At 41.2% G+C, this 72,089-nt stretch overlaps 1 protein-coding gene across 1 annotated transcript; it reads right to left on the reverse strand.

Annotated features, from left to right (window-relative positions):
* Positions 1-5,689: 5,689 nt before the first annotated feature.
* LOC126161999 (protein canopy 4) lies at positions 5,690-42,920 on the reverse strand. Its single transcript, XM_049918206.1, has 5 exons — positions 42,374-42,920; positions 40,682-40,808; positions 36,682-36,816; positions 20,263-20,347; positions 5,690-6,287 (listed from the first exon to the last, which is right to left on the reverse strand). Exons 1-5 carry the CDS (start codon positions 42,486-42,488, stop codon positions 6,078-6,080), a joined length of 672 nt encoding a protein of 223 aa, XP_049774163.1. The 5' UTR covers positions 42,489-42,920; the 3' UTR covers positions 5,690-6,077.
* Between the last annotated feature and the right edge of the window lie 29,169 nt (positions 42,921-72,089).

The raw sequence follows: 72,089 nt of genomic DNA on the forward strand, positions 1-72,089 counted from the left end.
CAATATGTACCACTTTTGAAGATGACTGTTCTACAATTCACTTTCTTGAACACCTGTTACTTCCATGTACAATGTATACCATAGTTGTTGACCACTACGTGGAACATGCATTAATATGTTGGCACTACATATGTAAACACACTTCCTCATGAATTCCTTCTAGTCCAGCAGCCAGTGACAGGTTTTCATGACCAAGTACCTCCCAATTGAAAATTCATGAAATGCATTAGGGATTTATATTATTAATATTCGCAACCGTCAGCTGAGACTCCGTGGGTGGGGCGGGCAGTGGCAGCCTCCCATGCATGGGAAAAGAAAGTTGTTTTAGTCATTTCCTTCCATTTGAAAATGTCAGATTATAGTTTACCTAATATTTTAAAGGAAAAATTAAGTCAGCTGACCATAACATGGTGGATTATACATCAGCTGGCTGCTTGAGCATGAAAAAAAATTATATTTTCAATGATTTCCTCTCAACTAAAAATTTACCTGGTGATCATTTATATGCTACTATGAATGAAAATTAATGTAAGCTTGCTGTATCTTAGTGGAAAGTTTGTCAGCTGGTACCTTGAAAAGTGTAACGCAGCAGCATCTATCACCTACTGAATCTTATCAGCTGACAACTTTTCCCTTGACTTACAGCTAGCTGATTTTGCAAAAGACACAATAAGGTATTACGTTAGACAATTTTATTTTATACTGAACTGTTACTACACTAACACACTGTTCGACTAAACAAGTTTCAATTTCTTTTCGAGTCGCATTATATTCCCCACCTATTTTGTTTTTACCAGCAATCTTTTACATGCGCTATACACAGCAAAGGGCCTTTGTATGCACTCATGGGTAAAACGTACCGCCTCCAAGTGTACCTTTAGCATTCTATACCTGCTATAGCATAGCATCTGGAGAAGGTAATTTTAATCCCCAATCTAGATGCAATATCGAAAGGGTTTATGTACAGCTTCAATCTGTAAAAAGATGAGAATAATTAAGAAACGTGATTTCCTCCCGGATGAAAACTTATAAGAGAATTGTTAACATGCTTTAGTAAATAATGAAAAAAATCAGCTAGCTGTAAGTCAAGGGAAAAGTCATCAGCTGATAAGATTCATTAGGTGATAGATGCTGCTGTGTTACACCTTTCAAGGTACCAGCTGACAATCTTTCCTCTGAGATACAGCAACCTAACATTAATTTTCATTCATAGTAGCATATAAACCATCACCAGGTAAATTTTTAGTTGAGAGAAAATCATTGAAAATATAGTTTTTTTTCATGTTCAAGCAGCCAGCTGATGTATAATCCACCATGTTATAGTCAGCTGACTTTATTTTTCCTTCAAGATATTAGGTAAACTATAATCTGACAAATTTTCAAATGGGAGGAAGTGAGTAAAAAACTTTTTTTCCTCCATGCATGGGAGGCTGCCACTGCCCACCTCACCCACAGTCGCAGCTGACGGTCACAAATATTAATAATATAAATCCCGAATGCATTTCACAAAGTTTCGCTCAAGAAGAAATAATTGACCGAATTTGTACCTGGCTCTTGGACTATTTGCCCCTTAGCGGTCTATCAATGTCAGAGGACTTCTTGACACGTACAAAGTTCATTGTTCACTGCTGCCAACCCTTGTGATCTACCCTATTCGGTCTGAGGTATAGTATGTGAGCTGGACAACATGAAAACTAAGTTTTTAGTATTGCATGATATATCAATTGACTACTTGAGACAAGTGCGTCTACTGTGGAAGTTCTTGTCAGACATTGCGAGGTACATTGCTCATACTCCTGAGAACATACATTTCTTTGCTCGAGAAAATATCTGCTTGCAAACACGTCAGACACCCTGTAGAATGCAGTAAATACTGCCTTTTTCCTTTGTATCGCGCCAAGTAAGAATGTAGAATCGAGATAAACCTTACAAGGAAGACACGTAAAATTGGGGGAATTGTATCATTGATCTTACGGGTTTTCACAGGGAATACGAGTTTATGGTGTAGAATCGGGAAAAATGTAAAACTGAAGTTCCAGTGTAGAGGTATTTTATTTGAATAAAGGTAATTTGGAAAGATGTATTTTGCATTCACATTTGAAATAGAAAAAATAACCAAGTATTTGCATTTTTAATTTAAATACTTTTAAGAAATTACTTAATTATTTTGTACAGTCCAGTAGTGCAGCATTCAATGGAAGGTACTTGGCCTGTCATAACAATGTGTAACTTACTTTTTAAATTCCCCTAGTAAATAACTGAGGTAGCATAATATTCACAGTCTACCTCAAATATAAGTTCACTAAATTCAGTCAGCACAAACATGAGAGAATTAAGTATAAAGTTGAGATTTGTACCCCACTATCAAAGATCCCCATTTAATTTCCCTGAGTATCTGTATTACACTTACTTTTTAAATTCCTCTAGTAAATAACTGAGGTAGCATAATTTTCACAGTCTACCTCAAATATAAGTTCACTAAATTCAGTCAGCACAAACGTGAGAGAATTAAGTATAAAGTTGAGATTTGTACCCCACTACCAAAGATCCCCATTTAATTTCCCTGAGTATCTGTATTACACTTATATACAGGCATTAATGACCTCTTAAGATACTAGCACAGAGGGGGTGAGAGAAAGGGGGGGGGGGGAGGAGAGCGCATGTGCCATGGGGAAGGAAGGAAGGAGGGGGAGGGGGTGGGGGTGAGGGGGTGAGAGAGAGAGAGATACCTTTGTCAGAAATTTGAGAAGGATCCCAACACTAAAAGATTTCCCTAGTACAGGTTGCACTAGGCCTTTGTACTTTGTATGGGACTTCCTTAACAAATGCACTGTTCACAGAACCATCTCAACCAATCCACTTGTTCCACTCCTAATTTCACACATTCACTATATTTGGTATGGCTTCAAAGTATTATCCCTTGTTATTTAAACAATAAGTTAGACTCAAGAAGTTTATCACTATATCACTATTTGGAAACAACTGGAGTGTTTGTCTTGATGGTGATTGCTATCTTGCATTTGTCCACATTCCAAGAGAGCTTGCGTGCAGTGGAAACAACCACTAATTTCCACTGACAATAGTATAACAAAACAAAACATTCATGGCCTATTAAAAACTAGCTTTATCAAACTAATCACGTATTTCAGAAGATAGTCTACAATCGCACCAAAAAGTATTGGCACAGTTACATTTTAGTGGTTGTAGGTTAATCGAAACATATATTTCAGAACAGAACCCAGACACATGCCACCTCACATTACATAGGTTACAAATATGTCCAAATCACCTGTCCGTAAAGTAACATACAGTGTTATGAAAATAAATATCGCTCTTCTGCATCCAAAAAAGTATTGGCACATGCATATGAATTGGACAGTGTGTTCATTTTCTTCATTGATGTTCACCTACCAATAGCTAGTGTGCATCCTTTAGCATCTATAACAGCACATAAATGGCTAGGAATGCTTTGTATTAAATTCCGGGTGATATCAGGGGTAATTTTTGACCATTCCTCCACGAGCACTTTCTCCAAGTCGTTTTTACCAGACGGATGCCTTTTTCTGACTTGCGTGTCAAGATGAGCCCACAGATTCTCAATGGGGTCTGAGGGGGTGTTACAACCCTTCTGGGGGCATTGTACAGTAACTACTCCCAGGTTTTCGTGGCGCTATGTTTTGGGTCGTTGTCTTACTGGAAATGAAACACCCCAGTAAGGCCACCAAACTTACTTTCTTGCATCAAATCCGAACACATTGAACTTTGATTTGTCGCTAAATATCACAGTGTTCCAAAACTCCATCGACTTGCTGATGTAGTCCTTGGCAAACTGCAGGTGTTTCTGCCGGTTAATTTGCGATATGTATGGCTTTTTCCCGCGAGAATGTCCGTGCATGTCAGCCTCATTCAACACATTTCGTATAGTTTGAACACAAACCGTCTTGTCAGACGTCATCTGAACAACCTCAGAAATAGTTGCTGCACTTGTAGCAGGTTCCTTCCGAGCAAGTGCGACGATATGGAGACGCTCTCAGGTTGTAAGCACTTTTACACAAAACTTATTCACTGTTGTTCCAGTCTCTTTATATTTATGTATGATAGCTCGTACCGTGGTGTAGCTAGCAGACACCTCTGCTCCGATTTGTCGATAGCTTCTCCCTTGTGAATGGAGCAATACCACTCTCTCAAACAACACCACTGAATGTTCCTTCTTCTTCGGTCCCATGCTGACCACTATCACGAAATACAGCAACATACTAGTGACTGGGCCGTCAACAATACGCAGTGTCTATTGTGTCAGCAGATGATGTTGTGGTACCTGAAAACCCAGAGAAGCCATGCTCTGTGCCAATACTTTTTGCGTGCAGAGGGGATACATGTTTGACCTTAACACTGCATTTCTTTGTTAATGGTAGGCACTGTGGGCAGAATTGTAATGTCTGGTATGTGACGTAGCACGTACATGTGCTGTGTACCGGAAGGTGTGGTGTTTGTAACCAGCAACGATAAATACGCGCGTGTGCCAATACTTTTTGGTGCAATTGTATATGATGATATCTTCTTCATCAAGGAGCAGAGTGGTACATTGGAATCTACTTTTTAATCTGAAAAGAAGCTATTATTTCATATGACTGGTGTTTCTTGAAGAGATGCTTCATTTCCTGTGACAATGTTATGTTCAAGTTCAAAACATGCTCCTACATACCATAATATGCAGTCACTGGGAATATTGGTCTGTACATATGTTGATTTACTCTTCTCATAAACGCACCCCGTTTCATTCATGTAAGGCTGTTCATGGTCTAGGAAAGGAGCTAATCCCACACTGCATCATAAATAGAATCTAACAGAAATTTCATTGGACCACACCACAGTATTTGCTTTGAGTAGTGTGTTATTTTTCAACATCAATCATTTGGGAGTTTGTTCAGTGCTCAAACAGTGCTATGTTATTCCAGTACTTATGTATAAATGCAATTTAAATGCAGAATTTAACACATCTTAAACATTGTTTCATATCTAAATGAATCCATGAGGCACAATAGGTGCACATTTTCAGTCAATTCAATGAGTGTTAGATAAATGACTTCACCCAACAATACCCTATAACAACATGTTCTACTGCTACACTCTATGGCAGTGTTTACTATGAATGTGCAGAAATGTCAAGTCGTTTAAAAATTATACATGGGGAAGTATTTAAAAAATTAATTAATTTACAAGGCCTTCAATTCATGAATAACCTATACTCGCATTTTAACTGTATTAGAGCTAAGTTTCCTCCCTTCTGAAGCTAACTTGAAATACTTGATAATTTGCCCATTCACATTATCTCCATCTTTTCAATTTTGCCTCACGTTATAAGAAAATATAATTGTGTGCATAGGGAAAGTGGGAGGGAGAGTGTATCATCAGAAAATGTGATAGGCATTGAATGTCTGCCCAGTTCAAACTGCTACTGAACTGTTATTGTGACAAAATAATTCTTGGTCAGTGGCAAGCACATTTGACACACTTGTGTTCCCCAGTGTACTTCAAGATGATCAAATCTGGAAATCGTAATTAAACTTTATGGTAACATCTATTACCTAAGTAACAAAATTGTAAATAAAACCATCACAATAGTTCATCCAAAGATGAGACTGACATTTGGAAATGTTAGCAATTACAATGTATGAGAAATACAACATACAAAAAATAAAAGCTTTAATGAACTCTAAATGGTATAATCGGACTTCATATGACTAAGCTAATACAAAGATGTTTGGTATAAAGAAGTTGCAACAAATGCAGATTAATATAGAGGTGAACTGTCACAGGTCTCATTATTTGCTCTATTTCTAGTTTTAATAATGAGACATGAGTGTATTACAATATTCATTGCCCTGGTGGAAACATGTTAAAAATTTAAAGCTATCGGAGAAATGAATATCTGAAGATGCTCTCTCCTGACGAGGAAATGTAATAATAAAGCAAAAGTAGCATACAGCCTGTGACAGTTTACCTGCACATTAATTCCTAACGGTCAATGTGACCCCTTTCATGTGATGCCTATGTTTACTAAGCATTCAAACTAACTAAAGTTCATCTTTTTCTGATTTCTCAGTCTCGTCTAATTCATTATTTTCTTCTTTCTTTTGTGGTTTCAGTGTTTCATTTAGGCATGAATCATCATTGCCTTTTAAAGCACGTTGTGAACACAGAAATGTTTTTAGAGAGATATCTCCCTGACGCCGCCAGTACCAATCTTCAATATCGGACTCATAATCTTCCAATAATGTCTCACACTGAAAGAAAGAATCATAAAATAATCACTGTAATATATTGTTAATTATCTGTATGCAAAATAATTCACATAACAACTGGATCAATGAAATCACTCAAAAGTCATACATAAACCAGAAGTTGCAAATCCAAATCATCTAACTTTATATGTAATTTATGATCAGATTTCAGTTCTCTTAAACAGGAAAGAAATAAGTGTAATGGAAAACCAGCCAAAGTTGCAAATTTTACTGTTTTATTTGCTTGGTGACTAGTGCCAGGCCAGGACCCATTTTCAAATCATCCAGATATATATACTATCTTGACATGGTTCTTATATATTTGGAACTGCCATTTTGACTATCTAGATGATTTGAAAATGGGTCCCAACCCGAAACTAGTCATCAAATAAACAAAATACTTGAATTTGCAACTTTGCCTGGTTACCATAGTACTGATTAACAGAAGTTGCTGCCCTGCAATTACACACACAAAATATCAGAGTAAAATAGTAATTTAAAATGATACATAAAATTTGTCTCTGCTAGCAGCATTCTTATTGTTTGTTTCTCGACTTCCGTAGATCTTAATATGCCATCTTTGCTTAATTCAGTTCATAGAAATGATATTTTCCATAAATATGAATGAAAATGCAACATGTGATCACTGAGAGCTATTTACATTTATACTAATGTTCACCCCCCCCCCCCCCCCACATGAACCATGGATCTTGCCATTGGTGGGAAGGCTTGCGTACCTCAACGATACAGATAGCCGTATCGTAGGTGCAACCACAACGGAGGGTTATCTGTTGAGAGGCCAGACAAACGTGTGGTTCCTGAAGAGGGGCAGCAGCCTTTTCAGTAGTTGCAGGGGCAACAGTCTGGATGATTGACTGATCTGGCCTTGTAACATTAACCAAAACGGCCTTGCTGTTGTGGTACTGCGAACAGCTGAAAGCAAGGGGAAACTACGGCCATAATTTTTCCCGAGGGCATGCAGCTTTACTGTATGATTAAATGATGATGGTGTCCTCTTGGGTAAAATATTCCGGAGGTAAAATAGTCCCCCATTCGGATCTCCGGGTGGGGACTCAAGAGGACGTCGTTATCAAGAGAAAGAAAACTGCCGTTCTACGGATCGGAGCGTGGAATGTCAGATCCCTCAATTGGGCAGGTAGGTTAGAAAATTTAAAAAGGGAAATGGATAGGTTAAAGTTAGATATAGTGGGAATTAGTGAAGTTTGGTGGTAGGAGGAACAAGACTTTTGGTCAGGTGAATACAGGGTTATAAATACAAAATCAAATAGGGGTAATGCAGGAGTAGGTTTAATAATGAATAAAAAAAATAGGAGTGCAGGTAAGCTACTACAATCAGCATAGTGAACGCATTATTGTGGCCAAGATAGACATGAAGCCCACGGCTACTTCAATAGTACAAGTTTATATGCCAACTAGCTCTGCAGATGATGAAGAAATTGATGAAATGTATGATGAGATAAAAGAAATTATTCAGATAGTGAAGGGAGATGAAAATTTAATAGTCATGGGTGACTGGAATTCGACAGTAGGAAAAGGAAGAGATGGAAACGTAGTAGGTGATAGCTAACACTTGGTTCAAGAATCATGAAAGAAGGTTGTATACATGGAAAGAAGGTTGTATACATGGAAGAACCCTGGAAGTACTAAAAGGTTTCAGATTATATAATGGTAATACAGAGATTTAGGAACCAGGTTTTAAATTGTAATACATTTCCATGGGCAGATGTGGAGTCTGACCACAATCTATTGGTTATGAACTGTAGATTAAAACTGAAGAAACTGCAAAAAGGTGGGAATTTAAGGAGATGGGACCTGGATAAACTGAAAGAACCAGAGGTTGTAGAGAGTTTCAGGGAGAGCATAAGGGAACAATTGACAGGAATGGGGGAAAGAAATACAGTAGAAGAAGAATGGGGAACTTTGAGGAATGAAAGTGAAGGCAGCCGAGGATCAAGTACGTAAAAAGACGAGGGCTAGTAGAAATCTTTGGGTAACAGAAGAGATACTGAATTTAATTGATGAAAGCAGAAAATACAAAAATGCAGTAAGTGAAGCAGCCAAAAAGGAATACAAACGTCTCAAAAATGAGATCGACAGGAAGTGCAAAATGGCTAAGCAGGGATGGCTAGAGCACATATGTAAGGATGCAGAGGCTTATCTCACTAGGGGTAAGATAGATACTGCCTACAGGAAAATTAAGAAGACCTTTGGAGAAAAGAGAACCACTTGTATGAATATCAAGAGCTCACATGGAAACCCAGTTATAAGCAAAGAAGGGAAAGCAGATAGGTGGAAGGTGTATATAGAGGGTCTATACAGGGGCGATGTTCTTGAGGACAATATTATGGAAATGGAAGAGGAGGTAGATGAAGATGAAATTGGAGATATGATACTGCGTGAAGAGTTTGACAGAGCACTGAAAGACCTAGTTCGAAACAAGGCCACGGGAGTAGACAACATTCCATTAGAACTACTGACAGCCTTGGGAGAGCCAGTCCTGACAAAACTCTACCACCTGGTGAGCAAGATGTATGAGATAGGCAAAATACCCTCAGACTTCAAGAAAAATATAGTAATTCTAATTCCAAAGAAAGCAGGTGTATACAGATGTGAAAATTACCGAACTATCAGTTTAATAACTCACAGCTGCAAAATACTAACGCAAATTCTTTACAGACGAATGGAAAAACTGGTAGAAGCTGACCTCGGGGAAGATCAGTTTGTATTCCATAGAAATGTTGTAACACATGAGGCAATACTAACCTTACGACTTATCTTAGAAGAAAGATTAAGGAAAGGCAAACCTACGTTTCTAGCATTTGTAGACTTAAGAGAAAGCTTTTGACAATGTTGACTGGAATGCTCTCTTTCAAATTCTGAAGGTAGCAGGGGTAAAATACAGGGAGCGAAAGGCTATTTACAATTTTTACAGAAACCAGATGGCAGTTATAAGAGTTGAGGGGCATGAAAGGGAAGCAGTGGTCAGGAAGGGAGTGAGACAGGATTGTAGCCTCTCCCCGATGCTATTCAATCTGTATATTGAGCAAGCAGTAAAGGAAACAAAAGAAAAGTTCAGAGTAGGTATTAAAATCCATGGGGAAGGAATAAAAACTTGGAGGTTTGCCGATGACATTGTAATTCTGTCAGAGACAGCAAAGGACTTGGAAGAGCAGTTGAACGGAATGGACAGTGTCTTGAGGAGGGTATAAGATGAACAACAACAAAAGCAAAATGAGGATAATGGAATGTAGTCGAATTAAATCGGGTGATGCTGAGGGAATTAGATTAGGAAATGAGACACTTAAAGTAGTAAAGGAGTTTTGCTATTTGGGGAGCAAAATCACTGATGATGGTCCACGTAGAGAGGATATAAAATGTAGACTGGCAATGGCAAGGAAAGCGTTTCTGAAGAAGAGAAATTTGTTAACATCGACTATTGATTTAAGTGTCAGGAAGTCATTCCTGAAAGTATCTGTATGGAGTGCTGAAGATTAGATGGGTAGACCACATAACTAATGAGGAGGTGCTGAATAGAATTGGGGAGAAGAGAAATTTGTGGTACAACCTGACTAAAGGAAGGGTCCGGTTAGTAGGACATGTTTTGAGGCATCAAGGGATCACCAACTTGGTACTGGAGGGCAGCGTGGAGGGTAAAAATTGTAGAGGGAGGCCAAGAGATGAACACACTAAGCAGATTCAGAAGGATGTAGGCTGCAGTAGGTACTGGGAGATGAAGAAGCTTGCACAGGGTAGAGTAGCATGGAGAGCTGCATCACACCAGTCTCAGGATTGAAGACAACAAAAACAACAACTAATGTTCACCAATGCAACCACACAATGTCGAGATTTGTATTAAAATAGGTTTGTTTTGCCTTTGTCTACCAGATAATTCAAGTTGTCCACATATGGTTGCATCTATGGATCATCTCTACCTTACTGTCTGAAATACATTTTCCTGATTACGGAGAAATAATCCCCCCAATCGCATAGTGGGAAGAACAAAATATGTGACATTCAGCAGTAATTTTTATTGTCAATTGATATTCATAATGGTCAAGTATAACCTAAAATATTTATATTTAAGGGATTTCCATAGTACACTCGCTTTTAAGAGGAGAAATGGTAGTGAACAGTTTGTATAGGGTGGTCAAATGTGTCAACTGGGAGTGTGTTCAATTACTGCTTTAAATCTGAGATCAGAACAATCATCTCCTAGAGTTAAGAGATCTTTGAGATTTGCAAGACTCTCTGACACATGGAAATAATGTCGTAGGACAACTCAGAAATACATGGCACACCAGCAAGAAACACTGTGGGCAGAGGTCTTGAGTAGTTGTTTTGTTTTGGACGAATGCTGTGAGCAAACAAGTCACATGGATGCAAGATGGCATAGTCAATACATTTGGATAACAGTATGCTGTATGGCTCACTGACAGATTACAGGACTGCCACAATAAGTCTGAAATGGATTGCGAATTGACTGTTGCCTGTAACATTTTTTCAAAGGCATCAAGAAGATTCTGAGAGATATTTATTTATTATTTATGGAACCATGCTAGCCAAAGCAACTTGATCATGGAATGAGTACGTACATAGTTCATAAAATGCCAATAAAGAAATTGTTATAAATAAAATCTCTAATTACAAAGGGAAAAAGCCCCAATGACTCACTGACAGACTGACTCACTCTCCATTGCCAGCCCAAACTGCTAAGGATAGAAACTTGGAAGTTGGGGAGGATGTTCATCTCATACTGTAGGCATCATTTAAGAAGGGATTTCTCAAAATTCCACCCCAAGGAGGTGCAAGAGCAGATGAGAGGTTGTATAAAAATATGTTACTATTAAGAAAATTTTGAAGCTAGAACTGTGAAAAATGATAGTTGGTTTCTCAGCCAGAATAAAGAAATACATGTTTCAACATTCTTGGAAATTTAACCAACAAAGAGGTTAAATTCGAGATGAACTGTTTTATGAAAATATTTCATTACGAAAGCATTTTTAAGGCTAAATCTACGAAAATTGGTACTTGCCTTCTTGGTTAGAAATAAAAACTACATGTTTCAGTGTTTTTAAAAATTCAAACCCGAAGTGGTTGAAATAAGGCACGAGTTTTTTGAGGAAATATTTCATTATGAAAACATTTTTGAAGTTAAATCACTGGAAATTTGTATTTGGATTCTTGGTTAGAAATAAAAAAATAAGTATTTCCTGTAAATTCAACCCCTAAGTGGGTGAAGTAGGGGATGATATTTATGAAAATATATTGTCATATTACACTGGTATCTGACTTCTAAAGAAATATGTACGAAAATAGTGCCTCAAGAACCCTGAAGGCAGGATTAAGTCCTCTGACTACAGCTGTAAGAATCATTTTTAGGTCGAAAGTACATTCAGAAAAGACCATGCCTCTATGACCTTATTTAGTGTGAAAAGTTTAGATGATGTTGCAATTTGTGAACAACATAAAAATTTGATTAAAGGACCACAAAAAAGAATCTGTGCATACCAAACAGTTTACATGAGCAAAGTAGTATGTGCTAAGCTAGTAATTAACCAAACAGAAAAAAGAGAGTATACAAATATACGACACACTATGTGAAAAAAGTTTTTAACTACTGCAAGGACATCTTGTAGAGAATGATGGAGTGCACCTTTCAACTTTGATTTGAATACCTGTGGTTTATCACTCAATTTTTTCAGTTCTGCTGGAATCTATTGACTGAAACCAGCTGAATCTTGTAAGCCTTTCTGTACAGTGCTTAAGGAAATGTTATCCAAGTGTGTATCATCATCTGTGTTCAGTTCACTAAATGAACAGTGTAGTTTCCTCGGAATGAGTCAATAATGTTAACAACAAATCTCATAATGGAATGTGTGTGTGAAACGGCACAGCTAGATTCCGAGACGCCTGAACAACAGCCCGCAAGAAATTCACAAAAATTATGAATTAGTATAACAATGTTCATCACAAGGCTACAACCTGGCACCAGGAATGTTATTATCTTGCCTTAAATGCCCAAAATTTTAATGGCACCTACCCTCAACTGACATCTAGCAAGAGCCTCTGGATCACACATTTCCCATGAGACATTGTATCACTGACATTGAGAGGTGGTGCTACTACTGCTTTGTTGGGGATCATAGCCTTCCAGTATATATAAAAAGCTGCACCACAAGTGGCCTATGGCAAAATTCACAGGGACTCTAATGGTGAACATCACCACTGCAGTTCCCATTGCATGCCTCGCCAGCAGGCGGCATTGCATGCCGCGCCAGCAGGCGGCATTGCTCCACGAAGGTGCAGTCAGCATGGGCCTACCTACAGGATCACGTGCTCAAAAACATGTCTCATGGTATACTGGTGTTTCAATAGCACTAAGGATGATATTCAGCTATACCTAGCCAGATTTCTACAGATGAGCTCTCTGGGCTTTACACTAGCTGCTGCCGGAGTTCCTTAATTAGAATCTCTCCTTGAATCATCCCACAACCTGCCACCTGACACCAGTCTACCAGCCTGGGATATTTGCCTCCGACTCTACATTGAGCCACCAGCAATCATCTTTGAGCTACACCGAGACCTGACCGCTACAGTGCAGAACTCCAGGATATCCGTAGTTTTGAATGACAAAGTGTTTGTGTGTAATTAGAGACAGACAGTTCCTCTTGAACCAGTACTTTGCCTCTAGTAACTATGACTCAGTTTTCTGTATCTGACAGTTCACCAAACCTATCACTCACTTCAAAGACAGAGACTTAACTGAACTATTTGTGTTGTGTAATTATGCTCCAAAGGAGGAGAGTTGAAGATTTATGTTTGTCTCATTTCTTTACACTGTCTACCTTTGCTTTAATTTTTTTTACATTGTCTACCTCTGCTTTAGTTTCACTCTGTCAGACCAGCACAGGCCACTTCAGCTATTAAGCTCAGTGAGCCACCAGACATATGCCCTTTACTCAAAACCAACATGGGTCTTGACAAACAATGTCTTACTCAGTGCCTGTGGACTTGGGAACAATGGAGTCGCAGTTTATCTTGTTGAGTTAATCTCATCATCAAATTATTTACTGTGTCCATAGGAAAGGTTATAACCCATCCAATACTGTAGGAAGAGCAATATGACAGCCCTAGTGTTCTCTGGGGTAGCATAATTTTAGGAGTATGTATGACTTTACAAGCATCTTCTGATACTAGATTTTATGTGGTAGATAATAATGCCTGCCTACACAGATCTGGTCTGGTGGATACTTGAACATCGGTATTGTAACTGTAAACTGCAGATTTCTCGACTTGTACCATAGGGTGGCGGGGTTTCGGGTTCCGCTAGATAGGTCAGGAGTCCACTACACCCAGCAGGTGGCTACATGGGTAGCAGGGGTTGTGTGGCGTGGACTGGGCGGTTTTTTAGGTTAGATGGCCTCGGGAAAGTACAGAAAGGGCAACAGCCTCAAAGGGTGCGGGGCAAAGTCAGGATATGCGGGGACCAAGCAGCAATCGGTATTGTAATTGTAAACTGTCGAAGCTGCGTTGGTAAAGTATCAGAACTTCAAGCGCTGATAGAAAGCACTGAAGCTGAAATTGTTACAGGTACGGAAAGCTGGCTGAAGCCAGAGATAAATTCTGCCGAAATTTTTACAAAGGCACAGACGGTGTTTAGAAAGGATAGATTGCATGCAACCGGTGGTGGCGTGTTTGTCGCTGTTAGTAGTAGTTTTTCCTGTAGTGAAATAGAAGTGGATAGATCCTGTGAATTATTATCGGTGGAGGTTATACTCAACAACCGAGGTAGGTTAATAATTGGCTCCTTTTACCGACCTCCCGACTCAGCAGCATTAGTGGCAGAACAACTGAGAGAAAATCTGGAACACATTTCACATAAATTTCCTCAGCATGTTACAGTCTTAGGTGGAGATTTCAATTTACCAGATATAGACTGGGACACTCAGATGTTTAGGACGAGTGGTAGGGACAGAGCATCAAGTGACATTATACTGAGTGCACTATCCAAAAATTACCTTGAGCAATTAAACAGAGAACTGACTCGTGGAGATAACATCTTGGACCTACTGATCTGTAAGCGCAGAACAGGGAATCAGTGATCATAAGGCCGTTGCAACAATCCTGAATATGTAAGTAAATAGGAATATAAAAAAAGGGAGGAAGGTTTAAGAAGAGTAATAGGAGGCAGATTTCAGACTACCTAACAGATCAAAACAAAAATTTCTGTTCCGAGACTGACAATGTTGAGTGTTTATGGAAAAAGTTCAAGGCAATCGTAAAATGTGTTTTAGACAGATACGTGCCAAGTAAAACTTGGGAAAAACCCACCGTGGTTCAACAACAAAGCTAGGAAACTGCTGCGAAAGCAAAGAGAGCTTCACTGCAAGTTTAAACACAGCCAAAATCTCTCAACAAACAGAAGCTAAACAATGCCAAAGTTAGCATAAGGAGGGCTATGCATGAAGCGTTCACTGAATTCGAAAGTAAAATTCGATGTACCGAACTGAAAGAAAATCCTAGGAAGTTCTGGTCTTACGTTAAATCAGTAAGTGGATCGAAACAGCATATCCAGACACTCTGGGATGATGATGGAATTAAAACAGAGGATGACACGCGTAAAGCTGAAATAACAAACACCTTTTTCCAAAGCTGTTTCACAGAGGAAGACCGCACTGCAGTTCCTTCTCTAAATCCTCACATGAACGAAACAATGGCTGACATCGAAATAAGCGTCCAAGGAATAGAAAAGCAACTGAAATCACTCAACAGAGGTAAGTCCACTGGACCTGACGGGATACCAATTCGATTCTACACAGAGTACATGAAAGAAATTGCCCCCCCCCCCTTCTAACAGCCGTGTACCGCAAGTCTCTAGAGGAAAATAAGGTTCCAAATGATTGGAAAAGAACACAGGTAGTCCCAGTTTTCAAGAAGGGTAGTTGAGCAGATGCGCAAAACTATAGGCCTATATCTCTGGCATCAATCTGTTGTAGAATTTTAGAACATGTTTTTTGCTCGCGTATCATGTCATTTCTGGAAACCCAGCCTATCTACTCTATAGGAATCAACATGGATTCTGGAAACAGCGATCGTGTGAGACCCAACTCGCTCTGTTCATGAGACCCAGAAAATATTAGATACAGGCTCCCAGGTAGATGCCATTTTCCTTGACTTCCGGAAGGCGTTTGATACAGTTCCGCACTGTCGCCTGATAAACAAAGTAAGAGCCTACGGAATATCAGACCAGCTGTGTGGCTGGATTGAAGAGTTTTTAGCAAACAGGACACAGCATGTTGTTCTCAATGGAGACATGTCTACAGACGTTAAACTAACCTCTGGCGTGCCACAGGGGAGTGTTATGGGACCATTGCTTTTCACAATATGTATAAATGACCTAGTAGATAGTGTCGGAAGTTCCATGCGGCTTTTCGCCGATGATGTTGTAGTATACAGAGAAGTTGCAGCATTAGAAAATTGCAGTGAAACGCAGGAAGATCTGCAGCGGATAGGCACTTGGTGCAGGGAGTGGCAACTGACCCTTAACACAGACAAATGTAATGTACTGCGAATACATAGAAGGAAGGATCCTTTATTGTATGATTATATGATAGCGGAACAAACACTGGTAGCAGTTACTTCTGTAAAATATCTGGGAGTATGTGTACGGACCGATTTGAAGTGGAATGATCAAATAAAATTAGTTGTTGGTAAGGTGGGTGCCAGGTTGAGATTCATTGGGAGAGTCCTTAGAAAATGTAGTCCATCAACGAAGGAGGTGGCTTACTAAACACTCGTTCGACCTATACTTGAGTATTGCTCATCAGTGTGGGATCCGTACCATCCCGGGTTGACAGAGGAGATAGAGAAGATCCAAAGAAGAGCGGCGTGTTTCGTCACAGGGTTATTTGGTAAGCGTGATAGCGTTACAGAGATGTTTAGCAAACTCAAGTGGCAGACTGCAAGAGAGGCGCTCTGCATCGCGGTGTGGCTTGCTGTGCAGGTTTCGAGAGGGTGCGTTTCTGGATGAGGTATCGAATATATTGCTTCCCCCTACTTATACCTCCCAAGGAGATCACAAACGTAAAATTAGAGAGATTCGAGCGCGCACGGAGACTTTCCGGTAGTCATTCTTCCCACGAACCATACGCGACTGGAACAGGAAAGGGAGGTAATGACAGTGGCACGTAAAGTGCCTTCTGCCACACACCGTTGGGTGGCTTGCGGAGTATAAATGTAGATGTAGAATGTAGATGTAAATCATGTATTTAGCTTGTTTTCGAAACTTAAATTCAACAGGAATACACTGAATATCTGAGACTGAAAGATTACAATTTTAACACAACCAACTCAAGACAACTGCTGACGTCCATAGCCTTTGTGCAATAATGTGAGGAATTACAACAAGCCACACTGAATAGGCCTGATCCACAGCAGGAAGAGATGTGCAACCAGTGCTGCCCCCATGAGAACGTACCCCGTATTGACTTAAGTATGTTGTCAGCAGTGTCACCACACAGCCTTATACATAATTATCTTCTATCAGTGTAGTAAGGAAATTTCTAGCAGAATGTAAATAATTCAGAAGTAAAGCACCCCCCCCCCCCCCCCAACACACACCTGTACAATCGCACAATGCCGGCTGGGCACACAATGCCAAGATTGCAAACTGGCAGGTGGACAGGGGTCTTCATCAGGTGTGGTGGGTAGAGGGAGAAAGAGGCAGGAACAGAAGGAGGGTTGGGATCAGGTAGCTGAGGCTCAGAAGGAGACAGGTGTGCAGGATAGGAATTTGGAATAGAGAGGCAGGTAGATGCATAGGCTAGGAAATTATGAGACAGCAAAAGTTACTTGTCCCCAACCCTCCTCCTGCTTCCTGCCTATTTCTCTCTCTACCTCCCCCACCCTTTTGACTCCAGCAATAAAGCAAGTAATGTGTACCATAAACTTATGACTAGTGACAGGAAAAAGTCATTTTATTTTATTGCCATTTTTGGTGATATTTTCTCTATGTGTGTTAATAAATTTGTAATTTTTTGTCTTACTTAATTGTTTTCAGAGCTATGTAATCAATAAAAATATACCTTTCGAGTAGATCATATTTGTTCGACATTAAATATCAAATTTATTTCAATTTTTGAACAGAAAAAGAAATTTTCCCATGGATATTTACAGTCGTTTTTGTGTTATTTCACTGTAACTCAGTACTTTGTTAAGAATGAAGATGTACCTGTCAATTATAGTGTTATTTATTACACACTAGACATCAAATTTATTTACATTATTGTACAGGAAGGTAAATGCTTATAGTAAACCAACAGAGTTCCTCAAAGAAAAATTAACACTTAACTGTACATCAAAGAAACTTTTTCACATGAAATTATTGTCATTAGTTCTAAGTTCTCTTCTGAGACATTTTACCACCAGTCTGTTTGTATCTCATTACATTGTGAAAATAACCACTCCGAGTCTGTTTTTGAACACTGAACCCAAACTGCCTTCAATGCACCTGCAGCAAATTTTGGCTGTCAAGTTTAGTCACCTGCAGGCATTTGGCAATGTCCACAGTTCCTGCTGAAAGCTGCTGTTCAACTAAATTCTGCACATATTTGTATCCCTTCAGAATATCTAGCTTGCTAAGAGATGCTGTGGCAGGTAGACATGGAAGACTCTTTGCCCTGTCAACATTAACAAGTTTGTGATTACTGTCCTAGGGTTGAAACAGAATCCTACAATTGAGAACCTAGACTTACATGGGTTTGTAGCCAAGAACATCATCAACTTTGTTTGATGATGCAATCTGGAACATTTAAGCATTTCTCTCATCTCCACCTGAAAGGATATGCCTCTTCACTATAGTCAGAAGCTTGCTGATTTTCTCACCAAAAATTCCATCTGCCACAATAGCAATGCCATTTTCCAGCTGTTTAACTCTGAGTATAACTCATTCGAGACAGGATGATTTGAAGACTAAGTGCACCTTGATGTTTATCAAATAATTTGCATGTCCTTAATGAACACGGCCTCCAGAATAATTGAACTTACATTATCATTATACAATAAATTAACATAATCAATTTCTGCTTATCATCAATGCAGAAGAATTCCACCATGTCTTCAAAATATTCTGCTACATGAAGTGGCTGTGGAAAGCCAAGATTTCCAACACCAGAAGAGGAAATGCCTTTGTGTCCCTTTTCTTCTCTGGTAAAAACTGTAGATATAAATGTTTTCTATTTCTGGTATGCAGGAAAGCACTCTTTAACTTAGTTATAGTTGAGTTCAATTACAAAAGTTTCTCCAAGCATTTGTGACCAGATTCAGCTTGTGCGTCCAACACTGAACATGGCATAAATGGTCTCCTAAAATTGTTTCCAATGAATTAACACATTTATTCATATTCCTAGCACTGTCAGTTACAACAGCTTTAACATTCTCATATTGAATATTACAGTCTTGCAAAACACTCAATATTGAACAATCACAATGAGTAGATTTAACTGTCAAGAACTTGCACAGTCACAACAAAAAGTTTCTGTTAGTTCAATGCCTCAACTGTCTTTACTATCACAGCAAAAACACCACAAACTCTTGTCAGTAGTCTTGTCTGACAACACTACAACATCCTTCCTAGCTAGCTGGTGCATCATGTTATCCTTTCATTGGTTTTGTGTTGAAGGTACAACAGTTTCCACTCATCGTCTTCATGCATGGAATGTCACCAGCATCTTAAACAAAATTAACCTCACTGTTAGCATTAGATTTAAAAATAATTTAATTTAATTCTTTGCTAACATTTGTTACTTTAATAAATATACAGTGGCAAGCTGAAAACCACAATTTGATCATCATACTGCTTCATATCAGTGGCCACATCTTACCTCCAATGAATTCTTTAATCCACTGCCGAAAATCTTCATCTTCCAATTTGTGAAGTGGAACTTCACTTTCAAAAACTTTTGACAGTTCTTTGAGCCAGATATTAATAGTCATTTTTCTTTTTCTTAGTTACTTCAAACCTGCCACTAATCGAAGCTTGCCACTTTATCTGCACACTGGAATTCTTGAATCTATTCCCTTTGTGATTCTCAAGCTGCATATGTTTCAATACAATACCTTTTCTGTACCACGATATCTTGCTGTTGCACAATATTGTAGATTTATTGGAAGCATACAGACCATCAGCTTCAAACTCTTCCGTTGGCAGTAACTGCAGGCTTTGGCATTTTTTTACAGTTACAAAAACTGCTTCTGTGAATGAGATCAAAGTAAACAGCAAGGAAGCACAAGAAAACGTGGACACTGCTGTGATGTTCAGCTAAAGATGTGGAACACAGCAACCACTCTGCAAAACCAAAGATCTTGCAGTAAGATGGAATTTTTACTCACTCAATTCAGCTGTAAATAATTCACTTTCAACACAGAAACTCTTTCAACTACGTCACATGGCAATGTACACACAGTCCAGTCGTTATTAAGTAACATTTTCGTTGGTTAATATACGCAATGCAACCTGAGTTTACAACATGATAGGAATGGAGTATTTCATGCTCCAGGTAATGTCAAAGAGGTATACTCTATCTCTTTGGTCTTGCATCACACACTTTCAGTGCATTGTAGGAATCAATTTTTTCACAAGAAATAATCATTTTGAAGGTGAAATGCAAATGTCTACCTTAAGATCCAATTTTAATGTTAAGTAACTATCAGTTACCAATATTAATAAACTGCTGCCCTAAGATTTATGACATTTTTAATACACAAATTGGAAAAAAAGCCAAATTTTGTTTGTTAAAAATAGCCAATTTCATGATATGTTGCTAAGAACTGCCAATTATGCATTAATGTAACCCAAAATTTTTCTATCCTTACTTATGTCAATATTAACAGTTTACAAGTGTAACATATATGCATTAATTAACTACTTGTGACACAAAGAAAATGTATTTTTACTCACCTGAATTTTCAAGTTCGTAATTTCAACAGAAGGCTTATCCCACAACTCATATGGTATACCTAACTCCACTTTCACTCCTTTGTTTCTGAAATGAAGATGAGAAGCATCTCAATATGATTCTACAAGACTACATAGGACATATATAAATACTGTACTATAAATACTAACCACACAATATACCTGTTAACACACACACACACACACACACACACACACACACACACAGCGAGAGAGAGAGAGAGAGAGAGAGAGAGAGAGAGAGAGGGAGGGAGGGAGGGGGGGGTTAGAAGGGTTTCTTACTGTACAATATCAAGCATGTCTTACACTATCTGTTCAGTAATGACTGTTGATTGGTTGGTTTGTGGGATTGAAGGGACCAGACTACTAGGGCCATTGGTCCCTTTTTCCACGAACTTTAAACATCCACAAAGAATAAGAATAAATAATGGAGATGACAAGAGACAACACAGGACAAGAAAGACACAGACAGAGACCAGAAAAAAGGAATTAAAATCACAATGAGTGTGACGGTGGCTGACCATAGAAACAAAAAAGGAAAAGCCAACCACCAAGAAACGCACTAAAAACCCCAGTCTAAAATCATAGGCCAAAGGCCAGGCTCAACACAAAAAACGACAAACACTTAATTCAAGCGATAAAAACCCCCTGCACGAATAAAACTCAAAACTAAATCTGCCATCACAACATCATCTGATAAAAGTGCAGGAGTTAAAAGCGGGCAGTCCAACAAGATGTGGACCACCGTTAAAGCCGACCCGCAGCAACAAAGGTGGGTCCTCGCGGTGCAATAAATAGCTGTGTGTTATCCAGGTGTGGTCAATACACAGCTGGCAGAGGTAAAAAGAGTTCTTGCGAGAGACCCGCAAGGAGGAATGTCACGCACTGGTAGCCTCTTTGATGGCCCGAAGTTTGTTGGGTGAAGGAAGGGTGCGCCATTCTTCACCCCAGGTGCGAAGTACCTTCTGCCGCAAAACTGACCAGAGGTCACTCTCCAAAAGGCCAAACTCCAAGGCTGGTGCACCGACAGCCTGTTTGGCCAGCGTGTCAACACATTCATTTCCTGGCATGTCAACATGACCCGGGGTCCATACAAAGACCACAGAGCGGCCACAATTGACAAGATTAAAGAGGGACTCCTGGATAGCCATCACCACACGAGAGCGAGGGAAACACTGCTCGATAGCTCGTAAACTGCTCAGGGAGTCACTACAGATAATGAAGGACTCACCAGAGCAGGAGCGGATATACTCTAGGCTGCAAGAGATGGCAACCAGCTCGGCAGTGAAAACACTGCAGCCAGCCGGCAATGAGTGTTGTTCATAATGATCCCCTAGAGTAAGACCATAACCAACACGACCAGCAACCACTGAACAGTCAGTATAGACAATGTCAGAGCCTTGAAACGTGGCAAGGATTGAAAGAAAGTGGCAGCAGAGGGCCTCAGGAGGGACTGAGTCCTTTGGGCCCTGTGCCAAATTGAGCCGAAGGCATGGGTGGGGCACACATCACGGGGGTATATGCAGAGAGCCCGGAAAAGAGGTGGAAGAGGAAAAACCTCAAGCCCAAAGAAAACAGCTCTGACGCGAACCGCGATCGTACACCCTGACCGGGGCCGCTGTTCTGGAAGATGGACGACCGACTGAGGGAACAGGAGACGATAATTGGGATGCCCAGGCAAGCTACAAACGTGTGTAGCATAAGCGGCCAGTAGTTGTTGGTGCCGGAACCGCAATGGAGGGACACTTACCTCCAAAAGTATGCTGTTGAGAGGGCTTGTCCAGAAAGCTCCAGTGGCGAGTCGGATCCCACTGTGAAGGATGGGGTCAAGCAACTGCAACGCGGAAGGTGATGCCGAACCATAAGCCAGGCTCCCATAATCTAGATGGGACTGAATTAACACCTGGTACAGCCATAGAAGGGTAGACTGATCAGCACCCCAGCTGGTGTGACTCAAGCAACGAAGAGCGTTAAGATGCCGCCAGCACATACGTTTAAGCTGCCGAATATGAGGGAGCCATAGGATTGGGGAGAAGAGAAATTTGTGGCACAACTTGACTAGAAGAAGGGATCGGTTGGTAGGACATGTTTTGAGGCATCAAGGGATCACAAATTTAGCATTGGAGGGCAGCGTGGAGGGTAAAAATCGTATAGGGAGACCAAGAGATCAATACACTAAGCAGATTCAGAAGGATGTAGGTTGCGGTAGGTACTGGGAGATGAAGAGGCTTGCTCAGGATAGAGTAGCATGGAGAGCTGCATCAAACCAGTCTCAGGACTGAAGACCACAACAACAACAACAAGTCAACCGGGTATCAAAAACCAATCCCAAAAACCAATGGGTTTCCACCACAGCAAGAGGTTCGCTGTGAAGATAAAGCCGTGGCTCACGATGAACAGTGCATCGCCGGCAGAAATGCATAACACAGATCTTGGCAGCTGAAAACTGGAAGCCATGCGCCACAGCCCAAGATTGCACCTTGCGGATAGTACCTTGTAGCTGCCGTTCAGCAGCTGCAATGCCAGTGGAGCTAAAGTACAGGCAGAAGTTGTCAGCATACAAGGAAGCTGAGACAGAAATTCCCACTGCCGCAGCGAGCCCATTAATTGCAATTAAAAAGAGGCAGACACTTAAGACACATCCTTGCGGTACCCCATTCTCCTCAACTCTGGAGGAACTACGCGAGGTCGCAACTTGTACGCAAAAGGAACGAAGCAACAGAAAATTTTGTATGAAAATCGGGAAAGGGGCTGTACAGATGATAGACTCCAGGCACACCACATTATCGGCGGCACAGTGGCCCTTAGGGAACCCACCCTGAGACGGCGGCAGAAGGTCCCGAGACCCAAGTAGCCAACTCAACATCCGGCTCACTATGTGTTCGAGCAACTTGCAAACACACCCTCAACCCAGATATGGTTGAAAAGTTCTAGGAGGCGTTGCTGGCAGTCCACCGAGAGGTGTTTGAGCATCTGACAGTGGATGCGATCTGGCCCGGGAGCCATATCAGGGCAAGTGACTAGGGCACCTTGGAATTCCCACTCACTGAACGGAGCATTGTACAATTCAGGGTGGCGTGTGCAAAATAAAAGGCTCCGACGTTCCAACCGCTCTTTTAGGGAGCGGAAGGCCAGAGGGTAATTTGCAGAAGTGGAACTCTGCTAAGCGGTTTTCAATTGTGTCAGAGTCAGTATAGACTGCTCCATTCAGTGCAGGTACGCTGACGGGGGTCCGATAGCCATAGAGTCGCCTAATCTTGTCCCAAACCTGGGATGGAGAGGTACGGAGGCCAATGGTGGAGACATACCTTTCCCAGCACTCCTGCTTGTGTTGGCGAATGAGGCGGCGGGCTCGCGCATGGAGCCGTTTAAAGGCAAAGAGGTGTGGCAATGAGGGATGCCACTTGTGACATTGGAGTGCCCGCCCGCGATCTTTAATCGCCTCAGCGATCTCGGGCAACCACCAAGGCACAGTCCTCCACCAAGGGAACCCAGAAGAACAGGGAATGGCAGATTCTGTGGCAGTAACGATGTCGGTGGTGACCAAGTGAACCACCGCATCGATGGCATCATTGGAAAGATGCTCAATAATAGTGGCAATGGAGGTGAACAAGTCCCAGTCAGCCTTATTCACAGCCCATCTGCAGGGGCGCCCATAAGAGTGACAGTGTGGCAGTGACAGAAAGATCGGAAAGTGGTCACTACCGCACAAGTTGTCATGCACATTCCATTGGACCGATGGTAATAGGCTAGGGCTGCAGATCGAAAGGTCGATTGCTGAGTATGTGCCATGCGCCACACTGAAATGTGTGAAGGCACCAGTATTTAAAAGAGAAAGGTAGAGCTGTGCCAATACTTGCTCAATAATGCTGCCTCGGTCTGTTGCCACTGATCCACCCCACAGAGGGTTATGGGCATTGAAGTCGCCCAGCAACAGAAAAGGCGGCCGCAATTGGGCTATCAGCACAGCCAGGACATGCTGCGGGACATCACCATCCGGTGGAAAATAGAGACTGCAGACAGTAAGAGCTTGAGGCATTCACACGCGAACAGCGACAGCCTCTAAAGGTGTTTCTAGAGGGACACACTCACTGTGAAGAGAGTGAAGGACGTAGATGCAGACGTCACCAGATACCCTCGCATAAGTTGCCCAGTTCTTATAGTAAACCTAATAGTCATGGAGGGCGGGGGTTTGCATTACCGGAAACCAAGTTTCCTGAAGAGCAATGCAGAAGAAAAGGAGAAGGCTGAGAAGTCGTCGGAGCTCAGCAAGATGGTGGAAAAAACAGCTGCAGTTCCACTGGAGGATGAAATTGTCCATGATTGAGAAAGGCATGAAGGGACTTAGGAGGCAGATTACGACGCTGGGTCACTTGCTGCCACCGATTGAGTACCGACACGAGCAACATCCATCATAACTGAGGGACAGGCAAGATCTACGTCCTCAGCGAACGCCAGAATCTCCATCGCATCCTCAGACACAGAGCTTGTAGGTAGCAGTGGAGTGGGTGCCACCGCAATTTCCTTGGTCTTAGGGGTCTTCGATTTCGATTTCTCACGTTGTTCCTTTGGTTGCCCTTGCTGGGAGGACTTCTTTGATTCAGTCTCCAGAACTGAAGAGGACCGCGAAGCCCTATGACCAACTACCTGGGGCTTCTTCAGCCCCTGGTAGGTGTCTGGTTTGCCACTGGTGGGAACCTGGGATGGGAGTGACCCAAGGGATCCCTTCCTAGTGAGAGAGGCCGAAGAAGACTTACTCTTCTCTGGCTTAGAAGTGGGGACTGGTGTCCCCGATGGTTGGAGGGGGAGGGGGGGGGGCTGCTCCCAAGGTAGGTGGTGTGGGAGCAACAGGGAGGGAAGTGCCCCCCACCATCAAGGGGGCAGGTGTGGTTCTTCGGCTCTAAGAGCTGACTGTATGTGGTCTTGAGCTATAACTGGAGTGACAGTGGCAGCATAAGATGATGTCATACGCACGGGATGAAGCCGTTCAAATTTCCGTTTAGCTTCAGTGTAGGTCAGTCGGTGCAGGGTCTTGTATTCCATTATTTTCTGTTCATTCTGTAGAATCTTACAGTCCGGCAAGCAAGGGGGTTGGTGCTCTCCGCAGTTGACACACATGGGAGGCGGGGCACATGGAGTATCAGGATGGGATGGAGCACCACAATCGTGACATATGAGGCTGAAAGTACAGCGGGATGATGTATGGCTGAACTTCCAACACTTGAAGCACCACATAGGGGGAGGGATATATGGCTTGACCTCACCCCCCATGAAACATGGACCTTGCCATTGGTTGGGAGGTTTGCATGCCTCAGCGATACAGATAGCCGTACCGTAGGTGCAACCACAACGGAGGGGTATCTGTTGAGAGGCCAGACAAACGTGTGGTTCCTGAAGAGGGGCAGCAGCCTTTTCAGTAGTTGCAGGAACAACAGTCTGGATGATTGACTGATCTGTCCTTTTAACACTAACCAAAATGGCCTTGCTGTGCTGGTACTGCAAACGGCTGAAAGCAAGGGGAAACTACGGCCATAATTTTTCCCGAGGGCATGCAGCTTTACTGTATGGTTAAATGATGATGGCGTCTTCTTGGGTAAAATATTCCGGAGGTAAAATAGTCCCCCATTCGGATCTCTGGGCGGGGACTACTCAAGAGGATGTCGTTATCAGGAGAAAGAAAACTGACGTTCTATGGATCGGAGCATGGAATGTCAGATCCCTTAATTGGGCAGGTAGGTTAGAAAATTTAAAAAGGGAAATGGATAGGTTAAAGTTACATATAGTGGGAATTAGGAAAGTTTGGTGGCAGGAGGAACAAGACTTCTGGTCAGGTGACTACAGGTTTATAAACACAAAATCAAATAGGGGTAATGCAGTAGGTTTAATAATGAATAGGAAAATAGGAATGTGGGTAAGCTACTACAAACAGCATAGTGAACGCATTATGGTGGCCAAGATAGATACGAAGCCCACGCCTACCACAGTAATACAAGTTTACATGCCAACAAGCTCTGCAGATGACGAAGAAATTGAAGAAATGTATGATGAAATAAAATAAATTATTCAGATAGTGAAGGGAGATGAAAATTCGTGACCGGAATTTGTCAGTAGGAAAAGGAAGAGAAGGAAACGTAGTAGGTGAATATGGATTGGGGGTAAGAAATGAAAGAGGAAGCCACGTGGTAGAATTTTGCACACAGCACAACTTAATCATAGCTAACACTTGGTTCAAGAATCATGAAAGGAGGTTGTATACATGGAAGAACCCTGCAGATACTGACAGGTTTCAGATAGATTATATAATGGTAATACAGAGATTTAGGAACCAGGTTTTAAATTGTAATACATTTCCAGGGGCAGATGTGGAGTCTGACCACAATCTATTGGTTATGAACTGTAGATTAAAACTGAAGAAACTGCAAAAAGGTGGGAATTTAAGGAGATGGGACCTGGATAAACTGAAAGAACCAGTGATTGTACAGAGTTTCAGGGAGAGCATAAGGGAACAATTGACAGGAATGAGGGAAAGAAATACAGTAGAAGAAGAATGGGGAGCTTTGAGGGATGAAGTAGTGAAGGCAGCCGAGGATCAAGTAGGTAAAAAGACGAGAGCTAGTAGAAATCCTTGAGTAACAGAAGAAATATTGAATTTAATTGATGAAAGGAGAAAATACAAAAATGCAGTAAATGACGCAGGCAAAAAGGAATACAAACGTCTCAAAAATGAGATCGACAGGAAGTGCAAAATGGTTAAGCAGGAATGGCTAGAGGACAAATGTAAGGATGTAGAGGCTTATCTCATTAGGGGTAAGATAGATACTGCTTACAGGAAAATTAAAAAAGACCTTTGGAGAAAAGAGAACCACTTGTATGAATATCAAGAGCTCAGATGGAAACCCAGTTCTAAGCACAGAAGGGAAACCAGAAAGGTGGAAGGAGTATATAGAGGGTCTATACAGGGGCATGTACTTGAGGACAATATTATGGAAGGTGAAGAGGGTGTAGATGAAGATGAAAGGGGAGATATGATACTGCATGAAGAGTTTGACAGAGCACTGAAAGACCTGAGTCGAAACAAGGCCCCGGGAGTAGACAACATTCCATTAGAACTACTGACAGCCTTGGGAGAGCCAGTCCTGACAAATACCACCCTGTGAGCAAGATGTATGAGACAGGCAAAATACCCTCAGACTTCAAGGAGAATATAGTAATTCCAATCCCAAAGAAAGCAGGTGTTGACAGATGGGAAAATTACCGAACTATCAGTTTAATAAGTCACGGCTGCAAAATACTAACGCAAATTCTTTACAGACGAATGGCAAAACTAGTAGAAGCCGACCTCGGGGAAGATCAGTTTGGATTCCGTAGAAATATGGGAACACGTGAGGCAATACTGACCCTACGACTTATCTTAGAAGAAAGATTAAGGAAAGGCAAACCTACGTTTCTAGCATTTGTAGACTTAAGAGAAAGCTTTTGACAATGTTGACTGGAATACTCTCTTTCAAATTCTGAAGGTAGCAGGGGTAAAATACAGGGAGCGAAAGGCTATTTACAATTTGTACAGAAACTAGAGGGCAGTTATAATAGTCGAGGGGCATGAAAGGGAAGCAGTGGTTGGGAAGGGAGTGAGACAGGGTTGTAGCCTCTCCCCGATGTTATTCAATCTGTGTACTGAGCAAGCAGTAAAGGAAACAAAAGAAAAGTTTGGAGTAGGTATTAAAATCCATGGAGAAGAAATAAAAACTTTGAGGTTCACCGATGACATTGTAATTATGTCAGAGACAGCAAAGGACTTGGAAGAGCAGTTGAACGGAATGGACAGTGTCTTGAAAGGAGGGTATGAGATGAACATTAACAAAAGCAAAATGAGGATAATGGAATGTAGTCAAATTAAATTGGGTGATGCTGAGGGAATCAGATTAGAAAATGAGAGACAAAGTAGTAAAGGAGTTTTGCTATTTGGGGAGCAAAATAGCTGACGATTGTCGAAGTAGAGAGGATATAAAATGTAGACTGGCAATGGCAAGGAAAGCATTTCTGAAGAAGACAAACTTGTTAACATTGAGTATAGATTTAAGTGTCAGGAAGTCGATTCTGAAAGTATTTGTATGGAGTGTAGCCATGTATGGAAGTGAAACATGGACGATAAATAGTTTGGACAAGAAGAGAATAGAAGCTTTCAGAATGTGGTGCTACATAAGAATGCTGAGGATTAGATGGGTAGATCACGTAACTAATGAGGAAGTATTGAATAGGATTGGGGAGAAGAGATGTTTGTGGCACAACTTGACCAGAAGAAGGGATCGGTTGGTAGGACATGTTCTGAGGCATCAAGGGATCACCAATTTAGTATTGGAGGGCAGCGTGGAGGGTAAAAATCATAGAGAGAGACCAAGAGATGAATACACTAAGCAGATTCAGAAGGATGTAGGTTGCAGTAGGTACTGGGAGAGGAAGAAGCTTGCACAGGATAGAGTAGCATGGAGAGCTGCATCAAACCAGTCTCAGGACTGAAGGCCACAACAACATCACCTTCTCGGGTAATGTGTCACCCTCGAAGGCCAAGATGAAGGCACCGGTGGCAACCTGATTATCCCTCGGAGCCCGGTGGACGTGCCAGACGAAATGGACACCTCGTCACTCTAAGTTGGTGCGCAGCTCGTCATCGGACTGTGAAAGAAAGTCCCTGCGGAAGATAATGCCCTGGACCATATTTAAGCTTTTATGGGGTGTGATAGTAACAGAAACATCCCCCAGCTTCTTACAAGCGAGTAATACCCGTGACTGGGCAGAGGATACTGTTTTCATCAAGACTGACCCAGACCGCATTTCTGACAAGCCCTCCACCACCCCAAACTTGTCCTCTAAATACTCTACGAAGAACTGAGGCTTTTTGGACACAAATGATTCCCCATCAGCTCTCATACAGAGTAGATACCAGGGCGAATACGTCTTGCTGCCATTCATAGCCTTTCGTTCCTCCCATGGAGTGGCCAGGGAGGGGAACGATTTGGGGTCATAGATGTTTGCATTAAAGTGAGCCCTCGAATGCTTAGAGACTGCTGGTGGTTGGCCACCATCAAGAGAAGATGTACCATGCTTCATTGTGTGACATCGACCCTGATGCCACCTACTCTAACCAAGGACCCTCCTCACGGGTGCCACAGCAAGGACCACCCTGGCAGGATGGCCCAGGGAGATAGGCATCTACTCCTTGGCATATGTGGGGAGTTAACGGCACAGGCATCAGTAGAGCGATCCCTGTGTTGTCAGGGGGCTACAACCAACAGGGTACATGGCAGCCCCACCACAGCAGACTGGCTACCGTGCTGGATATTAGGTGGCAAGTGGTCCATGGTCGTCATCAGCGCAGAAAGCGACACTGCAGAGTGCATGGCAGAAATCACACCCAGGAATGTATCCTCACCCAAAAGATGGAGAGCGAGCGGGACTGCAATGCAACGCCGAATAAGCTGGCTAATGGTCTCAATGCACTATGGATACAATGCACCAAGTAAGGCGCCCTTCCCCATTTGGCTCGCTCTTCGGAATAATTTTGAAATATGGTGGTCAAACCCAAGAGGGACCATCACATAAGGGCCGAAACGTCTGAGACTCCTTTTACTCACCTCTTACGACAGGCAGGAATACTGTGGGCCTAATCTTACCCCCGAACCCGCAGGGGGGTGAGTAATGATTGTACTCACAACCCAAAGTACCAGCAAATATTGAAGAATATTAATGCTCCTCTTGTCCATGAACCACGTGAATACTGTAATCTCCGGAAACATCACCTACAATACTAAACCACTCTTCAAGTTATGTATCTAAAAGCTTCCAAGGGCAAAAAAAATTGGACTTTTTGTATTTCATATACTGATTGACCAAATTTAAAAATTTAAAAGGCTCTCATATACTGTTCATTAAGAGTTATAATCTTATATTAAAGGTTTAAGATAGTAAGACAAGTATTACAGTTTAAAACTGTATTTATGTTTTGAGGCAGCGTAAATCATGGGGCACACCCATATTATATTTGCCCAGGATTTGAGAATGGGAGCAATGAACTTTGCATATAATTTCAACCCTTTCTGAAACTGTTTCTCCCCAACATCCCCAGTAAAATTATGCAAGGAAAAAAGTTTAGTGCTTACTATATTTCAGTTGTTCATGAAGTGCAACCTTAGCAACAGGTCTGACATTTTAATTTATTATTTTTTTACTACTAACTACACTACTGGCCATTAAAATTGCTACACCAAGAAGAAATGCGGATGATAAACGGGTATTCATTGGACAAATATATTATACTAGAACTGACGTGATTACATTTTCACACAACTTGGGTGCATAGATCCTGAGAAATCAGTACCCAGAACAACCACCTCTGGCTGTAGTAACAACCTTGATACACCTGGGCATTGAGTCAAACAGAGCTTGGATGGCATGTACAGGTACAGCTAACCATGTAGCTTCAACACGATACCACAGTTGATCAAGAGTAGTGACTGGCATATTGTGACGAGCTAGCTGCTCGGCCACCATTGACCAGACATTTTCAATTGGTGAGTGATCTGGAGAATGTGCTGGCCAGGGCAGCAGTCAAACATTTTCTTTATCCAGAAAGGCCCGTACAGGACCTGCAACATGTCGTCGTGCATTATCCTGCTGAAATGTAGGGTTTCGCAGGGATCGAATGAAGGGTAGAGCCACGGGTCGTAACACATCTGAAATGTAATGTTCACTGTTCCAAGTGCCTTCAATGCAAACAAGAGGTGACCGAGACGTGTAACCAATGGCACCCCATACCATCATGCCAGGACATAAGCCAGTATGGTGATGACGAATACATGCTTCCAATGTGCGTTCACCACGATGTAACCAAACACGGATGTGACCATCATGATTCTGTAAACACAACCTGGATTCATCCGCAAAAAATGACATTTTGCTATTCGTGCACCCAGGTTCGTCGTCGAGTACACCATCACAGGCGCTCCTGTCTGTGATGCAGCGTCAAGGGTAACCGCAGCCGTGGTCTCCGAGCTGATAGTCTAAGCTGCAGCAAACGTCTTCGAACTGTTCGTGCAGATGGTTGTTGTCTTGCAAACGTCCCCATCTGTTGAATCAGGGATCTAGACATGGCTGCACAATCCATTACAGCCATGCGGATAAGATGCCTGTCATCTTGACTGCTAGTGATACGACGCCACTGGGATCCAGCACCATGTTCTGTATTACCCTCCTGAACCCACTGATTCCATATTCTGCTGTCAGTCATTGGATTTCGACCAACGCGAGTAGCAATGTTGTGATACGATAAACCGCAACTGCGATAGGCTACATCTGACTTTATCAAAGTCGAAAACGTGATGGTACGCGTTTCTCCTCCTTACACGAGGCATCACAACTATGTTTCACCAGGCAACACTGGTCAACTGCTGTTTGTGTATGAGAAATCGGTTGGGAACTTTCCTCGTGTCAGCACGTTGTAGGTGTCGCCACTGGTGCCAACCTTATGTGAATGCTCTGAAAAGCTAATCATTTGCATATCACAGCATCTTCTTCCTGTCAGTTAAATTTCAAGTCTGTAGCACGTCATCTTCGTGGTGTAGCAATTTTAATGGCCAGTAGTGTATATTCACAATACATTTTACAGACATTATCTAAATACACCATTGGATGTATTGTATCACTGTATGAAATATAGTTGAGAAGATATGACATCATAAACATTGAGATCCTTCAATTGGAGCACAAATTACCCCCACTATACTCATCCAGTGCTTGATAACAAGATCGCTTAGTGCCTTCCAAGAAACGTTATACATTATTTGAAACTTTTTCTCACTTACATACTTAGTGTCTAATATTTAACACATCAATTCATTTGTAAAATAATCAGAAGTATGATGCTGTTTTACACATCGGAGTTTGAGTCTCTAAAAAATCAGGGTTTAGTGGCAGATAGCAACAGGGTAGTTTATGAAGAACAAATGAAAGTTAATGAATTTTTAATGAAAATGAAATATACGAAAATTCAGTGTTTTCAATCAATCTTTATTTTGTACTGTTTCACTTGTTATTACTAACCATGATATGTTATTTTGGGTGTTTCAAATAGTATTTTTACAATATGATCAGTTAAAGGTACAGCAATGTGTCTTTTCTTTTAGATTTCATTTGATGCTAATGATGTTGGAAGGCTGCTTTAAATGTGAGCTCATATCTGTGCACTGGATTTTGCGACTTCATATTCCAACTTATATAAAAACTCATATATATAAATATACAACATAATATTATGAGAAGGACAAGATACTGAGTCGTAGATAGGCGCAATGAAAAGACTGCTTTACACTCAAGCTTTCAGCATTCACATAAGCAGAATTCACGCAATCATGATCACTGTCTTGGCTGCTGTTGCCAGACTCGGTGGCTGGAGCCATTCATCATCGTCTTGTGTGTGTGTGTGTTTTTTTTTTCTATATCAAAAGAAGACCTTTTGGCTGTGAGCTTAACTGTATGGCTGTCTTTTTGTTGTGCCTGTCTGGGAGTCAATGTCTCCTCTATATGGTGAGAAGTACTCCACCCTTTTCATAATATTGTTGTTATTCCATACTGTTTAATATACAGGCATAACCCATATCACTTCAGGCAGGGGGGTTACGTTCATAATCTTTGATGTTATTGAATTTACCATATGTTAAAATGCAGGAGTAGGTAAGAAACACAATTTTTTTTGTATTCTCCAAAAAACTTCCTGCCCCGATCTACAGGCCGCCACAGATGACACTGCGAACACCATTCTGACGGTGCAAATTTCGGAAATTTTTTTTAAAATGCTGCATCTCTGTAACAGTTCTAGATATTTTGTTACAGTTTTTTTATTTGAAAGATAATTGCTTTAAGATTACAGTGGTATCCTCTGTTTGGACATATCTGCCAAAGTTCTTTTAATGTCGCTTTTTGAAATTTTTTTTTATAATTTACAGAAAAAAAATTATTTTTCAAACATGCCTATCCAGAAAAGTTAAATATTTTTTCTGTGTATTAGTACCATGTAGTACTATATTCTCTGTAAGGGAGAGCTTCCACTTTTAAGTTGGACAGGTTTTGTTTTAAAGTTTAACTTTCAATGGTAATGTATGTCTTCACTTAAGTTGTTTCTCACTTATTTCTTGGTTACAGTGTGTATTTCTATTGTCTTTGTTGCAGTTACTTCTTTTCACTTTCTTTGTTGCAAGTTACTTCTTTTCACTTTCTTTGTTGCAAGTTACTTCTTTTCACTTTCTTTGTTGCAGGTTACTTCTTACACTCTGTTGTAGTTCTCTGTCACGGTTGTTCATTGCAAGTTTCTGTATTGTAATTGTTCAATGCTTCTAAGAAATCTGAGACCATCCAGTGAGTTCTGTGTTTTCAATAGGAATCTGACAATTGACACAGTTGCAGTGTGTTTTGTGAAAAGGGCTGTCTGAAATGCCTTCTGACTGGGGCCACAGGAGAGTGAAGTGTGCTGACTATTTGCATATCCATAAAAGAGTGATAATAAGACAAACAAAAAACAGACTTCGTTCAGGTTGGGACTAAGTGCTCTCATTTAAAGACTGTTTCAAAGTGACGACTTTTTGTGTTCTTAATGTTTTGACAGAATAACACCATCAACAGAGGAAGAATTAAATACTCTCAATCAGTCAACTACAAAGGTAAACCTAGATGTTACTACTATTAAGATGGTCAGTGAAATCGAGCCATAAGCTCTATGCATCAAGAAAGTGCAGAGAAATTACTAAAGCTATGAATGAACACACTACAGCAAAATTGACCACACTCTTCAAAACAGAAATTCCATCTTCAGAAGACAATGAACCAAAGCACTCCTGCACTTCTAGCCAGGAATTTTTCACAAATATCAATTTAGGCATTGAATATTGTGCATCCTACAGTGAAAAGATGCAAGTTTTAACTATTATATCAGTGAGATAAGAAAACAGAGACATTTTCAAAGAAAACAATTTTGAACTACATTCCATCAGTACCAAAGTACATGGTAGACAAATCAAGAAATGTGAGGTCTGTAAAAGGAGTCTTTGGAAGATCAGATCCCTATTATTGTCATCCTGTAGAAACAGCTCAAGTTCAGATAGTGCAGTCATTTTATCTGGAAGATAAATGGGACTATTCTCACCAGAGTGCTGGCAAAAAAGTCACTATAACCATAACCGTTGAAGGTCAAAAAGTTGTGAAAGTGAAGAGGTACACGACTCGCAGTATTAAAGAAACTTTTGGAATTTATAAGAACAACTTTACATAATGGAAGATCAAGATTTTATGCACTACAACGTAAGTGGGTAGTTCCTCACCAACCTAGAAATGTCTGTTTACATGTGTACTGCACAAATTTTGAACTTCGTGTGGTAACTTGAAGAATTTACTGGAGCACATAACATCTTGGTTGGGCATGTGAAGTCATTAGTAGTCTGTGACGTAAAGCGAGAGACTTGTTTGTTTCAAGAATGAGGTGACTACCCTGGAAAGGGAGGGCTGTCTTCACAGATACTTTGTCTGGAAGACGTAGCAGATAGCTCTGCAGAAATTACATATGCAACATGTGGGGAAAGAAACTAATAAAGAAAACTGTTGCCTTTGATAGTTTCATTGATGAACTTGATAAATGGTCTGTGGAAGCAGTAACACCCCAGCATCTGAAGAAATTGCAAAAGTGAAAGGGTGTGTACAGGCTGAAGAATTATGTTTAGTGCTTCACTGTGATTTTGCTGAGAACTGGTCTGTAATTCTCCCACAAGAAGTACAAGGGTATTATTGGAGCAATGACCAGGTTTCAATTTTTACAGGAGTGACATATTTTCAAAACAAGACCACAAGTGTTGCAGTTATAAGTGATGACACAGGACATCACTTAGCATATGCTTTGCTAGCAGTGGGCAAAATTCTTCAACTGCAAACAGGGGCAGAGCAGATCATCATTATTTCTGATTGTGCTCCTAGTCATTTTAAAAATCGTTACCAGCCGAGTAAGTCGCTTGTGCCAACTGACTGGGTATACAGTGCTACTGGTCATGTGAAGGGGCCTTGTGATGGTGTAGGAGGCCTGCTGAAGCACCATGCTACAAATCATAATCTTTCCAGACCAGATACAGCCGACATTCAGAATGCCGAGGATTTTACAAGAGTCGTGAAATCTTGTACATCCACAGCCCTCATTTTTTTTAGACAAAAGGAAATCCAAGAATTCAGTGAGCAGAAAAAAGAATGATCCAAACAAACTACTTCTGTGAAAGGAATTCAGAAGACACATTTTTGGAGTCAAAGTGATGGGCGAACTCATATTGCACGCACTTTAAAGATCAAGAAAGAAGAAATTTTGTTCTTTCAGCCAACACACCAAAACAGCAGGATAACATTCAGATTCACAACCTGAGAAGAGGGATGTTCGTGGTGTGTGTGTGTGTGTGTGTGTGTGTGTGTGTGTGTGACTGTGAATGGTGGATTGCAGAGATTATAGACACCAGTTATGAGTTAAACAAAATTATAGTGAACTTTATGCTACCACATGGACCGGCTGCTAGATATAGGTTTCTAGCTGAAGGACAGCAACAACACCATCAGTGTTCACTTCCTGTTCGCAATGTTTTGAAGATTGCAAGTGCATAACAAAGTGCACAGAAGGTGAATGAATTGAAACATTTAACTCTTTGGACCTTTCATATACATTTTGGAACCATTTAAAATGCTTGAAAACTGAGTCTCTTACTCATCTTTCAAAACTATAATATTGTTGAATAAGGCTAGGTTTCGATTTTTATGAGCCTGTTATGTGATAATTTGGTAACAAAACAGGTTCTATGCATGGCAAAAATTTCAATTGTTTATAAAACCTGTTCAACCTGAAAGTGGAAGCTCTCCTTTTCAGATACTAATCAACAGGAAAAAAAATTCAAAATTTTATGGATTAGCAGTTTTTAAAAGTTTTTTCCATAAATTATAAAAAAATTTCAGAATGCTATAGTAAAAGAACTTTGACAAATAAGTCCAAATGGAGGATTTGTTTGTAATCATAAAACCATTATCTTTCAAATTATATATATTTTTCAGAGACAAAGCATTTTAATTTTTTCCAAAATTCGCATCTTCAAAATGGTATGCGCAGTGTCTTCTTTGGAGGGCTGTATCTCTGAGCAGAATTTTTTTTGAAGAAAACAAAAACATGTGTGTTCCTTCATTTCATTTCAACATATGCTACATTCAATAACATCTGAGACTACGAAGGTAAGATTTTTTCCTAGCCTGCCTGAATTGATATGGACTATCCTACAACTTAATTATTTTAACATGTAATGGATAAAGTTACAATTGATAAATTTTGGTAGTACTTACACCAAACCATGAAGTGTCTGGAATGTCTGGCTCATTCCTTTTGCAAATCTGGTACTGTCACCCCTCTCCTTGTGGATGTTATACTCAAGAATTTTGTCACATATGCCTTCCAGAGACTCTATCAGGCGAAGTTCCCTGAAGAAATGATTAATTTTGTCAAAGGTGTGCCTTAATAAAATAACTTCTGCAACAATGGTGAAAACTACCTTCAAATTAATGCCTAGTACATGCTGCCCAAGAACAGGTGAATTCACAATTAAAGAACAAGAACAAGAAAAAGAAGGAGCCATCTCGGCCCTTAATAAAGGTTTGAATTTTGCTCCTACACCAGGTACTATACCCACTGTGGATCTTATCAGTGGAGTAGAACAGGCGGTACAGCATCTTATGCAGGATGACACCGACAAAGCAAGACTTATTACCAGTTGCTTTTTAGCCTCAGCTAAGACTCCCAAATCTAATATCAGTAGAGAGGAGAGAGAGGGGTTGCGTTTACTTAGGAGAGACGAAGATCTTCTTGTATTACCAGCTGACAAAGAAAATGCCACCGCCATTCTTAATAAAATCAAATATCATAGCAAAATGTGGTCACTACTGCAGGGTAGTTAGTACAAATGTCTTCAATGGAACCCAACTCTGACATACAGCAGATAAACTACAGAGCTACTGGAGAGTTCCGGTCTACCAGATGATGTTACAAAAAATCTGAGAGTCCGAGATTTTAGACCTCCCAGGTTGTACGAACTACCGAAGATCCACAAGGATAATGTTCCCTTGAGACCTACTGTCAGTGCAATTGGTTCTCGTACCTACAAACTGCCTAAACATCTAACAAAGTTGACGACTCCTATAGTCGGCCGTTGTGAACATCACATCAAAAACTCCCAGATGTTCATTGACAAAATCAAACAGCTTAGAGCTGGTCCAAATCACATTTTAGTCAGCCTGTTCATAAAAGTTCCTGCAGAGGACACTGAAAATGCTGGCAGAACTTTTTCCTCCTGAAACTATAAAGTTGCTCTGGCCTGTGATGATGACCACCTATATCTTGTATGGTAGTAAATTTTATGAAATGACAGATGGTATGGCGATGGGCTCTCCGTTGTCTCCATCACTGGCTACCTCTTTTATGGAGAAATGTGAAGAAAGTGCATTAAATTCGGCTCCCCTCCATCTAGCCTTGTTTTATCGTTTTGCTGACGATACTTTATGGTCTGACCACACGGCACGGAAGCTATCTAACAATTTATCAAAAACATGAACAGCATACATCTGAACATCCAGATGGACGGGCGTCTCTGCCACTCTGTGTAATGTAAGCCAAAGCATACTGATTTATATCTTAATGCACAGAGTTTCCATCATACTGTTCAAAAGAGAGCCGTATTCAACACGTTGGTATATAGAGCTAAAACTGTTTCTGAGGAGGGACACTTGAAGTCCGAAATTAACCATCTGAAGTACATGTTCCAAAAGGATGGCTACGGTGCATGTGATATGAAGGCAGCGTTCTCCATAAAAAGGAAATATCAAAATGCTGCACTCTCACAGAATTAACCACAGATCGCAGTTCTTCCTTTTTTTGGCACTATATCCAGTAAAATAGGAAGAGTCCTGGGTAAACGGGGTATAAGAGCGATTTTTCGTCGTCCTTAGACAATTAAGACAATGCACCCTGTTAAGGACAGTCTCAGCCTCAGGGTCCCTGGAATTTATCACATCCCCTGTGAGTATGGAAGCAGTTATATAGGACAGACCATGCGTACCGTTTCTGACCACTGTGCAGAACACCAATGGCACATTAAAAACAGAACTACAGAAATCAGTGATTGTGGAGCACAGCCTCACTAACAAACATAAAATACTGTTTGATGAAAAAAAATTTGTCCCATGCCTCCACATACTGGGATTCTATTTGTAAGGAAGCTGCTGAAAAAAGAATGAGCAAGAAGAACTACCGTGGTAGCTGATATTATCCAAGCAGTGTATGGGAACAAGTGTTTGATGGAGAGAAGCACCAGAGATGTTCCTTGAAATGTTTACAATCCCACAGAAGCAGTGGCACCATCAGCACAGACATTCACACTGTCTGTGACAGCAGTATGTAACAGGCGACCTATTACAAGCCAACCAATCAGAGGCCATCCACGGGCTATATAAGGCCACCACAGCAGCAGTGAAGACAGTCAGCTGCGCCTGACAATGATAATGGAGGCTATCATCAAAAGCTCGAGATTTTAGTCTGAATTGATGCGGCAAGAAAATCGACAATGATTTACATATCAGTGCCATCGGAAAAGACTTCGTTCTCATATTCTATAATATTCAAACTTGATTCTTAGATTCCAGTGTAGCTGCAACCTCAGAAATTGGGACACTTCAAAAATAATCCACAAAGTTTCTGAAATGATCATTGGGCTATGGTAAATGATTAGTCCACCATCACAGAAAGTTTTCCTCTAGTCATCAGTATGTTACCAGAGCCAGTTTTCCTCCAGTGACAATCTGTAATTAACTTTATGAACCACAACAGCCAGATTAATAATAATCAATATCATACTATCCATGGTGTAAACAAAAGTAATCAATTCGTATCTTCAACGGAATCACTCCATTAGATTCTGAGATTCTTACTGGCTACTGTATACTATCACATAATTGGCCACAACCAACAGAAAGAAACTGAAAACAGCAGCACACAGCAGAAGAACCGCTGACACCAAAAGTGCATTTTAACCAGCAAAGAAAATGTTATCAGCATGCTACTGTCTTGACACCTTTGTCATCAGTGTTTAACACACAATGCCTTATGGTCAGAGACTATTCCCATGTGTGTTCCATTTTTAGCTATGGAATCAATTTTTGTGTTCCCATACGTGAAACATGTACGGTCTTCAGACTACACAAAAAAAAGCTACTAGAATAATAGCTATAAATAGCAATCAGGCTTCCTGTAAAGATCTGTTTCAGCTGCTGGGGATTCTAACTGCACCAAATGAGTACGTCTACCAACCTGCTGTACATATGAAGAACATCAGTAATTATGTCACAGACAGCAGCGTTCACAATCATGGAACAATAAGAGCCAGCATTAACTTACATTTACCACTGATGGTAAGTAACGAAAAATCACAAAACAGCATTTTCAACTATGAAATAAATTTTTGTAATGAACTGTCCAAGAAGTTTGAAGAGACAACTAAAACCCAAATGTTTAAAAAGTCTGTTAAAACACAAATTTTGACTAATTCATGCTACAAAGACAAGGATTATTTAGACGCCAGAGATACAAACAGTAACACCCTATCATTCCTTAACATAAAACAACTGTAATTCTACAGTAAACTGTCAGTTTAATGATCCTTAGTGTAAAATCTTATTCCCAGGACAAGTGAAGGACAATCCTAACCTTTATCAATTCTGTTGAGCTCAATCTCTCATTCATAGTGGTAAGGTGCTGACAGGTTTTTCCGATGGGCCACAGGGACAATACGAATAATTCAACAGCATGCAAGGTTCAGCCATAGTGTACCCATCTGTGCGTGTGTTTGGAGGGGGGGGGGGGGGGGGGGCATAGTGACCAGTGGAGTGGTATGATACATATGAACAATGTTAAAACTTTTTCTGAGAAGATAATCTTACTGTATGCATAAATTAGTATTTTTAATAACTGTTTCCTTTATCAATTACAATGACAAGTGTGAGACCACTTTACAAAAGAATTATGGATGAATGCACAACTAATTAGCTAACAGATCAGAATTCACAAGACTTCCAATGAAATAATATTCTTATGAGGAAGAGGCATATTGCTTGACATAACAATATAAACATTTACTGTGGGTGTGTGTTTGTGTGTTTTCTTTTTGCAAGTAAGCTGTACTACGTAACCATTATTGAAACCATGTAGGATACCGAAAAATAATGTACAGTATGGAACATTCAAATCTGCATTAGATTTTGAACATCACTAGTATGTAAGGGGGAAAACTTCACTTACGATTTTTCATATTTGTACTTCTTCTTTGGTTTCACATCATCTAGAGAATATCCTATCTCCAGGACATCACGCTTTTTTCCCGTTTCTTCAAGTCGAGATTCTAGTTCTACTGCAAGAACTTTGCATACTGAAACATTTCCAGACAATTAAACATCAGAAAGAGAGAAATATATTTATAACATATTTTAATAAAATCCCACCTAGTTTCTGGTTATAATTATATGCTTTCATCTTAGAGGCCCTCCATTGCATTGCACCTGCTCAGTAACATTCTTAAAAATGTTTAAATGTTTTGATTGGAAGTCAGGTGATCGCACATTTTTACTTGGCCCATGAGTGAAGACCACTGGCAGCATGAGCTACCAATCGATGCGTAGTAGATTGGCTGCCGAGACAAGCCTTGCCTCTTTTTCCCATAGCAGCCAACTTACAGCGTGTAAAAGAAACAAACACGTAAAGGATTACATCACAGCAAAAGTGGCAAGAGAGTTTATGGCGAGTCACGAGAAGGGCCAGGTACAGCCTATTTGCTTATTTTGGAAATAATATTAACAATCACTATGCACAACGCCACACACTGATCATCACTATATTCACAACATTAGTTTATTGTTAGGGTACAAATACTGTTACATACCTAAGGATGGTGCAAGTATAAACAATCCGGAGACGCATGAATTCAGCTCACAAAACAATCACAGAAGGGCCAAGTAAAAGTGTGCAAACAGTACACACAAATGTGTAAATAAAAAAGTTCCCAAAATTTGTTGCTTAACCTTCAGGCGACAACCATTGTTTCATTTCATTTTGCTTTGAAGCAGGTATCTCTAGCTCTACCTAGCCATGACATTAGGGTGTTGTGGCGTGTGGATGACATTATGATGCAGAGTAATGAATTGGTTTTGTTTGATGGTGCCCGTGTGTGTGTGTGTGTGTGTGTGTGTGTGATTTAACTGGTTTTGTAGCTAATGTTAGTTACCTTCTATTCAGTGCAAATCTGGGTATCTGTGCATGTTTCCTTCACGTATTATAATCGAAAATTAAGTTAATCTCTTTATCTAACTTCCACGTTCTATTTTTCCTCTTAATCGTTACTTTACTCTAATTTGAGTAATCTATGACCATAGCATGTTTCTCCAAAATATCACTTGTTCTGTTAAAAGGTTTACCCATAATAATTTCTGTTTGTTGTGTACACCAGTAAGTTAAATTTTTAGCATCCATCAGCAGGATATGTATCAGGTGCTTGTTGTTTTACCTGCTATGTAACTGCTGTATAATTGTGTTCCTGTGGCAGAAGCATTACTCCCACAGTACTACTTCCACAAGTACTGGCTCGCACTCTGATTTGACAAAACAATTCCTTAAAGCGGGGAGACTTTACACCAATTAAGCTGATCAGTTTCGAAATTCATAAACTTATTAATAAAGCCTGATGATTATATGCAAGGTGATATTGGACTTAAAACGTAGCGTTTACAAATGAAAGAGAAATATTTATACACCGTACAAGATATATTATATAAAATTTAGTAATTAAAAAAACTGAAGTTAATTTATTCAATTACTAGTAGCACCAGTGGTAATGTTGAGATTCTGTAAATAAATATTGCATGAATTTATCTCTAGAATTAATTTAAATCATGTGGAAACTTGACCAGTTTTATTCCCGTATCGCCTATTCCTACTAACCTTCACATTTGTTTGCATACTTCACGCCTTCATCTTCTTCAGTAACTCCGGCACACAAGTTCGTCACCATAAGAACGGAGAACAGAATTACGACCGCAATATCCATAGCTAACATTTACCCAGCCTCCAGTATCACGTTCCCATAAACATACTTCCGACTTCATATACCTTTCTCCAAGTATTGTTTTATCGCCTGCTCTTGTATGCCAAGTCTTACCTTTCTTATATTGGTTACAAGCGATCTCACGAGCACTCAACAGAATTTGTCATCAAACACAACCTGGGCTAATCGACGAACACAAATACCCACAATTGTCATCTGTCGACTTCCCCTAGACGTCAACGGTACACGTGTTTCTGCTTCGAATTATTTTTACTGACGCATTGATTGAAAATGTCATATAGTGCTAACTGTCGTTACTTTTCCCTTAATTATTAGAATAATAGTTTTCTTTGTGCACAACAAATACACTCCAAATATCAGCAATATATTGTTCCCCCACCATCGCAGTGACAAGTTAACTGTCCTATGAAAACACGTGCGCATATTTCCTCGACCAAAGATAAGTCGCAACAGTGCACTCAACCAATCAGAACAAGTTACCATCACCCAATGAAAACGTTCGGCGCGAATCGACTGGAAATTAAATGGTGACGTTTACAAAACATTCGTGCGTCAGTAAATAATTGGAAAAACGAAAGAAAGAAATATCCGCAACCAAACAGCTAACAGTTGCAAAAGCCACAATTCGACCCGATTCGGCAAACCGTGAGACTGTGTGTTGCCTCCTTTTATCCCCACGAAGTCATGTAATATTTCGTGTTCATTAATGTTGTACTGTGGAGTTCATTGGATGTGGAACTGAAGTCTATGGCAGCGTAAACGTTGAGCACCATCGAGATGCGACAAAACAAAGATTAATCTAGTGGCCAGCTTTGCTGCCTCTGGATCACGGGGTCCCGCGTTCGATTCCCGGCCGGCTTGGGGATTTTCTTCGCCCGGGGACTGGGTGTTTGGTTGTCCTCATCATATCATAATCATTCGAGACGTACCGATACGGGAAATGGAAAGATTTTGAACATGTACGGGCGCTGATGACCACGGTGTTGAGCGCCCTACAAACCATCATCATCAAAACAAAGATTAGCCATGAATTTTTATGTTTAGTGTGTGTAGGCCTAATTTGGATATGTATTGTGGAAGTCATTAAAATCTTGTTGGCTATAGAGTTGTTGCCGTGTAGCGTGGTTTTTTTTCCCTACTTACTCATAGCGGAACTTTTGAATTTGTGCCCTCTGTGGCCTTGGTGAATATTCTAAAAAGCTAATGATAAAAAAATCGTAGAGTGATAGTTAGTTACAAATGGTCGTGAAATGTGTGCAATGCTAGAAATTACCAGGTATTTAGATAAGTAATACCAATTTATTACTTAAAACGTTTTCAACTGCAGTACAACCATGATTTTATTTTATTTATTAATCCATCTTTAAGCATTTTCCATGCTACTGATGTCATTTTACACAGCTACAGAAAAACTCGTACATTTTAGCATGTTCAAGGTATATATATGTGTTATACTGGACGCATTCAGTAATTATTAAATCAAAATGTGTCGTCCAGAATGACAAAAGGAAAATGCATACTGATAAAAACAGTTTAACAAATATAACTGAGACTTGTTTGATAAATGTTAATCATTAAGTGTAAATGCATTATGAAAATAAAACGCAACAGTCTGATACAATAACACTTTTGGAATAGCTCAAGTGATGTAGTGGTGTTATCATACAGTAGCTTTAGTAGATCAGATCATTTTTATTATACATTTTAGATTCTTCTATTTCATAGAAGGTGTTTTGTTCACACCAGCTATTTTTAACATTTCTGAAGACATTCAGTGATACACTGTGTGCTTTAGGTGGTAACATATTAAATAATGGCATTACAGAAGCATCCGATCCCATGCGCCTGCTTTGACACATGACGCCATCAATAGGGTGGAAATGAATACTTCTAGCGTACACAAAATGACAATGACGAAACTACAAATAAACGTGAAAAAAAATAAAAATGACACAATAAAGTCTCACTCCAAAAATAAAATGAAACTAACAGGTCACCCCCAGAAAGTTGGGGGTTTAAGGTTGGGACAAGCTAATTATACAACAATAAAAAAAACACCACATCATCCCAAAACAAATTATGTCAAAAAAATTTAATTTCCAACATTTCGCTAGACCAACAAAACTGCAGCTATCGATACCTAAGACCAACACCTACAACCCCAAAAAATGGAACTGGATATTTTCCTTATCTTATGTAGCTCGACCGAGATATCAGTACCAAAAAACTAATACCTACAACTGCAAAAAGTAGAATTGCATATCCCTTGAACTATATTGCTCAAATGCAGCTATTGATACCAAAAATAACCAGCACCTAGAACTCCAAAAAGGGGACCCAAAACCCTAACAACTCAAAAACTCCACAATCACTACAGCAATTAAAACACAATCGACCTACCATAAATAACACACAAAACATCACAATGTGAAACCCAACTCTCACTTTTGACTCAATACTAAACCTATGCTTATTCTCAAAAGTATGATCATATGGTGTATCAAGTGAAATTTGTGCCTGGATTGAGAACATTTTGGTTGGGGCGGACATCGAATGTTATCTTGTATGGAGAGTCATTGTCTGATGTAGAAGTAACTTCGAGTGTGCCCCTGGGAAGCGTGTTGTGACTCTTGCAGTTGACGTTGTATATTAATGACCTTGCAGACAATATTAATAGTAAAATCAGGCTTTTTGCAGATGACACAGTTATCTGTAATGAAGTACTATCTGAGAAAAACAGCATAAATATTCAGTTGGACCTTGATAGGATTTCAGTGTGGTACAGAGATTAGCAACTGCTCTAAATGTCTATAAATGTAAAATTTTGCACTTCACAAAACTAAAAAAAAATAAAAAGCATAATAATTTTGACTATAAAATCAATGAGTCGCTATTGGAATCAGCCAACTCATGCCAATACCTGGATATGAAATGACTGATCACAAAGGTTCAGTTGAAGGTAAAGCAGGTAGTGTGGCCAGTTCTACAATATTGCTCAAGTGTGTGATTCCCGTACCAGATAGGAATAAATGGGAATATTGAACATATACACAGAAGGGCAGCACAAGTGGTCACAGGTTTATTTAATCCATGGGAGAGTGTCACAAAGATACTGAAGGAAATGAACTGGCAGACCCCTGAAGACAGATGGAAACTCGAGAAAGTCTATTAACAAAGTTTCAAGAACCAACTTTAAATGATTACTCTAGGGATGTACTACAATCCCCCACAAATCGGTCACATAGGGATTGTGAGGATAAGATTAGAATAATTACTGCACACACAGAAGCATTCAAATAACCATTCTTCCCGCACTCCATAGGCAAATGGAACAGGAAGAAACCCTAATAACTGCTACAATGGGATGTACCCTCTGCCATGCACCTCATGGTGGTTTGCAGAGTATAAATGTAAATAAAGATAGTCCTGTCTCTGGTCCGAGCTGCTGGAACTCTCATCAATCTCATGTTGTTGCCACAAACATGACACCTAACATATTCAGCAATAAGACCAAACATCTGCAGAAACTGTGTCAGACATAATATCATTACCCGTTTCAGAACATAATGATGCACAGTTTCTCATTCAGCACTGCTGTTTAAGAAAGTGAAGTGTAAATAATGCAGCACAAGAAATACTGCAAAAAGCCAAAAAACTGCCAAGTGAATATGTGAAATCCAGCCTTTCGACACCAACCGCTGCTAGCAAAAGGGTAAGAGCAGAATATGTAAAGAAACACCAATAACCACAGGAGATGTTTTATAAATAAAAGTGAAATGCATCTGGTGTAATTCTTTTTTATTAGACTGCAGTCAGCTCAAGATGGATAACCTATAGTAACAGAAAAAAAGAACTTAATAACTCACTGAACACTTCCACAACCCACATTACCACACCAAATAAAGGCAAAAGCACATTAGTTTGATGACAACCAAAACTCAAATGAATCAGACACCACACGTTAAACTCAGCACACCCACACAGAGGGCATGACCATACAACAGCACGACAACTACAAACACAACCAATTCAAATATGCCGCACCATAGTGAAGTCATACAACACAACATTGTTGCATCACAGATCAAAGCAGGTGGGTGGAATCGGACACTTCCGCTGATCCTAAATAATTGTATCTCTCTCTATGTGTAACTGTTTTGGGTTTCTTTAAATATAGTAACCGGGATGTCATCATCTGCCTTTGACGTGTGTCATGGTTATGTATTGATTCTCATCATTTATGGCTGTCTTGGTTATCCCTGATATTCACCAAGCAGCTGACAATAAATAAATGGTGACACGATTGGTGGTATTGTGAACTCTTTAAAGTATTCTCTGCATGGTACGTGGTTTCTTACTTCAACAATGCACATAATGGCCCTTTTCTGCCAAATAAAAATTCTTTTTGCTCCTGAGTAGTTGCCCCATAACATCATTGCAAATGTGAGGTGGCTGTGGAAAAAGGCACACAAGTTCTGAGTTTAGTTAGCAGATAAGTGACTCGAGCTAAATTTTACGTATATAGTTAGTGTGTTTTTCCTAACTTAATTTTGGATCAAAATGAATGCCAAGAAGCTTAACTGAGGCACTAGGGTTGTCATTGCAACAAAGACTAAAAAGAATGTTTGCAGTTTCAGAATGATTAATTTTTAATTCATTTGCTCTAAACCATATACTGGGTATTCCCAGTTGTTCTGCACTTTTCTGCTTGAGTGTGTCAAAGACACTATGAACTGTAACAAAGGTGGTGTCATCTGCATATAGTATGCAGGTACGTGGTATCTTACTGGACAAATCACTTATATTAATTATGAAAAGCAAGAGTCCAAGCATGGAATCTTGTGAGACACCTCATCTTACACCCAGAGTGTCTGATTTGTTTTTATTAATTTGTACAATTTGTCTTCTCTCACTCAGATAAGATATGTTCAGAGATTTTACCTTTAAAACCATAAGAGTAGAGAATTCTGTGGCAGGCGGTCGAAAGCTTTACTCAGGTCAAACAAGTGTGGCTCTGACAGGATTCGAATGCAGACAAAGTGAATGAAATAATATTTTTCTCTGCTTTCACAGTTGATAAGCCAGGTCTGAATCCATACCGAGAATCAATAAGAATGTCTTTGACAGATAGGTGTGTTTGGATTTGGAGATGCATGCAGTGCTCTACTACACCCAATAGACTGGGTATTAGATAAATTGGTCAATGATTACTTGGACATGACTTACCTCTTTTTTGTGTAGTGATGTGACCACTCATTTTTAAACATGCTGGAAAAGAGCCAATTTTGTAAATATCCAATTTACAAGAAAACAGAGTTGGTTTGCTATTATGTCTCCCTTTTTTTTTAATTACAGAATCAGATAAATCATTTAAATGTTGTTTCTACTTTTGAGCTGCTTAATTTTGAAATTGATTTCATGATATCTCTTAAATGAACCTCTTTCCAATCACATGTAGAAGAAATGCATTCAGAATGTCACAGGAAAGAGATGCATCCTTTAGGTCATGTTCATATTTATTATTTGACTCAATTGTAATACAGGAACATATGCCACCGGCTTTCACAAAATAGGCATTGAATTCATCTGGTGTGGTGTTAACAATACAGTCATCACTTTTATGATTCTTGCTTCTCCCCAGTTCAGACTTTACAACATTCCAAGCAGCTTTACACTTGTTGTGACTAATATAATTATCATTTGCTTTACACTTTGCAAACCTCTTTTCTTATCTGTATTTACTCTGTAACTCAATGCAACTAGCTTTGTCTGCACCATAATTTTTATACTCAACATAGTAAATCATAATGAATGTTATAAACCTATGCAGAGTGGGTGTGAACCACTCGGATGTAGAGTCATGTTTTCAGGCAGTTGCAGTCTTCTCTTTTCAGAACCTTTGGGCCACAGGTCTTAAAAACATCTTTGAGTAAATCGACAAAAACTACAAATACATTGTCAATATTCTCACTTTCAAGCAGGTTATCATGCCATCTATTCATCTGTGCTACACTGTTAGATTTAACAAAGGCCTTCGACTCAGTCACACATGGAATAATGATTAAAAAAAAAAAAAAAAGAAACTAGAACGTTATGGTATTGTAGATAAACCATTACAATTATTTCAATCATACTTAAGCAATAGGGTACAATTAGTAAAAACAAAATATCGAAAGTCAACACCCATGAACATAAAGAGAGGAATTCCACAAGGCTCAGTGCTTGGCTCTTTCCTGTTCATTGTTTACATCAATGACTTCTCAAATTATATGCCATGCAACAATGTACTGTATGCTGATGATATGACACTAATAACAGATGGAGAATATATGCAAGATGTCATAGAATACAACAAAGTAGTGACTGGTGCAGAGCCAACCTTTTATCAATAAACAAATTGAAAACTGAAGAAATTTACTTCACCCTGAAACCAACTGAACAGAACACAAAAAATGTCAAGTTACTAGGTTTACATATAGATCAAAAACTTACATGGGACAGACACACAAATTATCTATGTGGCAGACTTGCTCGAACTCTCTTTCTGTTACACAAGCTGAGACACGTTATCAGTAAAAATCTGCTAATCTCCACATACTTTGCTTTTTTCCATTCACAACTGCAATATGGGGTACTTCTTTGGGGCAACTCAGTGGGTTCAAGTACCATCTTCAAGTGGCAGAAGAAATCAGTCAGGTGTATTTTAGGACTAGCACCAAGACAAAGTTCCATAAATCATTTTAAAGACCTAAAGACAATGACACTACCTAGTATATACATTTATAATTGTTTAATATATGCTAAAGAGAACATCAAGAACTTTAACTTAAGATCTGAAGTGCATGTTCATAATACTCAAAATAATAGTAACGTAGACCTACCATACACAAGGCTGACATTAACACAAAAGAGTCGTAAACACCTTAACTTGAAATTTTGTAACAAACTCCCAAAGGCTGTGAGTGAACTACTGATGAATAAGTTTAAGCAAACAATAGAAGTGTGGCTCAAATGTATGCCATATTACTCACTTGATGAGTTTTAAAACAGTGACACAAAAGAGATATGCTACATGAAACAAAAAACTGCCATATGAATTATACCTATATGTTTGTGACAGTAATGTACCAACAAAGACTTTTTACATGGATACGTAAGATGTACCATAAATACATCTTGATACTATTTTATATTTAACTGTTATGATTTATTATTATTATTATTTATTATTATTATTACCATTGTGAAGGAATAATTGTTGTATTATAAATATTACTTTAGCATGCATATCTGCTTGCCCTGCACAGGCACAATTATGTTCAATAATAATTATTGTAATTTAAATTTAAAAAAAAGTATTGAACACACTGATGATGCCAATTGTATGGAAAAGATACTGAAAGGCAAATAAAGATTCTATTCTATTCTATTCTGCATCTGTATCTTGTAGCTGTCAATATTTTGATCATACAGCGGCCTAATATGCTTTGCTTTGAGGCAGTTAGATACAGGCTTATTAATTTTTAATTTTAACTATATACTTTCATTGTGTGAAAGAAAGTAAGTATTGAACTATTTTTTCAATGTTGGTGATGACATCAAGACAGAATGACTACCTTGTTGGATTATTATTAATGCAATATAAATTATGTGATCTTAACATGGTAATTGGCTGAATAGACCCACCATGCTTGTAGAGGAAGAAAATGAAACATAAAATCACTCACATGATGGTGCGCTGTACTACCACATCAATAATGGAAACTTCACATCCACAGAATCAACAATACTGTATATTCTCCTTCACTATTTACTACAGTCTGCCAACACTGGGGTATCTTTTCAATTCCCAACTGTAGAAATCACATGGTTTTGAGGTGAAGAAATCATTGAGCCATGTTCAGAGCCAACATGGATTTAGTTCCATCGGGAATTTATGTTCATAGAAATGAACAATATACAGTGTACACAATTTGTTTATCAGCAAAGACGTATATTACGTGTGGAACCCTGGCATGTCAATGAAGTTAACATGTTGTTGTGCAATTCTTTCCATCTCAGAGGTTAAGTATGTGTTACATTGATGCAAAAAATGATTGCTGCTGAATTATGTCCTGCAAATGAGTTTTCCAGTTTGCAATATACATTAGACAAAAAAAAAAAATAGTTACAAAAACTACTGAGGATTAGGGCCACCCAAGTAATTTTCCCTGACCTTAATTGGTGGTGTTCTGGTTGCAGTCAGTGAATCTGCAAGTTATTCATAACTGCACTTTAGTTCTGACCCCTAGTTACAGAAATGTAAATGAAGTTCATTGGCATAGTCATTTAGTGAACTCAGCGGCTGCCTATTTCGTGTTTACAAATGCAAGTAGGACACATATCACAATTAGCTCAGCTGTGGAAAATTTTTTTCCTGGTGTCCTAGAGACATAACAACAACCCAGAATATGTTTGGCAACACTGTGACCTTTGACTTACTTCCTAGGGGAGGCTGAGAATCATCCTGCTATATTCAACTGACATTTTCTTGTCATTTGTATTAAACGTTCTGAATGATTCTCATTTAATGGTGAAAAATTCCTGATGAAGCAACCATTTGATGCGAAAGCTTGGATTTTGTGTGTATATTTGTGTTTGTTTGTGTGTCTATCAACCTGCCAGCGCTTTTGTTTGGTAAGTCTCATCATCTTTCTTTTTAGATATATTTTTCCCACGTGGAATGTTTCCCTCTATTATATTCATATCATTTAATGGTGACATAGAGTTAGCAGATTTATATTCTTGAATTCAGGGAGCTCATTCCAAACTGAAACTACAACCACTCTCATCTTTCACATTGCAAATTATCCATCTGAGACACTAGGGGAACAAACAGGAAGTTGTCTGTTTTAGTCATTGGGAGCTCACTGGTAAACTGTTTGTCATTTGAAGTAAGAAATGTGGAAGTTGTCAGTTATAATCTCACTGGAGACAAGAATTTTACCTCATCTCTAACAAAGCTACACTCATGCAGATTGAGAACCAGTAAAGAAATCTTAACAAAACCTCTCCCGTATAAGTTTTCTTGCTACCTCGATTCAGTACCCTGTAAGTCTAAGGGCGAAAAACTTACAGATCTGCACACACATTAATGATTGCCTTTTCTACTCCTAACAAAATAATGTTTAGTTTTTTATGAAGAAACACTTGCATTGACTTAATTGTGGCACTGAATAGCTCGTTAACTGGATTTTGTTATGTGTCTGGTCTGCCCCCATTCCTACATTTCCATACTTTTATGGTAATCCCGTAAAGCCACATCAGTACGACTGTGACGAGGAAGTTCACGTCATTTACACCAAACAACACTCCCATTTTGCAGTAGTTCGTTTATTCACCTCCTTACACAAGCAAGGTTTACAAAGAACTGGATGGCGGAACTACACAAGGATAATGTTTAGCTTAGTTCAAAGACGATACTCAGATCGATACTGGTGTCGACCTCATCTGCCCCACATAGCCCCCCCCTCCCCCCACCACCCCGGATGGAGTACTCTTGAGAGGCTGGGGCTGGGGGGGGGGGGGGGGAATGACTATGGCATCAGCAGGGGTGGTCCGCGGGAGCCGGACAATGGTCAGCTCGACAGCGTCGTCGGGGAGCTGTATCAATAGATGTCGTGAAGGAAGGTTCGGCCACTGAACCCAGAAGTCGCTGAAGCGCGCCAGTTGTTGTGCTGGTCGTGCGGCGACAGGTAGGCCGGCGGTTTGCGGGAGGAACAGAGCATCGATGACGATATCTCCGGTGGGCATGGCGAACACTCTAAGCATGTCCAGGTCGACGTCGGGCGAGAAGGGAACACATTTCACCAGGTGGCAGGGAATGGCGAAGGTTGTGCCATGAGCACCGGATGAAGGGAAACACATCATCGCGTAGTATTATAGAGATATCATGGATTATGTCCGGGGGAACAGGCACAAACACCTCGAGCGAGGGCACGTACAAGATGGGGGGTGTGAGAAACCTCGACAGGGCAAGGCAGGCAAAGGGGGAGAGGTCAAAGGGACCGGTGAAGGGCCCGGCGGCAAGGGCGTGATCGTAGGTAAGCTCAACGTGGGGAGCTTGGGGTCACTCAACAGAGTGCGTGAGACCGGAGTAGGGAGCGAGGTCGGAGGAGAGCTTGATGAATGGAGCTGGAGGTCACTCGATTGAATGTGTAAGTCCGACCTGGAGGGAGTGGTTGGAGCGTCGTGAGTCATGACAGTGAGTGGCATGGTCATGGCCTGAAGGAGGGGTAGAAGAAGGCTTGAAATGAGCAGGCTTAAGTCTGTTGATAGAGACTGTGACAGCTGAATCCTTTATCTGGATGTCATAGGTGTTGGGTGAGCGCCGGAGAACTCGGTACGGGCTGGTATATGGAGGTTGGAGGGGAGCATGGACAGTGTCATCTTGGAGCATGACGTATTCACAATTTTCCAGAGATTTCGGGATATGAACCTTAGGGTGGGAATGGCTGGCGGGCGGAGGGATGTGGAGGTTGATGAAGTGGCATCTGAAGTGATCCACAAAGGAAGGTAAGTCAGACTGAGTGAGAGAAGCAGAAGGGCTCATGAGTTCGCCAGGGAGAACAATGTTCTGGCTGTATACGAACTCGGCTATTGTGCCTTTGAGGCCTTCGTTATAGATTGCACGAATGCCGAGTAGCAAGGGGAAGGGCCTCTGTCCATAGAGAGTCGTGGCATTGAATAGCCACTTTGAAAGTGCGCTGCCAGCGCTCTACTAGCCCGTTACTTTGTGAGTGATATGTTGTGGTATGGATGCGCCGGATGCTGCAAATGTTACAAATCTCGTTGAACAGAGCCTACTCAAATTGTCTGCCCTGGTCAGTCGTGATGATAGCTGGACATTCAAAACGCGATACCCATGGCTCGACAAAAGCTCGAGCAACAGTTTCTGCCGTAATATTGGGGAGGGGGACAGCCTCGACCCACCGAGTTGTTCGGTAGATAGACGAGAGAACATAATGAAAGCCGTTAGAGGAGGGAGAGGGCCGACAATGTCAATATGAATATGCTGGAAACACCCAGGAGGGATCGAAAAGGCGCCGGGAAGGGGGGGGGGGGTGTGAAGTGTGCTTGTGTACTTTGCATCATTGGCACACGACACAGGAGCGTGCCCATTGCTGGCAATCCTTGTTGACATTGCAATGCATTGAAGACAGCTCAACGGAGCATGGTTGGAAAGAGGGGGTGTAACGTGCCCGTACTGTCATCACACCAGATCTCACCAGAAATGCCAGGGAAGGTGGGGCAGACGAAGTGTGGTGAAGAGGAAGAGTCTGAAATCAGGTTTTGTGTGTCCTCGTCGGCGGGTTGGAAGTTAGGCAGTTCAGAGAGGTCTAACAGCGAATGGACAGCATCGACTCATGAAAGGATATCAGAAACTATGTTGTCAGCACCCTTTATGTGTCTGACATCGGTGGTGAACTGAGATATGAAGTCCATGTATCTGAAGTGGCGAGGAAGCGGGTCAGCTGGTCGGTTTGTAATGGCTGCAGCCAGGGGTTTGTGGTTCGTGAAAACATAGAAAGGGCGTCCCTCAATGTCAGTCTTAAAATGCTTGATTGCTTCATAGACGTGAGCAACTCCCTGTCAAATATGGAATATTTCCATTGTGCATTGGTGAGCTTGCGCGAGAAGAACTGCAGAGGCGAAGTCTGGCCGTCGATTGTCTGGCTAAGGACAGTGCCGATGACAGTATCACTTGCGTCTGTGTGAATGAAAAGCTGTGCATTGGGATGATGATTCACGATGGTGCAGGACGTGGAAGGAAGATTTTTGAGGGCGGTGAAAGAGTCAGTCATAGCAGGGGTCCATGGAACGGGCCAAGATCCAGAAGTGTGGGTGCCTGCCAAGGCATCCATCAGTGGAGCCTGAATCTCCGCAGCCCGATATAGATGTTGGCGATAATATTTAACTGACCCCAGAAAGCGCCGGAGCTCTTTGAATGACGCAGGTCTTGGTAGGTTTAGTATTGTTTGTACTTTCTCAGGGGGCGGTGCAATGCCGTCGGCAGAGGCCCGAAAACCAAGAAAAGTGACAGCGGGTTGATGTAGCTGCAGTTTGTCCTGGTTGGACTCAATGCCTGCTGCGGCGAGAGTGTTCATCACAGTTTGCACATGTCGCATGTTGTCCTCGCCGGAGGAGCTACACACAAGAATGTCATCAAGATATGCAAATCAGAATTTTAGGTCGAATAGCATTTCGTTGCTGAAGCGTTGCCATGTCTGGGTTGCGTTTTTCATACCGAAGGGCATGAATTGAAACTAAAATAACCCGATTGGGGTGGTGATTGCTGTCTTCTCAATGTCTTCAGGTGGCATGGGGATCTGGTGGTAGGCGCGTTTGCAATCAATGACAGAGAACGTGGTCACACCTGCGAGGGAACTGGTAAAGTCGGCAATGTTGGGTATGGGGTAGGTGTCCATAATTGTTTGTGCGTTTAGTCGATGGTAGTCATCGCACATGCGCCAGAACCCGGCTTTCTTGGGTGTCATATGTATGGGCATAGACCACCTACTGGCAGAGGGTTCAATGATGCCGGAGCTTAGAAGTTCAGAAATCTGCTTTTTAAGGTCGGAGAGGCGCTTGGGACAAAGTCGACGTGGTTTACTGGAGATCGGTGGACCATGCATCAGGCGAAGTTTGTGAACCATGCCATTGGTGACAACGGAAATGTTGCTGGCGGCGGTGGAGGCAGTTTGTTTATAATGTGTGGCGGGCAGGGCGGGCAAGGCATGGTCATGGTGTTTGGAGCCACTAGGCGGATCCGACGGGAGCCAAGGCGGCAATGTGTCCCAGGAGTCAACGCGACAAGATGGCCGCCGGCTTGATGCAGTGGCATCAAGGTCTGGTGAGCTCGGTAGAGCTCGTGAGCCATTAGTGAGTCCACGGTCCGAGGGCGCGGCCTGTGGCAGCACGGTCGCAGGAGAAGCGCTAGGTGCGAGTGCACTGTTTGTGTTGTCAGTGGCAGTCGCACAGCGGCGCGCAGGAGCCAAAGTTGCATAGTTTGAGGTGCTGTCCACGAGTGGAGGGGTAGGAGCTGTCAGTTCGGGAACATGTGATGCTTGTCGCGCATGCGAACTCGTGTCTGGCCGAGTGTCAAACGCTGCTGTGTTAGGAGGGTGTGGCCCTGTGGAACTGTCAGTACACATTATGGCAGACTTGATAGCACAGTTGTGAGGGGTAGCAGGAGGTAAGCACACAGGGGCTCGATTGCTGGGACTACAAGCAGATTCGGCGCACTTACTGACCTTGCTTTGTCCTTGCTGCAGTGTCTGTAATTCCTTAACTGCATCGGAGACATAGAGCTGAGTTTCGTGGAGCTGGAGGGAGAGCTCAAAGTTTTCCTTGCGTAGGCGAGCGACGTTGTCAACCTCGACAAGGCACTTTTGCGTTGTTTCTTGTAACGTCGTCGACTGAGACAAGCATGTACGGATGAGATGAGCCCAGATCGATGTGTCCCGGCGGGGGTTTGCTCGACATAGCACAGGGGAAGTGAGTCTTGGATGGGTGATGAAACACAGTGTTTTGCACTAGGTCCGGTGAAAGTTTGTGGTGTCACAAGAAGTCAATGTCTAGTATAGGTTCATCAATTTCGCACATTAAAAAAGTCCACTCCAGTTTTCAGTTTTCGGAGAGTGAGATGATGTGGGAAGTTGAGCCCGTGCATTGTAGTTTAGTTGAATTCACGGCCTGCAGTGAAGTATGATGAAGGTGGATGTTCGACAACACTAAGGACGTAGGCAGCAGCGAAACGTCGGGGCCTGTGTCCACTAGGAAAAGGTATCTCGACTAAATGTCTTTAATGTAAAGTCATCCGCAATTATCCGGTCATTCCCGGACAGAATGTAGCACTGGGGGGTGCCTGTCACGTTGTGCGCAGGAGGCGTTTGGGAAGTAGCAGGATCGTCTGCAGTTCCGTGCCGCCTCACCAAACCATGTGTGGAAGTAACAGTATGAGTGTTGCGGTTGCATTTGCTGCGGAATGTTCATTGGCAGTGGCGGTGGCCGCAGCAGGCTCAGGTGCATGAGGGGGCGTGCACGTGGGCAGAGCTGGTGACGTCCCAGTAGCTTGTTTACTGCTTCCCGGAGCGGAACGGTCGGCACAGTACGGCCCCGTCTGCGTCCATCCACAGGGCGATGAGCCTGAACCTGAAACTTGCCAGGTAGGCAGTGGCTGGCTAAATAGAGCAGTGATGCATCGTGTAGCTTGTCAGCAATTGACACTGTTTGCTCGAGAGGTTCGGTAGACCTCTGAGCCAGAGGAAAGCGGGTGTGAGGAGATAGTTTATCTGACCAGATGGCGAGAAGAGCTGTGTCAGAGACTAGATCGGCGCTGACCAGGGCATGTAGCCGTCTCCAGAGCTGGGAAGGTTTGTCGTTGCCTACTTGCTCGACGCGGAGCACTTGCTGTATTGCTGTTTCAGTTGAGCACGCAAACCCACATAGAACTGTCTTTTTTGGCTCGAGTGTACCGGGTAGCTGAGTCCGGGGCATCGAACAGGTCAGCAATCAAGTCCTCCTGGTCGTGCATGTGGGTGACAAGGCACAGAAATCTGGTTGACTCGTCGAGTTTGTAATGGTCGAACACTTCGTCCACAATTTTGAACCAGGTTGTTGCCCTGTCTGGATTAAACGGCAGCAGCATCGGTAAGCATGTGTGAAAGAACAGGTTGAGTTGAATTTGTCGGAACACTGCCTGAAACGAGCTGTTGTTGCTCTAGTATTCCAGGAGAATGTGCCTCCAGGGGATGTGGTGTTGATGGCTGGTCAGGTAGCAGCGTGAAGGTGATGCGTTGTGGTTGACCGCGATCCATTGTGACGCAGAAGGCCGACGCGGGTGAGACACCATAATGTGTCAATTGCGGTTGCGGAAACTTAAAATGTTGTGGGTGTGTTTGAATTGATGTGTTGTGGAAGACCGACATGGATGAGGCACCGAGATGTGCCAAGAATGGTAGCGGATGTTCGACTGGAGCCAGCACGTGGGCGACAGGTGAGAAAAGGTCCAAAGTTTGAGAACGCGTGTTAGTCCGCGGAAAGCTTGACATAGGAACAGAGCCGGAGCCACCTGTGTTGCAGGGAGGGTGCAGAGGTGCGGGCTGTCCAGAAGCACAGTGTGGAAAATGATGTCGAACGTCAGACGGAATGTGTGAATGTTCACTGTTCATAGGCACTCCACTCAAAACGGTGCGCGGGTAAGGTGAATGTTGTGGCACAAAACACTGAGGCATAGCAGTGGGACAGAGATGGAGGTCAGGCACAGATAACAAGCAATTGTTCCTGTAGCAGGCTGAGGTATCGAAGCAGGAAGGCATGTGCTGATGCTGAACCAAGGCAGGCAAGGGGGTGGTCGGATGCTGAGGAAGTTGACCTGTGAACAAAGCGGTTCCAGCCATGTGGCTGGAATCCACATGGTACTGCACGGATTGTGGCATGGCAAATCATTGTCCTGGCGGTGGTAGGTTGTCCAATGAAGCATTTTCAGAAATTGGCATTGGACGCACACTGCACGGAGAACCATAAGAGCTAACTGCACCATCGATGTGGGAGGGCACATGTGGTGGGAACAAAGGCGTCTGATAGCCAGAGTCATGCACACTCCTAAGCTCACTTATTGTTGCAGGCTCAAAAACGTCCGGCGAAATTGGTGTAATTGTCAAGTGAGAGGCATTGTGTTGCAGTTCTGGTGGGTGTACGTTGCCCGCAACTCGATGCATGTCGATCACAAAATCCAGCGTTTGGCATTGGGCTGTAGCCATTGTTTGAATGTTGTGTTGATATAATACACACAAAAATAACTGACACAGAGGCCATGCACACAGTAAAATGGCGAAAACGGAAGACATTACAACTCGGGGTCACCAGTGAGGAGGAAGTTCAGGTCGGTTACACCAAACAACACTCCCATTTTGCAGTAGTTCATTTATTAACCTCTTTACACAAGCAAGGCTTACAATGAACTGGATGGCGGAACTACACAAGGATAATGTTTAGCTTAGTTCAAAGATGATACTCAGATCGATACTGGTGTCGACCCTATCAGCGCCACAACTGTAGACTGCATGTGGCATGGTGGCAGCCAGCACTGTCATGTCTTCAAAGTGTGAGTTTGACAAATGTTAGCTAGCTCAAAGTATTGCCTGAGCAAACATGTTCTCCCTGTTGTTAGTCTAATAGAGAATTGGCAACATTAGAGATTATGTTTGGCAACTATATGACCCTTGATTTACTTCCTGGAGTGGTTCAGAATTGTTCGGTAAATTCACTTGATATTTTGTCATCATTTCCAATAAATAATCTGAATTATTCTCACTTAAGATGTAACACTGGGTTGTCAAATTTATTATTTGATTTGACTAATTTTGTTTCACACAGAATCTATAAATGAACCCTAATTTTACATTGCAGATTATCTCTGTTATCCATCAATATGACAATGAGAGTGTACAGCAGGTAATACCAGCTCCCTAGTTAAGTGGTGATTCAACCACTTTCTGAAGGTGATGACACATTGGCTCTATGTTAAAATCTTGCTGGGAACCTAGACAATTTGTTTATTTTACATCTTCTCTTATCAAACTACAAGCTTCTAGACTGAAAACCAGTAATGCATTCCTAATTTCTCCATATTAAGTCTTATCACTGGCTCATACCTTTCAGCTTTTGTGAATATTCAATTCAACTGAATGTGAGTGGGATTAAATAGCCTGTTAATGGGTTTTTTTTGCATCTGATAGGTTTACATATTTTTGTGGTAATCTCAAAATACACAGGACTCCATGTAGACACAGACAATTTTAGAATGAATAGAGTGTAATATACTGAGGTGACAAAGTCATGGGATAGCCATATACCCATATAAAGATAGTGGTAGTATTGCATACACAAGGTGTAAAAGGGCAATTCATTGGTGGAGCTGTCATTTGTATTCACATGATTCATGTGAAAAGGTTTACAATGTGATTAACAGACTTGGAATGCAGAATAGTAATTGGAGCTAGATGCATGAGACATTCAGTTTTGGAAACCATTAGGGAATTCAGTATACTGAGATCGACAGCATCAAAAGTGTGCCGACAGCACCAGATTTCTGGCATTGCCTCTCACCGTGGGCAATGTAGTGGCTGAAGACGTTCACTCAATGACCAAGAGCAGCGGCGTTTGCGTACATTTGTCCTTGCTAACAGAGAAGCAATACTGCATTAAATAACCACAGAAATCAACGCAAGACATATGACAAACATTTCCATTAGGACAGTGTGGTGAAATTTGTCTTAACAGGCTGTATCAGCAGAATACTGATGTGAGTGGCTTTACTAACAGCATGATATCGCCTCTCCTGGGCTTGTGACCATATTGGTTGGACCATAGATGACTGGGGAACCTTGGCCTGGTCAAATGAAACCCAATTTCAATCGGTAAGAGCTAAAGGTAGGCTTCAGGTGTGGCACAGGTGCCACAAATCTGTGGACCCAAGTTGTCAACAAGACACTGTGCAAGCTGGTGGTGACTCCATAATGGTGTGGGCTGTTTTTACATGGAGACTGGGTCCTTCCATCCAATTGAACCAATTGAGACCATTTGCTCCCATGTTTGATCTTCATGTTCCCAAACAATGATGGACTTTTTATGAATGACTGTGCGCCTTATCATTAGGCCACAATTGTTTGCAATTGGTGTGAAGAACGTTCTGGGCATTTCAAGTGAGTGATTTTGGCTCTGAGCACTATGGGACTTAACATCTGTGGTCATCAGTCCCCTAGAACTTAGAACTACTTAAACCTAACTAACCTAAGGACATCACACACATCCATGCCCGAGGCAGGATTCGAACCTGCGACCATAGCGGTCACGCGGTTCCAGACTGAAGCACCTAGAACTGCACAGCCACACCGGGCGGCTGAGTGATTTTCCCACCAACATTATCTGAATTGAATCCTATCAAACATTTATGGGACATAATCAAGATGTCATTTCATGTAAAAAATCCTGCACTGGCAATACGTTTGCAATTATGGACAACAACAACAACAACAGGCAGCATGACTCAGTGTTTCTGCAAGGGATTTCAAATGACTTGTTGAGTCCATGGCACATTTCTTTTAACCTGAGTATTTAAAAATAGTGCTGATTGGGAAATGTGATTGAAATGTTTGGCTTTGCAAGAACTTCAACAGCTTTTTTTGGAAATGACCTTTGTTTTCTTCGTTTGGCTGTATTTAATCTTTCAACAAATGATTGTTCTTTTGAAAAGAGTAGCATTTTTCCACCAGCGAACTGAATGCACCTCTGATTTAAGATGTTTCTTGACATTATTAGCCTTTTACCAGCCCAATTTCATTATTACAAAATCTACAGAACAGTAGGTTCTATCTTTCATGGGCGTTTATAGCTGAGCTATCCATGCTTGACAATGACCCAGATAGAACTGACAAGTCACTTAAGCGTGGACCTAGAATTGAAAGTAACACTATTTAAACATTAGGGGAAGAATTTTGGCACATTTGAAAAATATGACAGATTTTGTTTTTAAATCGCTTACGTGCAGAGTGCAGGCATTATACTCGTATAGTGGCAGACGACCGCATCCATAAACAAACAAAAATTTTGACGGCCAGAGGTGAGCAGAATGGTGTGCGGAAAGAAGTTCTGCCTCCCTCTCACAGGGCACCACTCTTCACTCGTATTCTGCACAAGCAGAGCTGACATAGCGATTGTTGATTTTTTCTAGTGTTGTAAGGTTCATGCTACAAATCCATGATGGATCAGGGTTAGTTTCTTCATTCATTTCAAAATAAGAAATGAAAACAACAACAAGCATTCACGAATGGCTATCACGCAACAATTGGCAGAGTATTGTTAACGACGTAGTTCAGGCCTGATCTCTAGTGGTGTTTGACACAGCCGCAGGTCAAAACATCTGACACTTAATTTGCCCCATTAAGTTGTCCATATTATAACAACTTTTGAACTTCACCTTACAGACAGATGTACACTTTTCTTTGTTATAAAATGCTATGTCACATTGCGTCGTGTATCTTCAACAAATCATTCAACCTCCCACAAATGCCATGGCAGCACAGGATAACTAGACAATGGCAGCAGACCATCAAGAGCACTGATACATCATTGCGTTCACACACTTTTTATTGTACAAACAGGTTCTTACGCACATTATCTTTCCAAATTGGGCTTCACCACATAATGTGCGATACCAGAAACTGAAAATTGGGTGCATTTTCAATATTTGTATGCAACTATTTCGAACTGTCACTGGTAAAGTAGTTTGTTTGGGTACAGTTTACTACAAAATTATGTCTATGTGGTAATTTCATGTTTTGAGGCAGAATTCACATCTATTTCGAATTTATCTCAAAACATGAAATTTTCTGTCCCTAATCATCAATAATGGTCTGCTGATGCTCAGTCAGTTTTAGGATTCCATACCTGTGGAAAGTTCCTGGTTCGGGGACAAATATTTCATAAAGCCTGGGTTAAAGTGCATTTTCATCCACAAAGAAATGTTCTTGATGGTTGTTTGAGAAGGAGTAAGAAATGCAAGTGTATAAGGGTACCACGGCAGTAGAATAAGTGCATTATGGATTCCTTTCCAACAAAGCTCCTGAATAGGTTTTTCTCTGAAATCAGCAGAGTGAAAATGGATGTTCTTGTACAGTAGCAACATCTGATGCTATTTTCTTAGTCATTATTCTTATTTTGCAAAATCAAGATGTCTTACTTGCTGGCAACAGGGGACAACACCAATGGACACAGCCTGGGTTGCACTGCTTAACGCAAAACACGTTCATGGTGCCACCATATCCATAATGTTACATTTTGAGGACTCACACTGGCCTTGTTAAGTAGTCACAGTTCATAACATTTACCAGTAATAAGTCATTCATCAAATTCTACTGGTCTTCTCAAATGTGACAAGTAATTCAGGTTGAAATGATCCCATTGAAAAAATTATTTTCTGTTGTGATTTATTTGATGCACTTAGCCCATACATAACGCAAATGTTTCTAGCTACCTTCCTTGGCTTCAGCTATCTGTTAAATACAGAGGGGGCAAAATGTCACAAATGTTACAGATTAGTCCTGTGTCAGGCTCTATTTCCTAATACTTAAGCAACAATCCTCATAACCTTCAAATGAGTAACATTCAATAAGTCATCAAAAAAACAATTTAGCTACCTTTGCTAGACACTGGAGGAGAGTTGGTGCATGTTGGATCATGACAGAGTCAGAAGTTGTGGCAAGTTCAGACTCTGTCGCTGAGCCCCTGCCTATGCAATTATGTGAGATGAAATGCGATTTAAAAAGATAAAGAACAGACTGTGCTTGATATCTGAGCTGCAGCAGATTCACCACTATATGTTAAAGATGTATAACACCACAGAAGCTCAAGTGGAAAGCAACACTTCCTGCAAAAATTTATGTATTCTACCAAATTGCCAGTCCCTGGAACTGGCAGTTATATTATTTTATTTCAGTGATTACAAATATGTATGAGGCAGCTAGTGAATATCGATGCACATGAACAACTAAACTAATGTTTTGAACAGGCTGTACTCAGCATCCAGGGAATTAGAATTCTCATTCAGTGTAGAACATCCTTCATTATGACAAAATTTTGAATTAGTGCTATTTGGAGTTTGGTGGTCTGCCAAGCTTCATATGCTAAAGTATGAGGTAAATTTACACGTCAAGCACTCATTTTTAATGAGCGCAAACAGATCGTTTTCATCTCTGGTGATGCCAGCTGAACAATGTATGGTTGTAACATGCTTGCAAATCCACATTAAATATGAAATCCCTTCATTATATACTGGAGGGGAATCACTGTAGGATAGACCATGACAGAGGTGGAAGTCTTGGCAAGATGAAATTCTGCCATAAGTCACAGAAGAAATTTTATTTTATTAATGAGCTAGTCATCATGTAAAGTGACAGGGCACATGTTTTTTCTTGTGTGGTTTTGAAAAGTTGGAAATATTGGTGCTGAGCAGGGATATGAACTCAAATCTCCCCTTTCATGAGATATGACCTCTTTGGGATGATACAGTTTCATTGTTTCCCCAAGATTCCAAATGCCCCTAGGTCTCTGTGAAATACATGTCTGTGTTCGAATCCTGGTTGAGCACAAAAATTTTCACTATGTAGTTTTAAATTGTAGTATTCACACACCAAACTACAAGTGAGAAACAATTATGGTTTAACAAGTTACTTGTGCTGGCCATTTTCACAGCAGCTGTATATAAATTACAGTGGTTCAAAAGAAAAATACCTTTTGCATGCTGTGCACATTACGTTTTTTTTTTCTTTATCTTGTGCACCCATACATGTTTCGCCTTACTTACAAGGCATCTTTAGTGGGTGTCCTGAAATATGACATGATCTTTTTGTTGGCACATGCATATCATGGTTTTTACTTGCAGGTTATGGATTTAAAACAGTTCATTTTATTGCAAAACTCTTAATGAACTGTTTTAAATGCATAATCTACACGTGCAAACCATCATGTTTATGTTCAAATGAAAAAAATCGTGTGACATTTCAGGTTGCTCTCTAAAGATGACTTACAAATAAGGCAAAACGTATATGGGTTCACAAGATAAATAAAAAAGCCCTAATGTACAGCATGCAAAAGGCGGTTTTCTTTTGAACCATTGTTGTTGTGATTGATAATGCCCCTCCATGCATTTTCAACAATAATGATTGGTGCTAATTCCTTCTCCCTGTCTGACACAGAACTTCACATAATATCATTTCATGTTCAAACATTCTACTCCTAGTTACTGGTGAAAAAGAATTCAATAGTTAATGTCTCTTCATGTGCAGTCAATATTGATGAATGTGCCAGGTCCAGCCCTCAGTCAGCACTGAACTTTTTGTCACATTATTTCCAGTTCATACATGTGCACATCTCACTACTGGTGAAATAAACCAATACCTAAAGTCTGAGTATAGCTAGAAAATGATGACAATATGTGCCAGGTTTGAATCCCAGTAAGGCAAAAATTTTTCTTCTCATCATTTCAGTTTCAGTCATCTCACTGCTGGTGAACAGTTTTGATAGCTAATATTTGATTGAGCTTAGTTGGTAATCAAGTTAAAAGATGGATCCAAATCCGCACCCAACACATTAACTTTATGCCAAATCATTTCAATTTTAAACACGTACACACTTTGTTACTTTTAGTTGAACCTATATTTAATACCTTTTGTGATTAGTTACCAGGGGCAATAGTTGCAGGTTCGAAGTCCTGCATCCTGGTCCAGTACAAATATTTTCTTCATGCAATTCCAATAAACTTGTTTTTTTAAATGCAATGTATTGTAACAAATTTGAGTTTACAAGCACTAAAGACTGTGTCATCTGTAATAATGTGTTTTGTGACACTAGTATTATTGTGGTGTTAACTTGCATCTGGATTGATAGCCGTAAAGAGCAGTTTTCTCTATTGGTCAGTTGTGGTTAGCATTTCACATAGTCAAATGACTGTACTGGAAAGAGAGTAAAGGACCTGCAAGACAATTACATTATGTGGGTTGCATACAAATCAGGCTGAAAATCAATTATGGCGTCTGGATACTTTTGAGGATGCGAGTACATGTACAGTCAAAGTTTATGTCATTCAGAGTACAACTGTGAATGGCAGTTTTGTTGTAGATACTGTGAAGGATGCACAGGAAGGTATTGACAGTGTTAATTATTTTGCAAATGTTGTGGATAATGAAGTGGTGCAGGTGCAGGCTGAAAATCAATTATGGCGTCTGGATACTTTTGAGGATGTGAGTACATGTACAGTCAAAGTTTATGTCATTCAGAGTACAACTGTGAATGGCAGTTTTGTTGTAGATACTGTGAAGGATGCACAGGAAGGTATTGTTGACAGTGTTAATTATTTTGCAAATGTTGTGGATAATGAAGTGGTGCAGGAGTATTTTCTTCCAAAGGATGCAGATTCGTTGCCTCTTGTGATGGTGCTGCTCCTGCAGTTTGCGGCGGTGGGGGTGGGGGGGGGGGGGGTGGGGGGGGGGGGGGAAGTGAGAAGGAGAAAGAGGAAAAGTATTTGCAAGACTAGTGATCAGGCTGACAAAGCTAAATCATTTCAGACATGTGTGCCTCAGTATCAGAAGTTTCATAATATTAATGATACTTGCAATGTAACACATACCGAAGATTGAAAGAGACTGTCATGTGAAAATGGATCTTTACCAGTGCACAGTGGAACTCAAAGAGAAATTGTTCTGACTGGGAAAGTCTGCTGCCAATGATACACTGTCACAAGGTTCTCCTGTCAAGAAGGGTGAATTTACGCCGGCCAGGGTGGCCAAGCGGTTCTAGGCGCTACAGTCTGGAACTGCGCGACCACTACGTTCGCAGGTTCGAATCCTGCCTCGGCCTTGGATGTGTGTGATGTCCTTAGGTTAGTTAGGTTTAAGTAGTTCTAAGTTCTAGGGGACTGATGACCTCAGAAGTTAAGTCTCATAGTGCTCAGAACCGTTTGAACCGTTTTTGGTGAATTTACTAAATTGCATACAAAGTCATCAAGATATAATTCACATGATGTGGTGCCTGAATGTACATGCAAGCATAACACTGGAAGAAGGATTCAATCAGTAATTAGCTTTTAGGGGTGTGTTTTATGGGATAACATAAGGGAAACTTTTGTGGGAAAGATAAAGTTCTGGATATGTATTGAAACAACAAGTTAAGAAACTGTCAATAAATGAGGAGACATGCTGAGCATGAGAAATTAGTTGATAAGGACCATTTGCTATTAAATAATTTGTTAAGATGAATGAGTTTTCTAATATTATTTTACGTGAGGATGCAATGAGGTAATGCCTGTAGGTGGGAGACGAGGAAAGTTGGTGGGTGACTAACAAGTCAAAAAACTGGTTCAAATGGCTCTGAGTACTATGGGACTTAACACCTGAGGTCATCAGTCCCCTAGAACTTAGAACTACTTAAACCTAGCTAACCTAAGGACACCACACACATCCATTGCCCGAGGCAGGATTCAAAACTGCGACCGTAGCAGTTGCGCGGTTCCGAACTGAAGCGCCTTTTCTTTCCATTCTTTTATTTGTGGAGTGCTGCAGCCATCCCTATTGGTCCTTTAACAATTACAGAGCAGGATCCCAGGCTCTACTCAGCTGATATGACATGCCATGTTTCACGAAATTGTCTATCACTTTTATCTCATTTGATTCCCTTATAACTCTGTCCCAAAATCTGGGTGTCTGTGCTAGTATCTCGGTGTCATCATAATTTTGCACCTGATATCCACTGTTCTTATCATCTAGCCAATTTAGGACATGCCACATTGACAGGATATACAGGCATTATAAGAAAGTGCAGCAGATAGAGGAGACTTGCACTGTGATGAATCTAAGTGGTTTGATGATACAACTATAAGGGTACTCAGCAAGGGTCTCAACTTCACAATGGCGCCTCGAAGTGTGCCCATTTAAGTTTTTAAGTTTTCATCAGTGCAGTAGAGCAAGTTGCAACCATACTTCCACCTAATGTGGCAGAGGAAATCCAACGAGAGACTTGCAGGGCTGTCACCAATGCCAGGCCTCCAAAATCGAATATCACAACTGAGGAGAAGCTTGCACTCAAGAAGCTCTGGGAAGAGAACAGTATTGTAGTACTGCCAGCAGACAAAGAGAACAGTAATTTTGCATTGGGTGGATTATGATGAGAAAGTACAACACCTTTGGGGGGGGGGGGGGGGGGAGGGGGGGGGCTGCATGCAGAATTTAGGAGTGGGACGCCATTGACAATTACAGGGATGCCTGATAAGATCATCAGACAACTATGGGCAAAAGCACCAATGCCACCTAATTATCATTAATACTGGGGTACTTATGTCTGCAAGAGCCAAATACTTGGAAAACCTGCTGTCTCCATATGTGGGGAAATGTGTTCACCTCAGCCGAAACCCAGAAGACTTCCTGCATCACGTCAAGCAGCTACACTTCACAGATACAGATATCATGGTTAGTTTTGATGCGGCATCGCTGTTCACTAGGGTCCCATTGAAAGACTCACTAGAACTGATTGTGGACAAACTTGACAGTGCTCTGTTGGAACTGTTCAGGCGTACACTGACATCCACATATTTCCTGTATGGGAACCAATATTACAAGCAAACTGGAGGTGTAGCTATGTGCAGCCCACTGTCTCCTGTGACGTCATGTTTATGGAGAGATTTGAGAAGAGGGTGTTAGAGACACCCAGATATAAAAACACGTGCTTCTTCAGGTATGTGGATAGCACCTTCGTTATCTGGCCTCATTGGAAGGAAAGGCTCAATGAGTTTCTTGAACATCCTAACCCATGCCACCCAAATATCAAGTTCACCATAGAACTGGAGAAGAATGGCCAGCTGCTGTTTCTGGATGTACTAGTCAAATGGAAAGCAAATGGATCAATTGGCCACTGTATGTATAAAAAACCCACACACACTGATTTATATCTGCAGACCAGCAGCTGTCACCAACCTGCGCAGAAGAATAGGATACTTAAGACATTGCTCCACAGAGCGCGTGCCTTGTCCGACCAAGAGAGTCTACCAACAGAAACAGAACAGCTTAAAACTGTGTTCTGCAAAAATGGATACATGACCAAACAAATTGAGAGGACATTCCAACCAGTCACTACACCACAGGTTCCAGAAGCAGAGCAAGATGATGCAGGGAAGATGCCGTGCCTGCCCTATGCTGGTTCTATTTCTGGCAGAATCAGTAGGCTCCTCCTTAAATACAATGTCCATTTTCTGTCCATTCAGCAAGATTGGGGGAGTGTTAAAGATGACCTGGGGTTACGGAACCCAGAGATTTATAATGTATCTTGTCAATGTGGCATGTCCTACATTGGCTAAATGACAAGAACAGTGGATATCAGATGCAAAGAACATCAGAGGCACACCCAGTTAAGACAGGTGACGAAGTCAGCCATTGCTGAACACTGTCTAGAACTAGATCATGCCATTAATTATGATGATACCAAGATTCTAGCACAGACCCCCAGATTTTGGGACAGTGTTACAAGGGAATCGATTGAAATAAAAGTGAACCACAAAAAGGGGCACCAGATAAGTAGAGCCTGGGATCCTGCTCTGGATTTGTTAAAGGAGCAATGGGGATGGCTGCAGCAACCCACAAAAGAAGAAGAACAGATGGCATAAATATGGAAAACGATCACCAGACAGAGTGCCAGACACAGTGGACCGAAGATGAAATGTCCAGGAGCGGTCCGATGGGCATGGACTGCAGAGGGAACATACAGAACTGCAGCAGACCAAAACCAGAACAGCAACGCTCCAGCATATTGCAGTGAGTGGGAGCAGACCAGAGGGGCAATGCCTGGTACCTCAGACAGAATTCCTGATGCACAGGACAGAAGATGGAACACCCAGGAGCAGGTCTGGTGGACGCAGACCACAGAGGGAACACACACAACTGCAGCAGATGGAAAACAAAATGGCAACATTCCACGAGATTGCAAGCAGATGTGGACCACAGAGAGAACACCTGCAAATGCTGGTGTAGGTGGAAGGCCACAGACCTAAAAACTGGACCAGGTGCCCTAGAGGAGCAGTCTCAGGTTGCACCTGATGAAGGTTACAAACTACGTTACTGAAATATTGTGCAATTATGATGCTGTTATCCGGCAGAACACCCAACAACCCAAAATTTCATGCAATATATTGTCAGGAATTTTTATAGAAACATAAGCAGATGATGATCCAGTGGACCAGATCTCCCAAAGTAGAGAGAAATGTTGCACAATGGTGCTCCCTGGCAAAGTGGATGACTCTTGTGACCAACTCACCAAAACAATATCATAAGGAGAGTGTCACAGGACACTTCAGTTACTAGATACTCTGCTGCAAGAACATGTATTCAGCATGCTCACATTCCAGAAGTCACTGTCCAGGGTGTCTGAAAGGAATAGTTTCAAAACCATTACAGTAATGCCAGGACTTTGGAGCAGCTGATATGACGGGTAAACTGGAGCAAATGAAGTCATGCTTGTTCAATGGCCGGGCCTCATACCTTGGCTTAAAGGGCAAAATGCTACTATTTCAGAAATGGTAGCAGGCCAGGCTAGCATATACACTGCCAAATTTAGACACTCAGTCTCAGTCATCATCAGCTGCTAGCCACGGGGGAGTCCCATTCAGGTCTTCGAGCTGAGATGAGTCAATGAGCAGCCATGGCAGAAATATCTTTACAAGCAGCAGGCCACTGCCTGTACTAAGTATGGATGTTGCTAACTTGGAATACCACTAATGGGCCACCCACTGGGTGACCGTCATCTGCTACCATCCAGCTTCCTCGTGTGCAGGAGTTTGAGTCGCACTATCTTGCTGGCCAGCCAACACCACCCTCATTGGGCACACGACATCACTGTTTGCCATCACCCTGTGGAGCATATGACACTGCCATCATCCAAGCTGGGGTTTGATCCAGCCTGACCTGATCCACTTTGTGACAGGTGCAGTTCAGATGCTGTGGGAGCTGTACACTCACTGACTCACACCACTACTCTCCGTTCCTGATTCAGTGCTACAGTCAACTTGCTGATGACATCACCTTGCCAGTTGCCATCATCACCTGAGGTAAGAAACCACATGAAGTGTGTCCGCCAGTCCACTGCTGACACCGGAATGCTTCACTGGCTGAAGCCAGCATACCTCAGGGAGTAAATTGGCCACAGTCTTCGCTGCTGTAGCTTGTTATGAAATAAAGGGAGACAGGTACATCATTTGTTCCAACTTACTTTGCAGGCTATTCAGAACATATATTCAGTAGAGAACCCAATCCATTTCCATTCAGAAAACCTCCTCCTACAACATTATGGAAATGAGGCGATATTTTTATGGAACTTAGAATATGCAGAAATACAAGACAACTAAGTGGCAGATGCAGCAGCCAAGGGCAGCTTATCTACAGTGGTACAATGTACACTACATGATCAAAATGTATCCATACAATCTTATGTAATGCAGAATTGACCACTAGATGTCTGGAGAAGCAGACCTGCCAGTATAAAAGGTGTTGGGAGAATTGTGTTGACAGGAGAGAAGCAGTAACAGCAGAATGGGTGTCAGGAGAGCTCAGTGACTTCCAATGTGGGCAGTTAATTGTATGTCACCTGAGTAGCAGTTCTATAAGGTGCATTTTAATCTTTCCAAAGCTGCCCAAGTTGATTTTTACTGTTGTGATTTTGAAGTGGAAATGCAAAGGAACAATCACAGTTAAACCAACCTAGGGAGATCTCATTTACTGATGGACATGGTCTGTCAAGCATTGTGGATGGTGGTTGTAAAAAATCGCATGAAATCAGCAGAAGGAATCATTCATGAATTACAAAGTGATACCAGCAGTCCAGCCAGCACAATGCCTGTGCCTAGGGAGCTAAAAAAAGACTGGGGTGCAATGGTCAAGCAGCTCCTCATAAAACACAAATATCTGTAATCAGTGCTAAGCAGTGCTCGACGTGCTGTAAACAGCTATGCCACTGAACAGTGGATAACTGAAAAAAAGGGTTTTTGAAAGGATGGATCACACTATACCATGTGCCAATCCAGTGGGAGGTTTTTGGGTTTGGCAATTGCTTGCAGGACATTACCTGCCATCATATGTAGTGCCAACAGTGAAGCTCGGAAGAGTGGCGGTGGTGTTACTGTATGGGGCTGTTCTTCATATTGAGCATGTGGTCTCTGTATTGTGCATAAAAAATGCTATATGCAGGGGGATGTGAACCCATTTTATGGCATTGTGTACTGCATACATTAGAGATACAGTTTGGACATAATGATTATTTGTACCAGCATGACAATGCACCACCTCTTAAAGCAGTGTCTGTGAGGCAATGGTTTGTGGACAGTGACATTCCTCAAATGGAACGGCCTGCCCAGTCTTGGCTTTAACTCAGTGGAATTCCTTTGGAATGAGTTAAAATGTTGGCTTCACTTGAAATCTCAGCATCCAATATCATTATCTCCTTTGGTTTCCGCTTTTGGGGAAGAATGTACTGCCATTACTCCACATTGAGATATATTATTGAAAGTGTCCTCAGCAGTGTCCAAACTGTCAGACAGGTGAAGGATGGACACACCACATATTAATGTCCACTAATAGCCAATATGTGTTCTAACCTTTTCCTTGCTCTGTTGACTACAGTAATTATAATAATAAAGAAATTAGCAAACTTTGCCAACTACTGATGTATGCATTTGTGCAATAAATACATATTAGCATGAGCAAGTGCAGGTAGAATAATCCAAATTTATTATTTGTACATAACTTTGTGCTTATTCAAATGAATGTTTGGCTCTTTGTCTAGATGGTAGACCCCCCATCCAACAAGACTTAGTTGTATTGTAACTTGGAGATATGTATGTTGAAATAATATTAGGATGTAGATCACTTTCTTCACATTAACTTTTTAATGAACATCAAACTTGTTTCAACACTGTGTAACACACCTGCAGATAATAAAATGATTTACGAGATAAAA

This window comes from Schistocerca cancellata, chromosome 2, assembly GCF_023864275.1.
Source record: "Schistocerca cancellata isolate TAMUIC-IGC-003103 chromosome 2, iqSchCanc2.1, whole genome shotgun sequence".
Taxonomy (NCBI): Eukaryota; Metazoa; Arthropoda; class Insecta; order Orthoptera; family Acrididae; genus Schistocerca; species Schistocerca cancellata.

Bases quoted from the DNA above. Each gene is read 5' to 3' on its own strand.
- LOC126161999 (XM_049918206.1), bottom strand. From the start codon at position 42,488: ATGTTAGCTATGGATATTGCGGTCGTAATTCTGTTCTCCGTTCTTATG. The intron at 36,817-40,681 runs GTAAGTGAAGTT...TCATTTCTTCAG, and splicing joins AAGTACAAATATGAAAAATC to GGAACTTCGCCTGATAGAGT. The intron at 20,348-36,681 runs GTAAGTACTACC...TCTTCATTTCAG, and splicing joins CAGACACTTCATGGTTTGGT to AAACAAAGGAGTGAAAGTGG.